Source organism: Sinohyriopsis cumingii, unplaced genomic scaffold (genome assembly GCF_028554795.1).
Source record: "Sinohyriopsis cumingii isolate HCF-2022 unplaced genomic scaffold, ASM2855479v2 utg000036l, whole genome shotgun sequence".
Taxonomy (NCBI): domain Eukaryota; kingdom Metazoa; phylum Mollusca; class Bivalvia; order Unionida; family Unionidae; genus Sinohyriopsis; species Sinohyriopsis cumingii.
In genome coordinates, this window is record NW_028315863.1 from 213826 (window position 1) to 285914 (window position 72089).

Genomic DNA, 72089 nt, shown 5'->3' on the forward strand with positions numbered 1-72089 from the left:
ATAATACCTTAACAAAACAAGTAAACACAGTGCATACCTTGTATACATTTATGGATTTGAATAGGGGCATGACAACGTAATATGCGTAATAAAATTAGGTGTAAAAAGGCTCTGTACTGAAGTGCTCCAAGAAAAAAAAACATTCGAAAACCATATAAAATTAAAATGAAGCTACAACAAAATTATTAAAACAGACAAAACAAACAACTAAAAAAAAAAAAGAAAACTGAAATTTGATGCTAAAATTTCTGTTCCAGTTACTATTGTAATACTCCATAGGGGTCTTTTTACATAGCGAATTCAGTGCTAGCGTGAATCCCGCCAAAAGGCATTTTCCCCCCTGATCTCCAAGGATTTCTGTTCGTCGGTCGGTTACTGGTATAAACGATACCAATTGTACAAACCCAGATGGGCGGAGCTTAAGGACTGGCGGTACTTTTTCAACTCCAATAGTAAACATATGTAAACACTATCATATTCAAAATTCAATAACTTAAAATTTCTGGGTGCTGATGATGAGACCTATAATTATCCATGCACATCTAACCTTGGTGCAAGCTTATATGTGGGGAACACAATATGAGCCACGGCATTTTGTTTGTCTACATGTGCACGAAACAGTATTGAGTACTCCTGAGTCAAGCCTGTACAAATACTAAAATTGCATCAGTAGAAATATTTCTATCTTTTTTGAAAAAAAATTACATCTAGGATAAGCTATTTTAAGATATTTTTACTAAAATTTTAATTTTCTTTATGGCATCACGGTACCAATTGTTTTTCCATATACCTCAATGTTAATGTTTTGTGAAATAAATATACTTTCTGTCCAACTTGGGCATGCATGTCACACACTGTCATATAGAACACTGCTAGATTGTCAATTTGACAATGATATAACCAGTTACTCCATTGCATTTAAGAGAGATAACTCTACTGGAACTAGACAGGGGTAAGAGTTATCTAGTCACAACAGGCACATTTTCAGCCATGTGTACCATATTTTAAAAAAAATCATAAAAGATACAAAATATGACCTAGATAGAAATTAACACAAACTCACATGTTGCCAAGAGGCTCAACTTTTTTTTAAAGCCAAACAGAAAGTACAACTCTTACATAATGCACCAATTACAGCTAGTGCTTTTCTTTAAACACCTTAAGCTCCGCCCACCTGGACTTGCGCAATTGGTACCGTTATACCATTATTAAACAGTTATGGACCACCAAACCCGTAAATACTCTATTATTTCTTCACCCATTTCTATAGTTCTTCCGTACAATTAGTACCGTGTGTCCTTTAGGTGTACGGAACAGTGTGTTCAGAAATAAACTACAAAATTAGCTGTGATTGGGGCAACATGTAAGAGTTGTACTTCCTGTTAGGATTTTATTTTATTTTTTAAAAATGAGCCTCCTGGTAACATGTGAAATTATGACAATTTATATCTAGATTATGTGTTGTATTTTTATGATTTAAAAAAAATAATTGTAGTACACATAACTGAAAATGCTTCAGCTGTGACTAGATAACTCTTACCCCTGTCTAGTTTCAGCAGAGTTATCTCTCTTAATTGCAATTGGGTGCCTGGTTTTGTCCCTGTCAAATTGTCAATCTAACATTTTTCTCTATGACAGTGTGTGACATGCATACTGAGGTCGGATAGAAAATATATTTATTTCACAAAACATTAGCATTGAAGTCTATGGAGAAACAATTGGTACCGAAATACCTGCTGTGACAATTGGAACATTGGTCAGTTACTTCCCCCTGATGTGATAAGGTGGCGCTTTAGTCAGGTAAACCCCTTCAATTCCGGTTTACTTCGTCTATGCTGAACCCATACTCGTGACTGTCTGAAAAATGCTTGTCGTGCCTCAGTGAAAAAGCCTATTACCTGTACTAGCCACATTTCTATTAAGATGGTTGGTCAAATGCATCAGTCGCACAATGAACGTGGTGTTCGTTATGGTGAGTACGTTATGACTTGGGCACATTTTGGTATTCATACATACGTACGTTTTGACTCTGTCAAGTTAATTTAGACTTGGGTATGTATTGAGTGTAATTCTCTGGCCAGAGTCGGCATTCATGTATTGGAAAACTTTACTAAGTGCTTTCTTTACTCTCATTAGTCATATAATGACCATGTGTAAATCTCTTCGGTTTCAGGTCAAATCTCCACAGTCCAGGATGCAACGAATCTGAATTCATTAATCAGAAAGACTATTGCTGATGGAAGAAACCAAACAACATCAACAACAAGAAAAACCAAACAACAAACAAAAAACCGAACAACAAACAGCAAATACTCAATTGTGACATTCGTAATTAAAGGTACTCCAAGAGTTTCGACGTGAAGGAGAACATGCAGTTATACGTAGCTGAAAAGACATTGATGTCTGAAGTTTCTGATTAAATCATGTATGGCTTGAAAGAGCGCACGAGAGACTAGATGGAAATGAAAAGCCATTCAAGTGTGAAGTTTGTGACACCGTTCAGCCACAGGTCCACGGTGATTTTCCTTATGAGGGTACATACTGGAGTGAAACCATTCAAATGTGAAGTATGTACTAACATGTTTTGAAGGAGGTCAGACTTGAATGCCCACGTGATGATGCATATTGGAGAAAACAACATTCATTTGTGAAGTTTGTGATAAACTGTTTAGAGATAATGCCATAGTGAAGAAGCACACAAGAATACAATGTGGAGGAAAACCATTCAAGTGTGAAGTATGTCCTAACCTGTTTTGTAGGAGTTCAGACTTGAATGCCCACATGATGATACATATTGGAGAAAACAACATTCATTTGTGAAGTTTGTGATAAACTGTTTCGAGATAATGCCATAGTGAAGAAGCACATGAGAACACACTGCAGAGGAAAACCATTCAAATGTGAAGTATGTACTAACCTGTTTTGTAGGAGTTCAGACTTGAATGCCCACATGATGATGTATATTGGAGAAAACAACATCCATTTGTGAAGTTTGTGATAAACTGTTTAGAGATAATGCCATAGTGAAGAAGTACACAAGAATACAGTGTGGAGGAAAACCATTCAAATGTGAGGCTAGTGATAATATGCTTAGTGAAAGTGATGAGTTTTGGGTGAACTTGAAGATACATACAGGAGAAAAAACATTCAGTTGTGAAGTTTGCAATGAATTGTTTAGTAGGCATTTAAAGTTGAAAGAACGCACGAGGTTACATACTGGAGAAAAGCCATTCAAATGTGAAGTTTGCTATGAAATCTGCATCAATTGTTCAAAGATGAAAGAGCACTGGAGTGTACATACTGGAGACAAAATATTCTTCCAGTGTGAAGTTTATGACAAACTGTTTAACCACCGTTTTAGCATCAATGCTCATAAGAGGTTATATACTAAAGAAAAGCATTCAAGTGTGAAATTTGCAATAAAATATTCAGCGAGGTTACAACCTGAACAGGCACATTCAGATACTTACTGGAGAAAAACCATTTAAATTTGAAGTTTGTAAAATAATGTTTAGCCAGAGTACTAGTGTTACCAGACATATGAAAATGTATAAAGGAGTAAAAACATTTATATGCAGTGTTTGTGATATAATGTTTAGAGTGGTGATTCAATGAAGGACATGTAATACATACTGGAGAGAAACCATTCAAGTGTGAAGTTTTTTAGAATTGATCATTTCAAGAAGATCAAAATGACACATGTCATGAAAGCAGACAAGCATACATATGATACAATTGTGATAAAATGTTTGGGCAGTGTCCTCACATGGTCCAGATAAAACTCTGACATACAGAATTGATGACAAAAGTTTCCCCTCACCTCATCCGATGAATAAATTGATCTTTTGAACACTTATTTAAGTAAGTGTAGCCAGTCTTAGAAATTGTAACTAAATGCACCCAGGAGTAAGTTTTCAGTTTTCGAAATTCACTTGGGAATATTGCTTCAGTAGAAGTTATGCCGGCATGAAAATAATTACTAGAACTACAAAAAGACACTGTACAATCTCTAGCTTTATATGCCTATTTTAATCATTACTTCATGTCTGTAGTCCACCTTGACTTCAAATCGTCAGAAAAGAAACTATGTTGTTGTAGGGTTTAACGCCATTTTTCAGCACACAATAGGCTATACATGGTGGCCGGTATTAATGGTGGAGGAAGAACCACTGACCCACAAGAAGCTACTGGCAAGCTTTCTCACATACCCACATTAGCTGAATCCAAGACTCAAACCCATGCATATATATATATATATATATATATATATATATATATATATATATATATATATATATATATATATATATATATATACGTTTCTTGTCCATTTGATACTTTTTGTAGACTCTTTGAAGTGAATGAAACAGTACTTTATGTTGGGGCATACTACTTTGTCACAAGAATTAAATCAAATTCAGCACTTTTGTTAAAATTAGACAGCAGTAGCTGCTACAAGGTTTAACAGCATATCAGCATGATCCTGGTTTAACTGTGTTTAGGAAATTTAGGTGTCCTTAGATAAGAAAGAAATCATAAAGGGTAATATCATTAAAATACAAAATCTATTCTTTGTTCTATATAAGCTGTCCTCTTGAAAGACAAAGTCCAAGACTTTTGCATTTGAAACATTATCCAGGATTATGAATAGATGCATATCCTGGTATTTTGACAATTGGAATTTAAATGTGACCCATTTCTAATGCATGGTACTCCAGCATAATTTCCTACTGAGATTGTGTTCTCCATTGCAAATTTACTGAACATGCCACCCATGATCAACATTTGCTAGACTACTGTTTACTACTTATTGGCCAATAATATCATACCAGTTTAAAATCATTATGAACTGGATGTAGCTAACAGTTCAGTGACGTGACACGTAATTGAATGAAGGTTAGTTTATGAAATGATTGTATTAATATTTCATCTGATATCAGCATTTATTTGATTGTCCATTAAATTATAAGCAATTAGTCAAAACTGGAATATACAATGGATCATGAAGTCAGTGGTCAATGAAGTTGTCAATCCCAAGATGGTTTCCAGTGCTGAATATAACATTGAGTTATGGTAATGAATGGCATATCTTTTTTTCTTATTTACAAAGGGGAACAATGAGATTAGACTGACGTTTTGTCACTTTGTATCAGCTGTTGATTTCTTTTCCAACTTGACTAAATCACCTTCTTGGGGGATTAATTTTTCTAGTGCTGTTAGATTTACTTTAAGTGAGTCATGCAATTATTTCAGTAGGTAATGATCTGTTTCCAAAATAAAACCATAGACTAAATTTGTTTGTTACTTTTCTGTGTTATTCTTTTATGAGTATATATTGGCACATGAGCCACCATATAATAATTACAATCAAAATACATGTTGCAGAGGCCTTTGAAACTCTGTAATTGTAGTAAGAGAATATCATAAAATATAAAAGAAAAACCAAATTGTATAGGACTTTGTACTGTGATGCACTCAATTGGAACATCTGTGACGTTCATCCTGGTTCTACTGTTATGTCCGTTTTTTGTAGTCATGTTTACTAAAGAAATTCTTCAATCTTGCTATACTATCTGAAGCATGATCATATGAATTGTTGTGTTCATTTTTGGATTTGAATATATTCAAATTATTTTTCACTGGAATCACAGTGCTCATTTATTTGGAATTATAGTAAATTCAGAGAAGGACATATTTGGATAATATTAGTGGGATACATCAAGAGACTGGTAATACATAGCTACACTATAGGACACTGGCACATTATCATATTCGAGACAACCGGCATATCAACACATTAAGTATTTGAACTGATTTGGAATACCACTAAAATTCAATTTAAATTTTATACATTTGGACTTGTGATAAAACTTTTAGGGCTATTGGGGATTTAATTAACAACACAGTAAGTTATTTTTGAATATTTACGTTGTATTTTAGGGAAATAACTTATTTGTTGAATTTTACAAAACTTGTTGGTTTTGGCTCATTTCTGTTTCTTAGTTTAAGGACATAGATTTGTAACATTATATTCATAGTAATTATGCTAGGGTTCATTGTATTTGCCGAAGATTTATATTACTTCCAATCGCAATACCTGTTTCAGTATAATAAAAGTGTAATATGACTTGAAAGATTCAAGTCACAGAATGAATGATACGGGAACAACGGACAAAAGGATGGACATATTGCCTGATCGCTGTTTTTCTTAAATAACGCAGTATGCGGTCAGGAAATGTCATCAGAAGAGAAACATTTCAGGTTCAATTATATTTATTTATTTCACGGTTTTATGTATATGACAATAGTGTACAATTGAAGAATATATAAATTTAATTTTGATTGGTCGTTAGAGAAAGAGAGACAGATAAAAGTAAATATACATTGTGTGCAAGAGAGAGAGAGGGAGAGAGAGAGAGAGAGAGAGAGATACAGAAAGAGAGAGATACAGAAAGAGAGGTCAGATACATATAGAGGAAGAGAGAGGGAGATAGAGACAGAGATACATATACAGAGAGAGAGAGAGAGTGATATATATATATATATATATATATATATATATATATATATATATATATATATATATATATGAGATACATAGAGAGAGAGAGGGAGGGAGATAGAGACAGATACATATACAGATTGAGAGAGGGAGATGTCTGATGGTTTTTTAAATGTGTTCATATGTAGATAATTATACATTAATACATAATATAATCTGATTCAAATATCCACGTAAGAACAAAAACAATTGATGAATGGACGATAGTGAGCAAAGAAACTGAAAATTATAAGCATTTACATTCGATTATCAGTGAATGAGAAATGCAAAAGAGAGAAATACAGAAAGGGGGGAAGGGAGTAAGATGGGGAAAATATTTGTTTTCAAATATGTTCATATTTCGCTAAACAAACAATTAAAACATGACTAAATCTAACCAAAAATTCACAACAAAAAAACCAAAACAAACGATTGATGGCTAAAGGAGGGAAGGTGAAATCGTGATTTAACAATCAGTCATAATGCCCTCTTCTCCACCAATCTGTACATTAATAAATTCTTTGTTAACCAGCTAAAATGCAACTGGACGGAATAAATCCGCCCACTTTCTTCCTTGTTATCCGTGATCTCCTCGTTCCATATACCATTCCCATGGAGTTAGGAGGTGTCAGTTGTTCCAACAAATCACCTAGAGATAGATAGATAGAAACAAAGATATTAATTTCTTTAACAACTTTATCAATTTTCATAAACAAATAGTGAACCCACCAAAATAGTGACATCAACATATTCCAAAAAGGTACAACATTGCTGCTAACCATTGACGAAAAGATTGTCTGTCAGAGAATATAGTTTCGGCGACATTTTTAACGCTTCTGCTAGCTAAAGTGTTATGATTTCAAATTCGATATAGGTGTTGCTGCAGAATGTGCGATGATAATAATTTCGATAGCATAATATAAACGACAGTTAAGGATACTTTAGAAAACTGACCCTTACGGGAAGTACTGTATAGTCTACTATAACCGATCTTAAATGGAAATAGGAAACTGATAATATCTTTACCTTTTTTGATATTCATTTCCAGAAATTCCATCTTTTTATGCTCATTAATAGCCACAGCCTTTACGCATCGATTCAGTCTTCTCTCACCTAAAATAAATGCTCCATTCAATGAAAGAGAGGTAACAGATTGTAAAAGTACATTGTACGTATCTATAGCAGGTGTTATTCATTATTGTTTTGCTTTGGATGTTTTCAATAGAGAGAAATAACCTAAGCATAAATAAATAAACTTGAACGTGTTTATGCGTCGTTATTATTACTTCTTCTGTCCATATAAAACACAATCCCGTGTTCAAGGAATAAAATCTCCAAGTCTCATAATATAATCCTGTGCTCGAGGAGTAAGTTCGATGTACGTTTGTAATACATTACAGACCATATTTAATTTATTAATCGTTGACTCCGCCCTATAAACACATAGCAATGAACAATGTCCCGCTAACCAATGCTGTAACTGGCTAGATGGAAGAGTTACTTAAAATCGGCGTCAGTTGAATGACAAACGAGATGCTAATAAATAGACGTAGCCATATATGTCCGGATCAACTATTGATTACTACCTCACCCCTTGTAAGGATCAATAGACGGAGGTGTGATTGATTAATTATAACCCTCTTCCCCCCCCCCCCAACCCTTGTACAAGTACAATTTGAAACGCTTTCTTTCTTTACCATTTATTAAACGAGAAAATAACAGTAATGGATTCTAACCAGATTCCATTCATCAATCAAGCAATTAAAGATAATAACGCAGTCTGGAATTTATTACTTCAGATTGAACGACTTGATTATATTACTCTAGTTTGAATGAAACAGTAATTTAGTGTATTTTTAGGTGCTCGATGTGTGTATTATTTTTCTTACGAATATCAACATATAAAGTGTATTTATACTATTTGTAGCTAAAGGTACTGGTTCTTACAATTGCAAAAGAACGAGTTCAACCTACCACAGCTGTGAATTGGGGTACAAGGATTATCCACTTCTTTATTTTCTTCATTGTTTTCATCTTCTGGAATAAAATATAGGTGACGCACGCTTTGTACTAGTTATATTGTACATTTCTATTTACGTCTCAAATTGTTTCATCAATATGTGTTCACAAGAAAAAGTGCAGAAGCTGATACAATTTCTGAAAGTCTAGTTTTCGTAAACGGAAACAGTTACAACAATCGTAGATAATTCCATTTTGGACAAGGGTTGAATTTTCTTACGGGGGTTTAACTTCACGTCATCATCAAGTCACATGCATTTATAAAACATGTTCTACTTCAGATTTTATTTCAACGCGTCATGCTTATGCATAATGTTTTAAGCATGGAACTTACCATTGAAACAAAATGGGTTGTATAGTTTATCGTAACTATCGGCCGGTGTCAATGGCTTGTTCCCATTCAGTTCCTCCTGTTCCTCATCTTTTTCGTTTCCTGAAAGATATTTTGGAAAATAAAAATGGTAAATGTACATTACCAAAATAACAACAGTTACAACACCAGCAAATGTAAATGTGTATTTTATAAGCATATTATCGTAAGAACAAATATCAAGTCTTATGAATTTAGGAATCATGGTCTCGTTCATAATTTATTTAAACACATAACGTTTGTGTAGGCTTGGGTAGCGACATTGTTCTCTTCGATTTCATGTTCTTCTACATAATTTTCATCTGCCGAAAGATATTGCGGCAGATAATAGTAGCTAATATTCATTGTGAATACAAAACATGTTAACCTGCAGATTTTATTTTCATACGTCATGCTTATGCATTATGTTTTAAGCATGGAACTTACCATTAGAACAAAATGGGTTGTATAGTTTATCGTAACTATCGGCCGGTGTCAATAGCTTGTTCCCATTCAGTTCCTCCTGTTCCTCATCTTTTTCGTTTCCTGAAAGATATTTTGGAAAACAAAAATGGTAAATGTACATACCAAAATAACAACAGTTACAACACCAGCAAATGTAAATGTGTATTTTACAAGCATATTATCGTAAGAACAAATATCAAGTCTTATGAATTTAGGAATCATGGTCTCGTTCATAATTTATTTAAACACATAACGTTTGTGTAGGCTTGGCTAATAGTATTGTTCTCTTCGATTTCCTTTTCTTCTTCATCATTTTCATCTGCCGAAAGATATTGCGGCAGATAATAGTAGGTAATACTCATTGTGAATACAAAACATGTTCCCCTGCAGATTTTATTTCAACACGTCATGCTTATGCATTATGTTTTAAGCATGGAACTTACCATTGAAACAAAATGGGTTGTATAGTTTATCGTAACTATCGGCCGGTGTCAATAGTTTGTTCCCATTCAGTTCCTCCTGTTCCTCATCTCTTTTGTTTCCTGAAAGATATTTTGGAAAATAAAAATGGAAAATGTGCATTACCAAAATAACAACAGTTACAACACCAGCAAATGTAAATGTGTATTTTATAAGCCTATTATCGTAAGAACAAATATCAAGTCTTATGAATTTAGGAATCATGGTCTCGGTCATAATTTATTTAAACACATAACGTTTGTGTAGGTTTGGGTAATGGTATTGTTCTCTTCGATTTCCTTTTCTTCTTCATCATTTTCATCGGCTGAAAGATTATGCGGCTGATAATAGTAGCTGATATTCATTGTGAACACAAAACTAACTACAATTTAAACAAGAGATAATTACGATATGTAAAATGGTAAATTTTGGAAAGCATTTATCATAACAGCCACATCACGTCTTTTAAATTTATCAATTATGTTTTAATTCCTAATTTGCTTAAACAGTTCATGGTTAAGGATACATTTTAGATGCTTAACTTAGCATAAGAGCAGAAGTCTATCGTAACTATCTGCTGGGGTAAGGAGACTGTCATCCTTTACCTCATTCTTTTCTCCTCCATAATCATCTGCTGAAAGTAACATACATTGTAAAAACAATATCATATTTTGGAGTCGTTAGTTCGTTTAATTATATTTTATTCGAATCTGAGAAGGATATCGGGGCAAAAGCAATTACTCTGCCCCACCCCCAACCACCATCCCGCACCAAACATTAACCATTTTATATATCGTAATTATCTCTCTCTTTAGTTGTAGTTTTTTTTTTTTTATATTTATTCGCAATGAATATTTGCTACTGTTATGTGCCACAATACCACCACTGATTATCCAACACAAACTTAGGAACTTCCTCCAACTGATACAATCTTACTTTGTTTATTGGTCCAATAAACAAAATAAATTTGTATCAGTTGCATGAAGTTCCTAGGTTTTTGTTGGATAATCAATCACAAAATGTATTTGTTTCAAGAACATTTTGGTTAATATTTCCTAATTTCTATATAATCTGCAAAGAACTGATATTGGTCCGCCGAACAATGGAAGTAAAATGTCATACTGACGCGATCAAGAGCATTTATCCCAACTCAGGAATGATCGAGTACATACCACGAAAGAACACTTGTCCCAACTCAGGAAAATAATCGACTACAAATAGCGAGAATAAGAACACCGTAAAGCTACTTAGAATCCCAACTTCATAACTTTTCGTGGTTTCAAAATGTCCAGCTATTACAGGACTATTCAACCTCGCTAATCCGCTATTCAAATTTTTTCATAGAAAGCACAACAAATTCGATTGCATTAATAGCAAGCATGGTCATTACTGATTATGAGAAGAATATCTCTGCACAAATAATACAACTGTTCATTAAGTAAATGCATATGCTTGTATCTGATTGGTGTTGGTAGCCTACAAAACAAGCTTCCTAAATGTACATTCATTCAGTTATGCAACGTTAGCTCCGTCTTCGGGGTTGGATACTATACTTATAGTTGTTCACTTATGGCCATTTGTCTTGTTTGTGTGACAGTATAGAGTTCTCATTTTCGTAGCAACGTCTTGATCTCAATGCATGGATTAAGTGCTGGTGTAATAATGGACAAATGCACGTGGAAAAGAATGCATTCACTGGTTGTAATGTGACAAAGACATGAAAAATATGAAGTTTAACTATGAAATCACAAAGATAAGGACAAGGAAAAAGGTATTCCACCTGGAAAAACAACGTCTAATTTAAAGCATACAAAATATTTGAATAATTCCCGCTCTTTGAAAAGGTCAAAGCAAGCACAGCTGATGCATTATAACAAGGGCGAAAAGGCTGCCTCAATTAGTCGCCTCTTATGATACACGGGATGATGCATCTGCAATATTCTGTATTTCCCGAAACTAAATGGTGCAAGGGACAGTAGTTATGTTTCAAAATAGCCTGTCAGCATAAAACTGCTAACCCAGTGTGAAACATAAAATGTGCGCATAAAATATCTAAACTTTACGTATTTCTATATTATCCCGATTGAGAGAATGCTTCGTTAAACCCTCTATACATACATACAAACATACTCATATTGCATAACTCCAAACTGACCTGAAATGATAGTTTCTACCACAGGCCGATAACCAAGTAGCTCCTCAACATCGATAACTCCTTGGAATTCCTAGAAATAATCAAAGATCTTGAAGATTATTTATGACAGATTATAGTGACTAAAGGTTCAAGCGACATAGAGATCAAAATAATAATACAATCAAATCAACACACACACACAGAGACATACACACACACAGACATATTTTCGATATTTATACAGATATCCACGAAATCTACATACATACCTCGAACTATACGCTTGACAACAAGACCTAAACACTTGACACATTATGCACTATATATGTGACAATATCTTCGCTAGCCAAAGTTCCGATATGATACCCTACATACATCTTGGTGTTTCGAGCAAATTTTTATGTGCGTCGGGTCTTTGAATTTCATTGGATGCAATGGCTTGCCGCTGCATCGAATCAAAATAAAGTTGTTTACATTTGAACACTGTTGCTGCGTGATTGAGGCAAGGGAGCACACAACTTAAATGGACTATTTTTAAATATATATAAAAAGCTTATAAAAAAGGAATTTTCCACTGTCGGTCCGTGTTTGTACAAATATATTTACGCACATAAACCTGCAATGGCTTCTCTGTGGCACGTAGAGATACTTTCGATGCTAAACTTAGCAAAGTATTCTTTTTAAGGCAATTGTCTCCATCATTTCCGGCCGATTACAATGCACCGTTATTACACGCTATTGGTTAGCTGGCATTAAATACTAAAGTAGGAAATCCGATAGATGTATCTAGGAGAAAGCACTAAAATATATGTTCGATCCACCAAGGTGTAGATTGGGTTATCGTATTGGAACTTTGGCTAGCGAAGATGACATGAAGCCCGATTGGCACTGGAATCCATGTTCATGTATAACAGATAGTGCTAAGATAGTGCAACTGTAATGCGCTCGTTTCTCAGCTATCCGTCCTGGGGTCGATCCCCAGTATGTGCAATAGTAAATAATCATCAATCCATTTTCCGCGATTTCCTGTCGACTCAACAGTCATTTCAGCGAAAGAGTCCATCCTACGGTACCATATATTTCAGAAAGACATGGCTTGAACATTTGAACACGATACACGCAATAAATATGACAATCGCAAAACAATTCACGATTAAATTTAGAACACGTGTTTCTGAAACGCATACGAATGTCACGTGTTCTTATAAACCTTTTGTATAAGAAGAGTACACATGAATGAGACATTGATCTCATTGACTTTGTTCTCAGCATCACTAGCAAACGTTCCTCTGACACCAAGAAGGTTGAGCGGTCGTAGAGAAGATGAGTGTTTCCTAAGTGGCATTTACCTGGTATGTTGGTATATGGAGGCTTTCCTTGTTGAATTCTGATAGAAGCTTGACCAGCTTTTCACAATCAACTTTGCTGAGCAGGTATTGTCCTGTATTATTCACGTTCCTGAAAAAGACATGAAAATAATCAACATCATATTGACATGTGTATGAGTATATGTGTATGTTGAAGTCTCGTCTTATAGGACATGAATTATCACTCTATATTCATGGCATACAATTAGTTTTAAGGCTTCCAAATCCAGAAATATATGCCTGTTATAAAGAGCAGGATATTTGTCCAGGACTTCTCTTTACTGATTGTTCTGTCTTGGTCTAGATGAAACTGGACATATATTTTGAAAATTAAAAGTGTTATGTTTCTGGATTTGACCGAACAATCCTACTTCATATATGTGGTCCTCCCTATACTAAAATATATGAATTTGTTCTGTTCTACCGTTTCACCTCTTTCCTATCAATCTTTTATATGACATTCGGGTATGTGCATTTCAGAGAGAGAGAGAGAGAGAGAGAGTATAATTGGAGGTAGAGGTGAAGAAATAATACGTTTCGTGACCTAATGCAGATAATTCACAGATAAATGAATAGTTGGATTAACAGACGTGTAGACAGAAGAATATATCAATTTATACAACGTTGTAAAGTCGGGATTGATGTACGTACATGCGTATATATGCTTTACCTTCTATCATCAGTGGAATTTTCTGCATGTTGTAACATACAGGTAGACCAACAGTCCACGAACGATTTGACCTTTTTGTCAGCAATCTCAGTGGCGACTCCTTCATATTCCAAAGAGAGCTGGAAGATATAGTATTGGTATAAGCAGCTGTCGCTCGTTGTAATGGGATACCAAATAACTTCAGACAAAAAGCGAAATTGGATTTATGTAGAGATTTAATTCGATCCTGTAATGGTAAAGGCTGCCAATGTAATAGCCTTAAATAATATTCCATCTTATGCTATGATGACAGTTAATGTTTGTGTTAGCGTTATTCCTTTATCTCTCCTTGTCGTATTTGCTACTTAAGTGCCTTACTGTTACCCCTTTTCCTTTCAAGTGTGGCGTAAGCTGCATCACGTTAAATAGGGACTAATTATTTTATATATTAAATCGTAAATTGTGTTTCTTTAAAAAAAACAAAAACAAATTTATACAGCTGCTAAATTCACCTTTAGTCACTGAATTTTAAATGCTTTGCCTGCTTATGTTTCAATTCATGCCGTGTGTATTTTGTCCAATTTGTATTCATGTTATGATGCGTTTTGATGTCTTGCTAATCACGCTTGTTGTAATGCCTGATTTGTTTTACGTAATGTCGGTAAATAGATTGTTGTTTTAAATCATTCCGACATTAAATACATCTTATCATATACTCTGATAATTACAAGTATGGAACAAAGAATTCTCATGTTCATTGGTATTTCCAAAGACAGAAATGATCCGAGGTGAATGGAAAAGTGTTATATCTGAAGAATATTACACAGCCATTTGTTAGTAATAAATATCGGCTTACTGAGGCAATGTTAACCGCTTGATTTGTCTCCTCCTTTAAAAGTTTAATGTATCCATCAGAGTTCCTCTTCGCCACCTTCCTGGCTTTCTTTACTTTCCTCTTGCTAAACCAAGACGCGTTCTCTTCCAAAACCAACTTTTCTAATCTGACCATTGATCGTTTGTAGACCTAGAAATGAGGGAAATAAAACATTAACAGGGGTCCTTACTTGACCGATCGGTTTCAAACCCTGGTGCGATTCCCGCTAGAAGTCATAAGTTTACCCCAAATATCCAAAGGCTTCCACACAACTTCAGTTGTAAAGTAGAAAGTCCGACGTGTCCCTTCTATACATACATTTTACTCTAATCATTGCAAGACCACAGATCTCACAACCTGACAAATATATGGTTTCTCTTCGTTATGTTTCCGTACCGCCAGCAGTTCTCGTCGTAGAAATTATGCAACTGTCCCTGAACACAGGGAACTAGTTTAAACGACGCTACCTTAGGCCAGTCAAACTGTAGTTTCCAGGCACTGTCGTAGGTATAACTGTTTGGCCTTTGCCACCATGGCCACATAAACGGCATCTGCCGAGTCCCTTCTTATTGATTATATTGTGTAATTTACCGGTTTCCCACCATAAATACTGCCACTGCAGTCACACCACCAATGTACGCGACTAGATTTTAGTAGGTACTTTATTAATCCATGGACACTTATTCGGTATGGACTTGAATTCACTACTACTGAACAATGGCATCATGGAAACTCACTAACACTTCACTCTGTGACGTTTGTTCCTAGTAATTGGCCAATTATTTCGGGCAAAGGAATATTTATATTGCATCAAATTCCAATAATCAGACAAGTCATCACAAAAATATAAAAATTCCTTAAAACGGTACACTATAACCAAATGCGAATACTTCAAATTTATTACGATAGCATCAACAGCTGGCTATTTTTTTAAAAATCTACACATACAGATAATAATTCCAAATATTGACAAAGAATGAATTGCAACATTAAATTAGCCGCAAGGCATTTGGAAACTAACCAAAACTGCATGATTTTACAATTTAACGTGATGAGTTCACTTGCAAACAATACGACATGAAAAATGATCATGCGACATAAAATTTATCAGGTGACGTTTTGCCATCAGATGAAAAACCATCTGTCACAGGAATCATATAATCAAAGATAATCTTATGAATTTATGGCGAGCAGATGTAAATGATACACAATGTTTCATAATTTGAATATTATTCCGCGTGTCACCTACAATATAACGGGGGCTGTCCATATAATTATAGGTTGTTTTGTATTTATCTGCCTAAATGTTTTATGTTTGTTTTGGACAGTGTGATTTAACGTTTTGGGCCTCGACACATGTCGTTTTGACTTTATGAACATCCAGCAAGGTTAAACATTTCCTAGGCTGGCATTTGAAGCTTTCTATGTGGGGTAAAACGGTCATATCTCGACAGATGTAGCCACCACTGTGCGTTTCTATGTTAGTTACCCTTTCTTTCCAATAACCGTTTGACTACCATTTGGTAAAACGGACGCCATATTGTTAACATAACATTAAAATAAAAGTGGCTGGGCAAGGAAAATCAACATGGTGGTGGACATTCTATAATATGAAGACAGAGGAATGATTTAATGAGCTTTTTTGGGACCAATTCAAAGATACGCTAGGTCTTGACATATCAAATATAATAAAGGACAAGCGCTATTTGTAAATGATATCAACTATGTGATAAACCTATTTATAACACTTCTAGGTTGTTAATTAGGTACATACAGTCATGTTGTATTTGTTTAATACTCTAATCAGGAAATAAAACAATTCAGACCTTTGTATGGATGTATTAAGTTTTATGAACCATCAAAACTATCATATTGATCGACGCGAACTCATCAAGACGAGACTTACTGTTTCATAACTTCTTATTGAATTGAATAAATATATGTATTAATATTGTACTAACGTTTTAGGTTAAGCTCCAGTCTGTACTCAATGAATATAGTAGTATTTAATTACTCCGGACTAAATTTAATGTACCTTCTGTCCTTTTTCAACTCTATTACAGAAACGTTTGTATGGGTTCAGCATCTCCTGGAAGGACGTTTCGTATTTTCTCAAGATGACTTTTTCATCAGCTTCTCTCTCACTGTAAATTAAGATATAAAACCGTATTGTCGCGGCAAATATCTTTACTCTATACCAATTAAGGGCTAAGATACAGACATCGCTTTTACCAAATACCCAATCTCCCCGAGCAGATATTGAAATGTCTTGGCACACTTCAGGTACTATAGCAAAATAAAACCACACTAATCGACAATTTTCGCGATTAAAACAGTAAGTGGACCATGGTTCGTTTCTTCACAGCCTTATGTTTACTTACAAAATATGTACAGTTCAAAGGATACATAACAAATTATTGTCATATTGTATGGAAACTGATTATCTAACATACTATATATCCACAATAATGATAATAATAATAATAATAATAATAATAATAATAATATATCATCATCATTATAATCGTAATCGCGACATTCGTTACATGCCAGAAAGTAGTAATTATGTAAGTAATCACGAAAATAGACAGGCTTCTTCAAGTTTTCGTAAAACCAACTTTATTCTCAATATAAGGAATCTAAAGCATGGAGATCACCTCCGATGCAACCCACCATACTTTTATTTCTTTTCTTTTACTTAAGGTTGTCTGGTATGATTCCCAACATGGACATGGTTATAGTGATGGGCTATTGAATTTCATTCTCAGTCTCAAATACTCTGGCGTCTATTTCCATGCGGGTACGGGTGGAGTGGTTGGGGTTGTGTTCATTTGGAACACCATTGACCTTTACCATTACATGCGAGAGTAAATCTATGATATTTAACTCACTCGCATTGGAAACAGACGATGACGGGTTTAATCTGGTTTGAACTGGTGCTGGGTCGTTCAAAATCTACCAATTGTACACTACTCTACTTAACAATTGTACTCACTCGAGAAGGAGATTGGCAGCCTCTTCATATGAACATAATGATTCACGAGCAAAACGGGTCCTTTCTTCCATCGATGCCACTTCCATTCGGAGTGCAGATTCTATCTGAAGTATACCTACAAACCAATAAAGAGCTTACGAATTAATATATCTCACTGTAGTAGACTGTGGTGCTACGTTTTGTGGGACGAGATTGTCAATGGATTGAGGAAGTAACGACGGAAAGATAGGCAAACTGAATTAGTGTTTCGAAATGAGAGTGAGAACGATGGAATGATACACTGTTTACTTGTTGGCATGTTTAATTCAAGCAATGCTTATTCCTTTCGTGATGTATTTGAAGCCGATGGATAGATGGATCGATAACTAGATGTTAATTTCTTACTTTAAATATAAAGTACTTGGTGTTTCAGTATATACACACAAGAAGGCTTTTAACAAAAAAAGGAGTACCAGTTAGCGTGGAAAAGGGGTGGAATCTGGTTCAATCGTTACCGCGAGTAAATATGGTCAAATGATTATACATGTATGTTATTAAAGGACATATGCAATGAAGACAACCCCACCCAACCTCCATTTTTATGAATATCATCAAAGAAATAACTCTTATTAAAGAAGAAAATAGCAAACGTGGAGACATGTAGGAAAATTACCATCAACGTTGTGTTGCCTCAGGATATAAAGTTTATCAGACACGTTCTTACACCATTTCTCTGCCTTTTCGGCAAACTCTCTTTCCAACTGGGTACGAAATTGCATCACAGACAACCAGAATGGAACGTCTCTAAGAAACAAGAAGAACGACACATTTGCTCTGTTGTAATTTTACTAGCTTAGGCTGACACAATAAATACCATGATTTATGCAGAGATATGCCTAACACAAAGAAGGAAATATAATTACTGCTAATGTAACAAAGGTACCAAACAGTCCACTAAAATAACTGACTGAATTGCTAACTAGATGCTAAGTGATTATTTGAGTGGATGTATGGACTGGCCTGCAGATTTTCGAACTGGGTGCAGGGACTGACTGACTGACTGATAACTGTAACTGACTACATGACAGTGAGTATGCCTGGATGACATGCAGTATGCGTGGACAAATAAACTGGCTGAATAAGTAACTAACTAAACTAAGTAACTAAGTAACTAACTAGCTAAATAAATAAATAAATAAATGATAAGGTGGTAGGACTGGACCAAAATCGATTAATAGTTTATTTCAATCATTAAGATAGATTACAACTCACAATGTATGTACCTATAAACCTATTTTCCTTGTTAAATACCCATCTAACCTATCGGCGTCGCTATCGATGTATTTATTTCCCATTCACGACCTTTATTTTGCAAAACATTTATACATTAGCCGCATACAAATTATGGGTATGGTCATGTCAACTCGGATATGAACTCACTGAAGGAATGCCGGTCTGTTTCACGATATCCTTAAGCATGGATACTCGTTTAGTAAATTGTATACAATAATCTGTAACTGAAACCGATATCGCAATCTAAGTTATTCTTTTATCGTTTAACGATATATTTCAAACAAAGCAAGGCATTTAAAACAAAGCAAACGTGGCAATGGTACTTACGATAATACATCGTAGCTATCCCCAAGTCCATTAAATAGCTTTAGATCTACCATTTTATCGAAATTTAACACTGTCTGAAACAACGCGTGTTAAATACGAGAACGGCGCTAGACTAAAACTGACAACGTCCCATGTCAACCAGCAGATGACGTCGAGAATGTAGTGACGTCAACAGTTGCTTAGAATTTCGAAGTTCTTTAGAACAGACACTAAGAAAACTTTCGACCGCGGTATTTCTGAACTTAACGTGGTATAGTACAATTATATTAGCGACCAACAATTCAATGTTCTTGGGCAGGGGACTGACACTTTCCGTCTCTTAATACTGGAAATTGTCTTGATATTTGATATACATGTCAATTGTTGAATATGTTTAAATCTTAAAGCAGTACATAAAGAGGAATAATTAGGCTAACGTTTTAGCAGATACCGTTAAAGAGACCCTTCTGACATTAGAGAACGTATTGCTCAAAGTCGGAACCGTTGATAATGAAGAATACAATTTATTAGCTATACTATTGATGTAGGCAGAACAACTGAGTTGGATGCCAACCCTGGAAAAAATATGTGTCAGAGAGGGCAGGCAAATACAAAACACACATGCTTACCAACCGAGAAAATATTTAGTCGACTTGAAAAAAAAATGATCTAACGTTCAAGCAGAAAACAAACGCGCTCCTGAAAATATCAGGATCAATCGAAGCAATACAAAGAAAACGTAAACTTAACACATTCACATACACTAGTAAATAACTAAAACAGGGCATGCGGCGTTTTTTTTTTTCTTCTTCGGGTGTGTGTGTTTTCGTTCCTTTTTTTTATCCGAATTTTTCCGGAAATTTAGATTTGGCCCGATTATGTTTCACACCATTTTGTTTTTCGCTGCGTTGGCATACTTGACACGTGTCAAAGATGTGATCACAAATTTTAAAGAATAATTTGTGACATATATAACCGTTTTGTAAAAAGATAATTATTGAAAACTCTTTGTCACGAATAACGAAAGGACGCATATAATGCTGATATCTCCGATTAGGACTCACAGTACTAATTCATTTTCCAGAGTAAACCTATGCAAACCCCATGATATTAAAAATAAAATAACTTAAATTGTTTGAGTGTTCATGATCAAACCTATATTTTTTAGTATAGATGAAACCCGGATGTCAGCTTCTGTGTAGAGGAAAGGATATGAGGCGCGGCATTTTCTGGACCTGCATCTGATCTGTTTGAAACATGTACTTTCAATTCCGCACCAAAGAGTCAGGAGCGAATTTTAGTAATGAGTGTTACAAACTCAAGACTGTTAAAGGACTAAACTTCCAACAATAAAAATTGTCTCTAATTTTTTCACTTACAACTAGGGTAAGTGCTCAAAAGATTCTTTTTCCTACAACATAACTTACATTATTAACCAATCATGGTCAGCCTAACCCATATATATTTATTTTAGGTTCACCCATTTCCAAGCTGCTTCCCATTTTTCCATATCATTAGTACCGCGTGTCCTTTATCTGGTATCTATTCTGCAACAATGATCGAAGAAAAGCAGTCTAAAAACAAGACTAGCCTATTTACAACTTACGGAAAAGTAGTATCTTTAATAATGTAATAACATATTGGCCTTAGAAATTTCCTTTAATATTGAGAACCCTTTACATAACGTCACGTTGGTTAACTTAGCAACTTAATATGAGAGAAGTAATAGGCTAATCAAATCAATCTGAAAAAGAAGAAGAAAGGACAAGCCAAGTCAGATGAGTGTGTGTGTGGGGGGGGGGAGGGAAATGGGCAGACATACAGGTACATATGTAGGTAGGTAGGCAGGCAGGCAGGCAGGCAGATGGACAGACAGACAGACAGATAGATAGATAGATAGATAGATAGATAGATAGATAGATAGATAGATAGATAGATTTTGAATTGGATATGTAATATAGCTTTAACATGTTTTCAGTTCCTATCACTAACTGTTACTGCTGAGCGCCAAGCGATATGTATTTGGTATGACTCGGCCGGGAACCGAACCCGCGATAAAGAGAGAGAGAGAGAGAGAGAGAGAGAGAGACAGAGAGAGACAGAGAGAGAGAGAGAGAGAAAGATGATAAATGTTTAAATATCACTTGTGATTGTGAATTAGATCTGACTTATGAAATAAGGCAAATTGAAGTCCAGACATTGATTGCACCAAATAGAAAACGTGTTTATTTCGCATAACACAAACTGTTAAACGAATACGGGTTATTCGGATAGGTAAAAAAATTGAATCAATATAGTTATAGTAGTAAACACATATTGATAAACAACAATGAAGGACACTTCACTTTGCGGTGGGTATTATTTAATGGAATATTATCAAATTATCAGAATCTAAAAAAATGTACGTACAAGTATTGCATACATAACATCTTAACAAAACAAGTAAACACAGTGCATACCTTGTATACATTTATGGATTTGAATAGGGGCATGACAACGTAATATGCGTAATAAAATTAGGTGTAAAAAGGCTCTGTACTGAAGTGCTCCAAGAAAAAAAAACATTCGAAAACCATATAAAATTAAAATGAAGCTACAACAAAATTATTAAAACAGACAAAACAAACAACTAAAAAAAAAAAAAAAAAGAAAACTGAAATTTGATGCTAAAATTTCTGTTCCAGTTACTATTGTAATACTCCATAGGGGTCTTTTTACATAGCGAATTCAATGCTAGCGTGAATCCCGCCAAAAGGCATTTTCCCCCCTGATCTCTAAGGATTTCTGTTGGTCGGTCGGTTACTGGTATAAACGATACCAATTGTACAAACCCAGATGGGCGGAGCTTAAGGACTGGCGGTACTTTTTCAACTCCAATAGTAAACATATGTAAACACTATCATATTCAAAATTCAATAACTTAAAATTTCTGGGTGCTGATGATGAGACCTATAATTATCCATGCACATCTAACCTTGGTGCAAGCTCTTGTGTGGGGAACACAATATGAGCCACGGCATTTTGTTTGTCTACATGTGCACGAAACAGTATTGAGTACTCCTGAGTCAAGCCTGTACAAATACTAAAATTGCATCAGTAGAAATATTTCTATCTTTTTTGAAAAAAAATTACATCTAGGATAAGCTATTTTAAGATACTTTTACTAAAATTTTAATTTTCTTTATGGCATCACGGTACCAATTGTTTTTCCATATACCTCAATGTTAATGTTTTGTGAAATAAATAAACTTTCTGTCCAACTTGGGCATGCATGTCACACACTGTCATATAGAACACTGCTAGATTGTCAATTTGACAATGATATAACCAGTTACTCCATTGCATTTAAGAGAGATAACTCTACTGGAACTAGACAGGGGTAAGAGTTTTCTAGTCACAACAGGCACATTTTCAGCCATGTGTACCATCTTTAAAAAAAATCATAAAAGATACAAAATATGACCTAGATAGAAATTAACACAAACTCACATGTTGCCAAGAGGCTCAACTTTTTTTTAAAGCCAAACAGAAAGTACAACTCTTACATAATGCACCAATTACAGCTAGTGTTGTTCTTTAATTCTGAATACAATGTTCCATACACCTTAAGCTCCGCCCACCTGGACTTGCGCAATTGGTACCGTTATACCATTATTAAACAGTTATGGACCACCAAACCCGTAAATACTCTATTATTTCTTCACCCATTTCTATAGTTCTTCCGTACAATTAGTACCGTGTGTCCTTTAGGTGTACGGAACAGTGTGTTCAGAAATAAACTACAAAATTAGCTTTGATTGGGGCAACATGTAAGAGTTGTACTTCCTGTTAGGATTTTATTTTATTTTTTAAAAATGAGCCTCCTGGTAACATGTGAAATTATGACAATTTATATCTAGATTATGTATTGTATTTTTATGATTTAAAAAAAAATAATTGTAGTACACATAACTGAAAATGCTTCAGCTGTGACTAGATAACTCTTACCCCTGTCTAGTTTCAGCAGAGTTATCTCTCTTAATTGCAATTGGGTGCCTGGTTTTGTCCCTGTCAAATTGTCAATCTAACATTTTTCTCTATGACAGTGTGTGACATGCATACTGAGGTCGGATAGAAAATATATTTATTTCACAAAACATTAGCATTGAAGTCTATGGAGAAACAATTGGTACCGAAATACCTGCTGTGACAATTGGAACATTGGTCAGTTACTTCCCCCTGATGTGATAAGGTGGCGCTTTAGTCAGGTAAACCCCTTCAATTCCGGTTTACTTCGTCTATGCTGAACCCATACTCGTGACTGTCTGAAAAATGCTTGTCGTGCCTCAGTGAAAAAGCCTATTACCTGTACTAGCCACATTTCTATTAAGATGGTTGGTCAAATGCATCAGTCGCACAATGAACGTGGTGTTCGTTATGGTGAGTACGTTATGACTTGGGCACATTTTGGTATTCATACATACGTACGTTTTGACTCTGTCAAGTTAATTTAGACTTGGGTATGTATTGAGTGTAATTCTCTGGCCAAAGTCGGCATTCATGTATTGGAAAACTTTACTAAGTGCTTTCTTTACTCTCATTAGTCATATAATGACCATGTGTAAATCTCTTCGGTTTCAGGTCAAATCTCCACAGTCCAGGATGCAACGAATCTGAATTCATTAATCAGAAAGACTATTGCTGATGGAAGAAACCAAACAACATCAACAACAACAACAAGAAAAACCAAACAACAAACAAAAAACCGAACAACAAACAGCAAATACTCAATTGTGACATTCGTAATTAAAGGTACTCCAAGAGTTTCGACGTGAAGGAGAACATGCAGTTATACGTAGCTGAAAAGACATTGATGTCTGAAGTTTCTGATTAAATCATGTATGGCTTGAAAGAGCACGAGAGACTAGATGGAAATGAAAAGCCATTCAAGTGTGAAGTTTGTGACACCGTTCAGCCACAGGTCCACGGTGATTTTCCTTATAAGGGTACATACTGGAGTGAAACCATTCAAATGTGAAGTATGTACTAACATGTTTTGAAGGAGGTCAGACTTGAATGCCCACGTGATGATGCATATTGGAGAAAACAACATTCATTTGTGAAGTTTGTGATAAACTGTTTAGAGATAATGCCATAGTGAAGAAGCACACAAGAATACAATGTGGAGGAAAACCATTCAAGTGTGAAGTATGTCCTAACCTGTTTTGTAGGAGTTCAGACTTGAATGCCCACATGATGATACATATTGGAGAAAACAACATTCATTTGTGAAGTTTGTGATAAACTGTTTTGAGATAATGCCATAGTGAAGAAGCACATGAGAACACACTGCAGAGGAAAACCATTCAAATGTGAAGTATGTACTAACCTGTTTTGTAGGAGTTCAGACTTGAATGCCCACATGATGATGTATATTGGAGAAAACAACATCCATTTGTGAAGTTTGTGATAAACTGTTTAGAGATAATGCCATAGTGAAGAAGTACACAAGAATACAGTGTGGAGGAAAACCATTCAAATGTGAGGCTAGTGATAATATGCTTAGTGAAAGTGATGAGTTTTGGGTGAACTTGAAGATACATACAGGAGAAAAAACATTCAGTTGTGAAGTTTGCAATGAATTGTTTAGTAGGCATTTAAAGTTGAAAGAACGCACGAGGTTACATACTGGAGAAAAGCCATTCAAATGTGAAGTTTGCTATGAAATCTGCATCAATTGTTCAAAGATGAAAGAGCACTGGAGTGTACATACTGGAGACAAAATATTCTTCCAGTGTGAAGTTTATGACAAACTGTTTAACCACCGTTTTAGCATCAATGCTCATAAGAGGTTATATACTAAAGAAAAGCATTCAAGTGTGAAATTTGCAATAAAATATTCAGCGAGGTTACAACCTGAACAGGCACATTCAGATACTTACTGGAGAAAAACCATTTAAATTTGAAGTTTGTAAAATAATGTTTAGCCAGAGTAGTAGTGTTACCAGACATATGAAAATGTATAAAGGAGTAAAAACATTTATATGCAGTGTTTGTGATATAATGTTTAGAGTGGTGATTCAATGAAGGACATGTAATACATACTGGAGAGAAACCATTCAAGTGTGAAGTTTTTTAGAATTGATCATTTCAAGAAGATCAAAATGACACATGTCATGAAAGCAGACAAGCATACATATGATACAATTGTGATAAAATGTTTGGGCAGTGTCCTCACATGGTCCAGATAAAACTCTGACATACAGAATTGGTGACAAAAGTTTCCCCTCACCTCATCCGATGAATAAATTGATCTTTTGAACACTTATTTAAGTAAGTGTAGCCAGTCTTAGAAATTGTAACTAAATGCACCCAGGAGTAAGTTTTCAGTTTTCGAAATTCACTTGGGAATATTGCTTCAGTAGAAATTATGCCGGCATGAAAATAATTACTAGAACTACAAAAAGACACTGTACAATCTCTAGCTTTATATGCCTATTTTAATCATTACTTCATGTCTGTAGTCCACCTTGACTTCAAATCGTCAGAAAAGAAACTATGTTGTTGTAGGGTTTAACGCCATTTTTCAGCACACAATAGGCTATACATGGTGGCCGGTATTAATGGTGGAGGAAGAACCACTGACCCACAAGAAGCTACTGGCAAGCTTTCTCACATACCCACATTAGCTGAATCCAAGACTCAAACCCATGCATATATATATATATATATATATATATATATATATACGTTTCTTGTCCATTTGATACTTTTTGTAGACTCTTTGAAGTGAATGAAACAGTACTTTATGTTGGGGCATACTACTTTGTCACAAGAATTAAATCAAATTCAGCACTTTTGTTAAAATTAGACAGCAGTAGCTGCTACAAGGTTTAACAGCATATCAGCATGATCCTGGTTTAACTGTGTTTAGGAAATTTAGGTGTCCTTAGATAAGAAAGAAATCATAAAGGGTAATATCATTAAAATACAAAATCTATTCTTTGTTCTATATAAGCTGTCCTCTTGAAAGACAAAGTCCAAGACTTTTGCATTTGAAACATTATCCAGGATTATGAATAGATGCATATCCTGGTATTTTGACAATTGGAATTTAAATGTGACCCATTTCTAATGCATGGTACTCCAGCATAATTTCCTACTGAGATTGTGTTCTCCATTGCAAATTTACTGAACATGCCACCCATGATCAACATTTGCTAGACTACTGTTTACTACTTATTGGCCAATAATATCATACCAGTTTAAAATCATTATGAACTGGATGTAGCTAACAGTTCAGTGACGTGACACGTAATTGAATGAAGGTTAGTTTATGAAATGATTGTATTAATATTTCATCTGATATCAGCATTTATTTGATTGTCCATTAAATTATAAGCAATTAGTCAAAACTGGAATATACAATGGATCATGAAGTCAGTGGTCAATGAAGTTGTCAATCCCAAGATGGTTTCCAGTGCTGAATATAACATTGAGTTATGGTAATGAATGGCATATCTTTTTTTCTTATTTACAAAGGGGAACAATGAGATTAGACTGACGTTTTGTCACTTTGTATCAGCTGTTGATTTCTTTTCCAACTTGACTAAATCACCTTCTTGGGGGATTAATTTATCTAGTGCTGTTAGATTTACTTTAAGTGAGTCATGCAATTATTTCAGTAGGTAATGATCTGTTTCCAAAATAAAACCATAGACTAAATTTGTTTGTTACTTTTCTGTGTTATTCTTTTATGAGTATATATTGGCACATGAGCCACCATATAATAATTACAATCAAAATACATGTTGCAGAGGCCTTTGAAACTCTGTAATTGTAGTAAGAGAATATCATAAAATATAAAAGAAAAACCAAATTGTATATGACTTTGTACTGTGATGCACTCAATTGGAACATCTGTGACGTTCATCCTGGTTCTACTGTTATGTCCGTTTTTTGTAGTCATGTTTACTAAAGAAATTCTTCAATCTTGCTATACTATCTGAAGCATGATCATATGAATTGTTGTGTTCATTTTTGGATTTGAATATATTCAAATTATTTTTCACTGGAATCACAGTGCTCATTTATTTGGAATTATAGTAAATTCAGAGAAGGACATATTTGGATAATATTAGTGGGATACATCAAGAGACTGGTAATACATAGCTACACTATAGGACACTGGCACATTATCATATTCGAGACAACCGGCATATCAACACATTAAGTATTTGAACTGATTTGGAATACCACTAAAATTCAATTTAAATTTTATACATTTGGACTTGTGATAAAACTTTTAGGGCTATTGGGGATTTAATTAACAACACAGTAAGTTATTTTTGAATATTTACGTTGTATTTTAGGGAAATAACTTATTTGTTGAATTTTACAAAACTTGTTGGTTTTGGCTCATTTCTGTTTCTTAGTTTAAGGACATAGATTTGTAACATTATATTCATAGTAATTATGCTAGGGTTCATTGTATTTGCCGAAGATTTATATTACTTCCAATCGCAATACCTGTTTCAGTATAATAAAAGTGTAATATGACTTGAAAGATTCAAGTCACAGAATGAATGATACAGGAACAACGGACAAAAGGATGGACATATTGCCTGATCGCTGTTTTTCTTAAATAACGCAGTATGCGGTCAGGAAATGTCATCAGAAGAGAAACATTTCAGGTTCAATTATATTTATTTATTTCACGGTTTTATGTATATGACAATAGTGTACAATTGAAGAATATATAAATTTAATTTTGATTGGTCGTTAGAGAAAGAGAGAGAGATAAAAGTAAATATACATTGTGTGCAAGAGAGAGAGAGAGATATACAGAAAGAGAGAGATACAGAAAGAGAGGTGAGATACATATAGAGAAAGAGAGAGGGAGATAGAGACAGAGATACATATACAGAGAGAGAGAGAGTGATATATATATATATATATATATATATATATATATATATATATATATATATATATATATGAGATACATAGAGAGAGAGAGGGAGGGAGATAGAGACAGATACATATACAGATTGAGAGAGAGAGATGTCTGATGGTTTTTTAAATGTGTTCATATGTAGATGATTATACATTAATACATAATATAATCTGATTCAAATATCCACGTAAGAACAAAAACAATTGATGAATGGACGATAGTGAGCAAAGAAACTGAAAATTATAAGCATTTACATTCGATTACACTGGACAACAAATTTTTACAAAAGTCATGTTACTGAAATAAAATTAGTCAATTCTTATCAATTTTTATGTGCTGAACACGAATATGACAGTCAAATTGCAAAATTGGCTCTAGTTTTTTTGTAATCTGCAAGAAATTAATGTTTGCATAACGAAATGCATTCCAATAGTAAAAGGTCAACTGTAATAGCCTACCTATAAAAAATCAAGTCATTGACTACATCTTAGATTTCTTCGCCTGTCTCTTGTACAGCTGTTCGGGAGCATCTCTGAGGAGTGTCCAGCAGTAGTCAGCCAGCATTGTAGTGGACCATTTTCCGTGGTATCTTTGTTCCATTGTTGCGATATCTTGATGAAAACGTTCGCCGTGTTCATCACTAACAATACCACAGTTGCTAGGAAAGAAATCCAAATGGGAATGAAGGAAGTGAATCTTTAGAGACATATTGCAGCCAAGTTTCTTATACTTCATCAACATGTCTTCTACTAGTTCCTTATAGTTTTCTGCCCTAACATTTCCGAGGAAGTTTGTAGAAACTAGGCGAAAAGCATTCCATGCTTGTTTTGCGTCACCTTCCAGCAAGTTGTTGAACCGGTCATCTTTGAAAAGCTCTCGAATCTGAGGACCCACAAAAACTCCCTCTTTAATCTTTGCTTCGCTGAGTCGAGGGAATTTTTCATGCAGGTATCGGAATGCTGGCAAAGTCCGGTCAATGGCTTTCACGAAGTTCTTCATCAAACCTAGTTTGATGTGAAGGGGTGGTAGCAAGATTTTCTGAGCCTCAACCAGAGCTGGGTGTTGGATATTCTTCTCTCCAATGGCTACATTCTGCCTGTGAGTCCATTCCTTCCTCATGTAGTGCATTTCCCTTGCTCGGCTATCCCACTCGCATAAGAAACACATGTATTTTGTATATCCTTGCTGCAGTCCCATTAAAAGGGCAACTACCTTCAAATCACCACAGAGGTGCCAGCTGTACTTGTTATACTCAATGGAATTCAGTAGCTGCCTTAAGTTATCGTATGTCTCTTTCATGTGGACAGCATACGCTACTGGAATAGATGGAAGAATGTTTCCATTGTGCAAAAGCACAGCCTTGAGACTCAGTTTCGAAGAGTCCACAAATAGTCTCCATTCTTGTGGGTCATGAGTGATTTTTAAAGCATTCATGAGGCCCTCAATATCGGAACAGAATATCAGATTACTTTCCTTTCTGAAGAAAGGCTCCAATTGCTGGTGGCGCTTTCGATATGCAGTAATTGTGACATCTTCTTCTAGAAGATTCCATTGTTGGAGTCTTGATCCTAGCAATTCTGCCTTGTTCTTTGATAAGTCCAAATCACGAATCAGGTCATTTAGTTCTTCCTGTGTTATTCTGTGTGGGGTTGATGATGCACCACAGTGAAAATCTGGATCACTGCATGCTGATGGACCAGGAGAAGAACAGGTCGACTCACCTTTGTCTTCGTCAGATGAATCAAGAGAATATTCTGCTGGAGGTTCTGGAATAGGAAGTCCCTCACCATGTGGAACTGGTCTCAATGCAGACGGAATGTTTGGGTAGACTATTCTCGACTTCTTTCGCTTCGTTATTCCGCCGGAAAGAGGAGGAACCAAGCAGAAGTAACAGTCATTTAGGTGGTTGCTTGGCTCTCTCCACACCATTGGGACTGCAAACGACATTGATGACCTTTTGCAATTCAACCACTGTGAAAGCTGTGTTGTACATGTAGCACAGCATATATGCGGAGCCCAAGGCTTGTCTTGGTCACCAACCTTGCATCCGAAGTAAAGATGATATGCCTTCTTCACTTGAGAATTGATACTTTTCTTCTGGTTGGCAAATGTCACTTCCCCACAGATATAGCAAAAATTGTCCGCGGTATTAACACACTTTCGAGGCATTACTGTTCTTTATTGTACGTAAATGGATAAAATAATAAGTTTTATGTAACAGTAGCTTGAACTGTCTCGCACAACGTCTAAAATATTTTAAATGCTGAACCTATCTGATTGGGCTTTATATAGTACACTGCTTACGTCAGCTTCAGCAGCCGCCTGGCATTAGTATAATAGGCCTACACATGTATAGTACACTGCTGACGTCAACTTACTTCAGCAGCCGCATGGCATTAGTATTGCATTGCATCAGAAAATGATGCAATCAACTGTGGATGATGTGAGCATGATGGTATTATGCAATGTTACATCATTATTCCGGATGTTGCTGCAGTCCTACTGGAGAAATTTACACAGTGAAACATAGAAAATGAGGTATATGAATATCTTCAAAACGAGAGCCAATACAAATTTTTCACGGTTATATTCGTGTTCGGCACACCAAAATACTACAGATTAGGGCCTTTTCAAGTCAGTAATGATTTCACTGTTGACCAGTGTTTTCAGTGAATGAGAAATGCAAAAGAGAGAAATACAGAGAGGGGGCAAGGGAGTAAGATGGGGATAATATTTGTTTTCAAATATGTTCATATTTCGCTAAACAAACAATTAAAACATGACTAAATCTAACCAAAAACTCACAATCAAAAACCAAAACAAACGATTGATGGCTAAAGGAGGGAAGGTGAAATCGTGATTTAACAATCAGTCATAATGCCCTCTTCTCCACCAATCTGTACATTAATAAATTCTTTGTTAACCAGCTAAAATGCAACTGGACGGAATAAATCCGCCCACTTTCTTCCTTGTTATCCGTGATCTCCTCGTTCCATATACCATTCCCATGGAGTTAGGAGGTGTCAGTTGTTCCAACAAATCACCTAGAGATAGATAGATAGAAACAAAGATATTAATTTCTTTAACAACTTTATCAATTTTCATAAACAAATAATAAACCCACCAAAATAGTGACATCAACATATTCCAAAAAGGTACAACATTGCTGCTAACCATTGACGAAAAGATTGTCTGTCAGAGAATATAGTTTCGGCGACATTTTTAACGCTTCTGCTAGCTAAAGTGTTATGATTTCAAATTCGATATAGGTGTTGCTGCAGAATGTGCGATGATAATAATTTCGATAGCATAATATAAACGACAGTTAAGGATACTTTAGATAACTGACCCTTACGGGAAGTACTGTATAGTCTACTATAACCGATCTTAAATGGAAATAGGAAACTGATAATATCTTTACCTTTTTTGATATTCATTTCCAGAAATTCCATCTTTGTATGCTCATTAATAGCCACAGCCTTTACGCATCGATTCAGTCTTCTCTCACCTAAAATAAATGCTCGATTCAATGAAAGAAAGGTAACAGATTGTAAAAGTACATTGTACGTATCTATAGCAGGTGTTATTCATTATTGTTTTGCTTTGGATGTTTTCAATAGAGAGAAATAACCTAAGCATAAATAAATAAACTTGAACGTGTTTATGCGTCGTTATTATTACTTCTTCTGTCCATATAAAACACAATCCCGTGTTCAAGGAATAAAATCTCCAAGTCTCATAATATAATCCTGTGCTCGAGGAGTAAGTTCGATGTACGTTTGTAATACATTACAGACCATATTTAATTTATTAATCGTTGACTCCGCCCTATAAACACATAGCAATGAACAATGTCCCGCTAACCAATGCTGTAACTGGCTAGATGGAAGAGTTACTTAAAATCGGCGTCAGTTGAATGACAAACGAGATGCTAATAAATAGACGTAGCCATATTTGTCCGGATCAACTATTGATTACTACCTCACCCCTTGTAAGGATCAATAGACGGAGGTGTGATTGATTAATTATAACCCTCTCCCCCCCCCCCCCGAACCCTTGTACAAGTACAATTTGAAACGCTTTCTTTCTTTACCATTTATTAAACGAGAAAATAACAGTAATGGATTCTAACCAGATTCCATTCATCAATCAAGCAATTAAAGATAATAACGCAGTCTGGAATTTATTACTTAAGATTGAACGACTTGATTATATTACTCTAGTTTGAATGAGACAGTAATTTAGTGTATTTTTAGGTGCTCGATGTGTGTATTATTTTTCTTACGAATATCAACATATAAAGTGTATTTATACTATTTGTAGCTAAAGGTACTGGTTCTTACAATTGCAAAAGAACGAGTTCAACCTACCACAGCTGTGAATTGGGGTACAAGGATTATCCACTTCTTTATTTTCTTCATTGTTTTCATCTTCTGGAATAAAATATAGGTGACGCACGCTTTGTACTAGTTATATTGTACATTTCTATTTACGTCTCAAATTGTTTCATCAATATGTGTTCACAAGAAAGAGTGCAGAAGCTGATACATTTTCTGAAAGTCTAGTTTTCGTCAACGGAAACAGTTACAACAATCGTAGATAATTCCATTTTGGACAAGGGTTGAATTTTCTTACGGGGGTTTAACTTCACGTCATCATCAAGTCACATGCATTTATAAAACATGTTCTACTTCAGATTTTATTTCAACGCGTCATGCTGATGCATAATGTTTTAAGCATGGAACTTACCATTGAAACAAAATGGGTTGTATAGTTTATCGTAACTATCGGCCGGTGTCAATGGCTTGTTCCCATTCAGTTCCTCCTGTTCCTCATCTTTCTCGTTTCCTGAAAGATATTTTGGAAAATAAAAATGGTAAATGTGCATTACCAAAATAACAACAGTTACAACACCAGCAAATGTAAATGTGTATTTTATAAGCCTATTGTCGTAAGAACAAATATCAAGTCTTATGAATTTAGGAATAATGGTCTCGTTCATAATTTATTTAAACACATAACGTTTGTGTAGGCTTGGGTAGCGACATTGTTCTCTTCGATTTCATGTTCTTCTACATAATTTTCATCTGCCGAAAGATATTGCGGCAGATAATAGTAGCTAATATTCATTGTGAATACAAAACATGTTCCCCTGCAGATTTTATTTGAACACGTCATGCTTATGCATTATGTTTTAAGCATGGAACTTACCATTAGAACAAAATGGGTTGTATAGTTTATCGTAACTATCGGCCGGTGTCAATAGCTTGTTCCCATTCAGTTCCTCCTGTTCCTCATCTTTTTCGTTTCCTGAAAGATATTTTGGAAAACAAAAATGGTAAATGTACATACCAAAATAACAACAGTTACAACACCAGCAAATGTAAATGTGTATTTTATAAGCCTATTATCGTAAGAACAAATATCAAATCTTATGAATTTAGGAATCATGGTCTCGTTCATAATTTATTTAAACACATAACGTTTGTGTAGGCTTGGCTAATAGTATTGTTCTCTTCGATTTCCTTTTCTTCTTCATCATTTTCATCTGCCGAAAGATATTGCGGCAGATAATAGTAGCTAATACTCATTGTGAATACAAAACATGTTCCCCTGCAGATTTTATTTCAACACGTCATGCTTATGCATTATGTTTTAAGCATGGAACTTACCATTGAAACAAAATGGGTTGTATAGTTTATCGTAACTATCGGCCGGTGTCAATAGTTTGTTCCCATTCAGTTCCTCCTGTTCCTCATCTCTTTTGTTTCCTGAAAGATATTTTGGAAAATAAAAATGGAAAATGTGCATTACCAAAATAACAACAGTTACAACACCAGCAAATGTAAATGTGTATTTTATAAGCCTATTATCGTAAGAACAAATATCAAGTCTTATGAATTTAGGAATCATGGTCTCGTTCATAATTTATTTAAACACATAACGTTTGTGTAGGTTTGGGTTATGGTATTGTTCTCTTCGATTTCCTTTTCTTCTTCATCATTTTCATCTGCTGAAAGATTATGCGGCTGATAATAGTAGCTGATATTCATTGTGAATACAAAACTAACTACAATTTAAACAAGAGATAATTACGATATGTAAAATGGTAAATTTTGGAAAGCATTTATCATAACAGCCACATCACGTCTTTTAAATTTATCAATTATGTTTTAATTCCTAATTTGCTTAAACAGTTCATGGTTAAGGATACATTTTAGATGCTTAACTTAGCATAAGAGCAGAAGTCTATCGTAACTATCTGCTGGGGTAAGGAGACTGTCATCCTTTACCTCATTCTTTTCTCCTCCATAATCATCTGCTGAAAGTAACATACATTGTAAAAACAATATCATATTTTGGAGTCGTTAGTTCGTTTAATTATATTTTATTCGAATCTGAGAAGGATATCGGGGCAAAAGCAATTACTCTGCCCCACCCCCAACCACCATCCCGCACCAAACATTAACCATTTTATATATCGTAATTATCTCTCTCTTTAGTTGTAGTTTGTTTTTTTTTATATTTATTCGCAATGAATATTTGCTACTGTTATGTGCCACAATACCACCACTGATTATCCAACACAAACTTAGGAACTTCCTCCAACTGATACAATCTTACTTTGTTTATTGGTCCAATAAACAAAATAAATTTGTATCAGTTGCATGAAGTTCCTAGGTTTTTGTTGGATAATCAATCACAAAATGTATTTGTTTCAAGAACATTTTGGTTAATATTTCCTAATTTCTATATAATCTGCAAAGAACTGATATTGGTCCGCCGAACAATGGAAGTAAAATGTCATACTGACGCGATCAAGAGCATTTATCCCAACTCAGGAATGATCGAGTACATACCACGAAAGAACACTTGTCCCAACTCAGGAAAATAATCGACTACAAATAGCGAGAATAAGAACACCGTAAAGCTACTTAGAATCCCAACTTCATAACTTTTCGTGGTTTCAAAATGTCCAGCTATTACAGGACTATTCAACCTCGCTAATCCGCTATTCAAATTTTTTCATAAAAAGCACAACAAATTCGATTGCATTAATAGCAAGCATGGTCATTACTGATTATGAGAAGAATATCTCTGCACAAATAATACAACTGTTCATTAAGTAAATGCATATGCTTGTATCTGATTGGTGTTGGTAGCCTACAAAACAAGCTTCCTAAATGTACATTCATTCAGTTATGCAACGTTAGCTCCGTCTTCGGGGTTGGATACTATACTTATAGTTGTTCACTTATGGCCATTTGTCTTGTTTGTGTGACAGTATAGAGTTCTCATTTTCGTAGCAACGTCTTGATCTCAATGCATGGATTAAGTGCTGGTGTAATAATGGACAAATGCACGTGGAAAAGAATGCATTCACTGGTTGTAATGTGACAAAGACATGAAAAATATGAAGTTTAACTATGAAATCACAAAGATAAGGACAAGGAAAAAGGTATTCCACCTGGAAAAACAACGTCTAATTTAAAGCATACAAAATATTTGAATAATTCCCGCTCTTTGAAAAGGTCAAAGCAAGCACAGCTGATGCATTATAACAAGGGCGAAAAGGCTGCCTCAATTAGTCGCCTCTTATGATACACGGGATGATGCATCTGCAATATTCTGTATTTCCCGAAACTAAATGGTGCAAGGGACAGTAGTTATGTTTCAAAATAGCCTGTCAGCATAAAACTGCTAACCCAGTGTGAAACATAAAATGTGCGCATAAAATATCTAAACTTTACGTATTTCTATATTATCCCGATTGAGAGAATGCTTCGTTAAACCCTCTATACATACATACAAACATACTCATATTGCATAACTCCAAACTGACCTGAAATGATAGTTTCTACCACAGGCCGATAACCAAGTAGCTCCTCAACATCGATAACTCCTTGGAATTCCTAGAAATAATCAAAGATCTTGAAGATTATTTATGACAGATTATAGTGACTAAAGGTTCAAGCGACATAGAGATCAAAATAATAATACAATCAAATCAACACACACACACAGAGACATACACACACACAGACATATTTTCGATATTTATACAGATATCCACGAAATCTACATACATACCTCGAACTATACGCTTGACAACAAGACCTAAACACTTGACACATTATGCACTATATATGTGACAATATCTTCGCTAGCCAAAGTTCCGATATGATACCCTACATACATCTTGGTGTTTCGAGCAAATTTTTATGTGCGTCGGGTCTTTGAATTTCATTGGATGCAATGGCTTGCCGCTGCATCGAATCAAAATAAAGTTGTTTACATTTGAACACTGTTGCTGCGTGATTGAGGCAAGGGAGCACACAACTTAAATGGACTATTTTTAAATATATATAAAAAGCTTATAAAAAAGGAATTTTCCACTGTCGGTCCGTGTTTGTACAAATATATTTACGCACATAAACCTGCAATGGCTTCTCTGTGGCACGTAGAGATACTTTCGATGCTAAACTTAGCAAAGTATTCTTTTTAAGGCAATTGTCTCCATCATTTTCGGCCGATTACAATGCACCGTTATTACACGCTATTGGTTAGCTGGCATTAAATACTAAAGTAGGAAATCCGATAGATGTATCTAGGAGAAAGCACTAAAATATATGTTCGATCCACCAAGGTGTAGATTGGGTTATCGTATTGGAACTTTGGCTAGCGAAGATGACATGAAGCCCGATTGGCACTGGAATCCATGTTCATGTATAACAGATAGTGCTAAGATAGTGCAACTGTAATGCGCTCGTTTCTCAGCTATCCGTCCTGGGGTCGATCCCCAGTATGTGCAATAGTAAATAATCATCAATCCATTTTCCGCGATTTCCTGTCGACTCAACAGTCATTTCAGCGAAAGAGTCCATCCTACGGTACCATATATTTCAGAAAGACATGGCTTGAACATTTGAACACGATACACGCAATAAATATGACAATCGCAAAACAATTCACGATTAAATTTAGAACACGTGTTTCTGAAACGCATACGAATGTCACGTGTTCTTATAAACCTTTTGTATAAGAAGAGTACACATGAATGAGACATTGATCTCATTGACTTTGTTCTCAGCATCACTAGCAAACGTTCCTCTGACACCAAGAAGGTTGAGCGGTCGTAGAGAAGATGAGTGTTTCCTAAGTGGCATTTACCTGGTATGTTGGTATATGGAGGCTTTCCTTGTTGAATTCTGATAGAAGCTTGACCAGCTTTTCACAATCAACTTTGCTGAGCAGGTATTGTCCTGTATTATTCACGTTCCTGAAAAAGACATGAAAATAATCAACATCATATTGACATGTGTATGAGTATATGTGTATGTTGAAGTCTCGTCTTATAGGACATGAATTATCACTCTATATTCATGGCATACAATTAGTTTTAAGGCTTCCAAATCCAGAAATATATGCCTGTTATAAAGAGCAGGATATTTGTCCAGGACTTCTCTTTACTGATTGTTCTGTCTTGGTCTAGATGAAACTGGACATATATTTTGAAAATTAAAAGTGTTATGTTTCTGGATTTGACCGAACAATCCTACTTCATATATGTGGTCCTCCCTATACTAAAATATATGAATTTGTTCTGTTCTACCGTTTCACCTCTTTCCTATCAATCTTTTATATGACATTCGGGTATGTGCATTTCAGAGAGAGAGAGAGAGAGAGAGAGTATAATTGGAGGTAGAGGTGAAGAAATAATACGTTTCGTGACCTAATGCAGATAATTCACAGATAAATGAATAGTTGGATTAACAGACGTGTAGACAGAAGAATATATCAATTTATACAACGTTGTAAAGTCGGGATTGATGTACGTACATGCGTATATATGCTTTACCTTCTATCATCAGTGGAATTTTCTGCATGTTGTAACATACAGGTAGACCAACAGTCCACGAACGATTTGACCTTTTTGTCAGCAATCTCAGTGGCGACTCCTTCATATTCCAAAGAGAGCTGGAAGATATAGTATTGGTATAAGCAGCTGTCGCTCGTTGTAATGGGATACCAAATAACTTCAGACAAAAAGCGAAATTGGATTTATGTAGAGATTTAATTCGATCCTGTAATGGTAAAGGCTGCCAATGTAATAGCCTTAAATAATATTCCATCTTATGCTATGATGACAGTTAATGTTTGTGTTAGCGTTATTCCTTTATCTCTCCTTGTCGTATTTGCTACTTAAGTGCCTTACTGTTACCCCTTTTCCTTTCAAGTGTGGCGTAAGCTGCATCACGTTAAATAGGGACTAATTATTTTATATATTAAATCGTAAATTGTGTTTCTTTAAAAAAAACAAAAACAAATTTATACAGCTGCTAAATTCACCTTTAGTCACTGAATTTTAAATGCTTTGCCTGCTTATGTTTCAATTCATGCCGTGTGTATTTTGTCCAATTTGTATTCATGTTATGATGCGTTTTGATGTCTTGCTAATCACGCTTGTTGTAATGCCTGATTTGTTTTACGTAATGTCGGTAAATAGATTGTTGTTTTAAATCATTCCGACATTAAATACATCTTATCATATACTCTGATAATTACAAGTATGGAACAAAGAATTCTCATGTTCATTGGTATTTCCAAAGACAGAAATGATCCGAGGTGAATGGAAAAGTGTTATATCTGAAGAATATTACACAGCCATTTGTTAGTAATAAATATCGGCTTACTGAGGCAATGTTAACCGCTTGATTTGTCTCCTCCTTTAAAAGTTTAATGTATCCATCAGAGTTCCTCTTCGCCACCTTCCTGGCTTTCTTTACTTTCCTCTTGCTAAACCAAGACGCGTTCTCTTCCAAAACCAACTTTTCTAATCTGACCATTGATCGTTTGTAGACCTAGAAATGAGGGAAATAAAACATTAACAGGGGTCCTTACTTGACCGATCGGTTTCAAACCCTGGTGCGATTCCCGCTAGAAGTCATAAGTTTACCCCAAATATCCAAAGGCTTCCACACAACTTCAGTTGTAAAGTAGAAAGTCCGACGTGTCCCTTCTATACATACATTTTACTCTAATCATTGCAAGACCACAGATCTCACAACCTGACAAATATATGGTTTCTCTTCGTTATGTTTCCGTACCGCCAGCAGTTCTCGTCGTAGAAATTATGCAACTGTCCCTGAACACAGGGAACTAGTTTAAACGACGCTACCTTAGGCCAGTCAAACTGTAGTTTCCAGGCACTGTCGTAGGTATAACTGTTTGGCCTTTGCCACCATGGCCACATAAACGGCATCTGCCGAGTCCCTTCTTATTGATTATATTGTGTAATTTACCGGTTTCCCACCATAAATACTGCCACTGCAGTCACACCACCAATGTACGCGACTAGATTTTAGTAGGTACTTTATTAATCCATGGACACTTATTCGGTATGGACTTGAATTCACTACTACTGAACAATGGCATCATGGAAACTCACTAACACTTCACTCTGTGACGTTTGTTCCTAGTAATTGGCCAATTATTTCGGGCAAAGGAATATTTATATTGCATCAAATTCCAATAATCAGACAAGTCATCACAAAAATATAAAAATTCCTTAAAACGGTACACTATAACCAAATGCGAATACTTCAAATTTATTACGATAGCATCAACAGCTGGCTATTTTTTTAAAAATCTACACATACAGATAATAATTCCAAATATTGACAAAGAATGAATTGCAACATTAAATTAGCCGCAAGGCATTTGGAAACTAACCAAAACTGCATGATTTTACAATTTAACGTGATGAGTTCACTTGCAAACAATACGACATGAAAAATGATCATGCGACATAAAATTTATCAGGTGACGTTTTGCCATCAGATGAAAAACCATCTGTCACAGGAATCATATAATCAAAGATAATCTTATGAATTTATGGCGAGCAGATGTAAATGATACACAATGTTTCATAATTTGAATATTATTCCGCGTGTCACCTACAATATAACGGGGGCTGTCCATATAATTATAGGTTGTTTTGTATTTATCTGCCTAAATGTTTTATGTTTGTTTTGGACAGTGTGATTTAACGTTTTGGGCCTCGACACATGTCGTTTTGACTTTATGAACATCCAGCAAGGTTAAACATTTCCTAGGCTGGCATTTGAAGCTTTCTATGTGGGGTAAAACGGTCATATCTCGACAGATGTAGCCACCACTGTGCGTTTCTATGTTAGTTACCCTTTCTTTCCAATAACCGTTTGACTACCATTTGGTAAAACGGACGCCATATTGTTAACATAACATTAAAATAAAAGTGGCTGGGCAAGGAAAATCAACATGGTGGTGGACATTCTATAATATGAAGACAGAGGAATGATTTAATGAGCTTTTTTGGGACCAATTCAAAGATACGCTAGGTCTTGACATATCAAATATAATAAAGGACAAGCGCTATTTGTAAATGATATCAACTATGTGATAAACCTATTTATAACACTTCTAGGTTGTTAATTAGGTACATACAGTCATGTTGTATTTGTTTAATACTCTAATCAGGAAATAAAACAATTCAGACCTTTGTATGGATGTATTAAGTTTTATGAACCATCAAAACTATCATATTGATCGACGCGAACTCATCAAGACGAGACTTACTGTTTCATAACTTCTTATTGAATTGAATAAATATATGTATTAATATTGTACTAACGTTTTCGGTTAAGCTCCAGTCTGTACTCAATGAATATAGTAGTATTTAATTACTCCGGACTAAATTTAATGTACCTTCTGTCCTTTTTCAACTCTATTACAGAAACGTTTGTATGGGTTCAGCATCTCCTGGAAGGACGTTTCGTATTTTCTCAAGATGACTTTTTCATCAGCTTCTCTCTCACTGTAAATTAAGATATAAAACCGTATTGTCGCGGCAAATATCTTTACTCTATACCAATTAAGGGCTAAGATACAGACATCGCTTTTACCAAATACCCAATCTCCCCGAGCAGATATTGAAATGTCTTGGCACACTTCAGGTACTATAGCAAAATAAAACCACACTAATCGACAATTTTCGCGATTAAAACAGTAAGTGGACCATGGTTCGTTTCTTCACAGCCTTATGTTTACTTACAAAATATGTACAGTTCAAAGGATACATAACAAATTATTGTCATATTGTATGGAAACTGATTATCTAACATACTATATATCCACAATAACGATAATAATAATAATAATAATAATAATAATAATAATATATCATCATCATTATAATCGTAATCGCGACATTCGTTACATGCCAGAAAGTAGTAATTATGTAAGTAATCACGAAAATAGACAGGCTTCTTCAAGTTTTCGTAAAACCAACTTTATTCTCAATATAAGGAATCTAAAGCATGGAGATCACCTCCGATGCAACCCACCATACTTTTATTTCTTTTCTTTTACTTAAGGTTGTCTGGTATGATTCCCAACATGGACATGGTTATAGTGATGGGCTATTGAATTTCATTCTCAGTCTCAAATACTCTGGCGTCTATTTCCATGCGGGTACGGGTGGAGTGGTTGGGGTTGTGTTCATTTGGAACACCATTGACCTTTACCATTACATGCGAGAGTAAATCTATGATATTTAACTCACTCGCATTGGAAACAGACGATGACGGGTTTAATCTGGTTTGAACTGGTGCTGGGTCGTTCAAAATCTACCAATTGTACACTACTCTACTTAACAATTGTACTCACTCGAGAAGGAGATTGGCAGCCTCTTCATATGAACATAATGATTCACGAGCAAAACGGGTCCTTTCTTCCATCGATGCCACTTCCATTCGGAGTGCAGATTCTATCTGAAGTATACCTACAAACCAATAAAGAGCTTACGAATTAATATATCTCACTGTAGTAGACTGTGGTGCTACGTTTTGTGGGACGAGATTGTCAATGGATTGAGGAAGTAACGACGGAAAGATAGGCAAACTGAATTAGTGTTTCGAAATGAGAGTGAGAACGATGGAATGATACACTGTTTACTTGTTGGCATGTTTAATTCAAGCAATGCTTATTCCTTTCGTGATGTATTTGAAGCCGATGGATAGATGGATCGATAACTAGATGTTAATTTCTTACTTTAAATATAAAGTACTTGGTGTTTCAGTATATACACACAAGAAGGCTTTTAACAAAAAAAGGAGTACCAGTTAGCGTGGAAAAGGGGTGGAATCTGGTTCAATCGTTACCGCGAGTAAATATGGTCAAATGATTATACATGTATGTTATTAAAGGACATATGCAATGAAGACAACCCCACCCAACCTCCATTTTTATGAATATCATCAAAGAAATAACTCTTATTAAAGAAGAAAATAGCAAACGTGGAGACATGTAGGAAAATTACCATCAACGTTGTGTTGCCTCAGGATATAAAGTTTATCAGACACGTTCTTACACCATTTCTCTGCCTTTTCGGCAAACTCTCTTTCCAACTGGGTACGAAATTGCATCACAGACAACCAGAATGGAACGTCTCTAAGAAACAAGAAGAACGACACATTTGCTCTGTTGTAATTTTACTAGCTTAGGCTGACACAATAAATACCATGATTTATGCAGAGATATGCCTAACACAAAGAAGGAAATATAATTACTGCTAATGTAACAAAGGTACCAAACAGTCCACTAAAATAACTGACTGAATTGCTAACTAGATGCTAAGTGATTATTTGAGTGGATGTATGGACTGGCCTGCAGATTTTCGAACTGGGTGCAGGGACTGACTGACTGACTGATAACTGTAACTGACTACATGACAGTGAGTATGCCTGGATGACATGCAGTATGCGTGGACAAATAAACTGGCTGAATAAGTAACTAACTAAACTAAGTAACTAAGTAACTAACTAGCTAAATAAATAAATAAATAAATGATAAGGTGGTAGGACTGGACCAAAATCGATTAATAGTTTATTTCAATCATTAAGATAGATTACAACTCACAATGTATGTACCTATAAACCTATTTTCCTTGTTAAATACCCATCTAACCTATCGGCGTCGCTATCGATGTATTTATTTCCCATTCACGACCTTTATTTTGCAAAACATTTATACATTAGCCGCATACAAATTATGGGTATGGTCATGTCAACTCGGATATGAACTCACTGAAGGAATGCCGGTCTGTTTCACGATATCCTTAAGCATGGATACTCGTTTAGTAAATTGTATACAATAATCTGTAACTGAAACCGATATCGCAATCTAAGTTATTCTTTTATCGTTTAACGATATATTTCAAACAAAGCAAGGCATTTAAAACAAAGCAAACGTGGCAATGGTACTTACGATAATACATCGTAGCTATCCCCAAGTCCATTAAATAGCTTTAGATCTACCATTTTATCGAAATTTAACACTGTCTGAAACAACGCGTGTTAAATACGAGAACGGCGCTAGACTAAAACTGACAACGTCCCATGTCAACCAGCAGATGACGTCGAGAATGTAGTGACGTCAACAGTTGCTTAGAATTTCGAAGTTCTTTAGAACAGACACTAAGAAAACTTTCGACCGCGGTATTTCTGAACTTAACGTGGTATAGTACAATTATATTAGCGACCAACAATTCAATGTTCTTGGGCAGGGGACTGACACTTTCCGTCTCTTAATACTGGAAATTGTCTTGATATTTGATATACATGTCAATTGTTGAATATGTTTAAATCTTAAAGCAGTACATAAAGAGGAATAATTAGGCTAACGTTTTAGCAGATACCGTTAAAGAGACCCTTCTGACATTAGAGAACGTATTGCTCAAAGTCGGAACCGTTGATAATGAAGAATACAATTTATTAGCTATACTATTGATGTAGGCAGAACAACTGAGTTGGATGCCAACCCTGGAAAAAATATGTGTCAGAGAGGGCAGGCAAATACAAAACACACATGCTTACCAACCGAGAAAATATTTAGTCGACTTGAAAAAAAAATGATCTAACGTTCAAGCAGAAAACAAACGCGCTCCTGAAAATATCAGGATCAATCGAAGCAATACAAAGAAAACGTAAACTTAACACATTCACATACACTAGTAAATAACTAAAACAGGGCATGCGGCGTTTTTTTTTTTCTTCTTCGGGTGTGTGTGTTTTCGTTCCTTTTTTTTATCCGAATTTTTCCGGAAATTTAGATTTGGCCCGATTATGTTTCACACCATTTTGTTTTTCGCTGCGTTGGCATACTTGACACGTGTCAAAGATGTGATCACAAATTTTAAAGAATAATTTGTGACATATATAACCGTTTTGTAAAAAGATAATTATTGAAAACTCTTTGTCACGAATAACGAAAGGACGCATATAATGCTGATATCTCCGATTAGGACTCACAGTACTAATTAATTTTCCAGAGTAAACCTATGCAAACCCCATGATATTAAAAATAAAATAACTTAAATTGTTTGAGTGTTCATGATCAAACCTATATTTTTTAGTATAGATGAAACCCGGATGTCAGCTTCTGTGTAGAGGAAAGGATATGAGGCGCGGCATTTTCTGGACCTGCATCTGATCTGTTTGAAACATGTACTTTCAATTCCGCACCAAAGAGTCAGGAGCGAATTTTAGTAATGAGTGTTACAAACTCAAGACTGTTAAAGGACTAAACTTCCAACAATAAAAATTGTCTCTAATTTTTTCACTTACAACTAGGGTAAGTGCTCAAAAGATTCTTTTTCCTACAACATAACTTACATTATTAACCAATCATGGTCAGCCTAACCCATATATATTTATTTTAGGTTCACCCATTTCCAAGCTGCTTCCCATTTTTCCATATCATTAGTACCGCGTGTCCTTTATCTGGTATCTATTCTGCAACAATGATCGAAGAAAAGCAGTCTAAAAACAAGACTAGCCTATTTACAACTTACGGAAAAGTAGTATCTTTAATAATGTAATAACATATTGGCCTTAGAAATTTCCTTTAATATTGAGAACCCTTTACATAACGTCACGTTGGTTAACTTAGCAACTTAATATGAGAGAAGTAATAGGCTAATCAAATCAATCTGAAAAAGAAGAAGAAAGGACAAGCCAAGTCAGATGAGTGTGTGTGTGTGTGTGGGGGGGGGGAGGGAAATGGGCAGACATACAGGTACATATGTAGGTAGGTAGGCAGGCAGGCAGGCAGGCAGATGGACAGACAGACAGACAGATAGATAGATAGATAGATAGATAGATAGATAGATAGATAGATAGATAGATAGATTTTGAATTGGATATGTAATATAGCTTTAACATGTTTTCAGTTCCTATCACTAACTGTTACTGCTGAGCGCCAAGCGATATGTATTTGGTATGACTCGGCCGGGAACCGAACCCGCGATAAAGAGAGAGAGAGAGAGAGACAGAGAGAGACAGAGAGAGAGAGAGAGAGAGAAAAGATGATAAATGTTTAAATATCACTTGTGATTGTGAATTAGATCTGACTTATGAAATAAGGCAAATTGAAGTCCAGACATTGATTGCACCAAATAGAAAACGTGTTTATTTCGCATAACACAAACTGTTAAACGAATACGGGTTATTCGGATAGGTAAAAAAATTGAATCAATATATTTATAGTAGTAAACACATATTGATAAACAACAATGAAGGACACTTCACTTTGCGGTGGGTATTATTTAATGGAATATTATCAAATTATCAGAATCTAAAAAAATGTACGTACAAGTATTGCATACATAACATCTTAACAAAACAAGTAAACACAGTGCATACCTTGTATACATTTATGGATTTGAATAGGGGCATGACAACGTAATATGCGTAATAAAATTAGGTGTAAAAAGGCTCTGTACTGAAGTGCTCCAAGAAAAAAAAACATTCGAAAACCATATAAAATTAAAATGAAGCTACAACAAAATTATTAAAACAGACAAAACAAACAACTAAAAAAAAAAAAAAAGAAAACTGAAATTTGATGCTAAAATTTCTGTTCCAGTTACTATTGTAATACTCCATAGGGGTCTTTTTACATAGCGAATTCAATGCTAGCGTGAATCCCGCCAAAAGGCATTTTCCCCCCTGATCTCTAAGGATTTCTGTTGGTCGGTCGGTTACTGGTATAAACGATACCAATTGTACAAACCCAGATGGGCGGAGCTTAAGGACTGGCGGTACTTTTTCAACTCCAATAGTAAACATATGTAAACACTATCATATTCAAAATTCAATAACTTAAAATTTCTGGGTGCTGATGATGAGACCTATAATTATCCATGCACATCTAACCTTGGTGCAAGCTCTTGTGTGGGGAACACAATATGAGCCACGGCATTTTGTTTGTCTACATGTGCACGAAACAGTATTGAGTACTCCTGAGTCAAGCCTTTACAAATACTAAAATTGCATCAGTAGAAATATTTCTATCTTTTTTGAAAAAAAATTACATCTAGGATAAGCTATTTTAAGATACTTTTACTAAAATTTTAATTTTCTTTATGGCATCACGGTACCAATTGTTTTTCCATATACCTCAATGTTAATGTTTTGTGAAATAAATAAACTTTCTGTCCAACTTGGGCATGCATGTCACACACTGTCATATAGAACACTGCTAGATTGTCAATTTGACAATGATATAACCAGTTACTCCATTGCATTTAAGAGAGATAACTCTACTGGAACTAGACAGGGGTAAGAGTTTTCTAGTCACAACAGGCACATTTTCAGCCATGTGTACCATCTTTAAAAAAAATCATAAAAGATACAAAATATGACCTAGATAGAAATTAACACAAACTCACATGTTGCCAAGAGGCTCAACTTTTTTTTAAAGCCAAACAGAAAGTACAACTCTTACATAATGCACCAATTACAGCTAGTGTTGTTCTTTAATTCTGAATACAATGTTCCATACACCTTAAGCTCCGCCCACCTGGACTTGCGCAATTGGTACCGTTATACCATTATTAAACAGTTATGGACCACCAAACCCGTAAATACTCTATTATTTCTTCACCCATTTCTATAGTTCTTCCGTACAATTAGTACCGTGTGTCCTTTAGGTGTACGGAACAGTGTGTTCAGAAATAAACTACAAAATTAGCTTTGATTGGGGCAACATGTAAGAGTTGTACTTCCTGTTAGGATTTTATTTTATTTTTTAAAAATGAGCCTCCTGGTAACATGTGAAATTATGACAATTTATATCTAGATTATGTATTGTATTTTTATGATTTAAAAAAAAATAATTGTAGTACACATAACTGAAAATGCTTCAGCTGTGACTAGATAACTCTTACCCCTGTCTAGTTTCAGCAGAGTTATCTCTCTTAATTGCAATTGGGTGCCTGGTTTTGTCCCTGTCAAATTGTCAATCTAACATTTTTCTCTATGACAGTGTGTGACATGCATACTGAGGTCGGATAGAAAATATATTTATTTCACAAAACATTAGCATTGAAGTCTATGGAGAAACAATTGGTACCGAAATACCTGCTGTGACAATTGGAACATTGGTCAGTTACTTCCCCCTGATGTGATAAGGTGGCGCTTTAGTCAGGTAAACCCCTTCAATTCCGGTTTACTTCGTCTATGCTGAACCCATACTCGTGACTGTCTGAAAAATGCTTGTCGTGCCTCAGTGAAAAAGCCTATTACCTGTACTAGCCACATTTCTATTAAGATGGTTGGTCAAATGCATCAGTCGCACAATGAACGTGGTGTTCGTTATGGTGAGTACGTTATGACTTGGGCACATTTTGGTATTCATACATACGTACGTTTTGACTCTGTCAAGTTAATTTAGACTTGGGTATGTATTGAGTGTAATTCTCTGGCCAGAGTCGGCATTCATGTATTGGAAAACTTTACTAAGTGCTTTCTTTACTCTCATTAGTCATATAATGACCATGTGTAAATCTCTTCGGTTTCAGGTCAAATCTCCACAGTCCAGGATGCAACGAATCTGAATTCATTAATCAGAAAGACTATTGCTGATGGAAGAAACCAAACAACATCAACAACAACAACAAGAAAAACCAAACAACAAACAAAAAACCGAACAACAAACAGCAAATACTCAATTGTGACATTCGTAATTAAAGGTACTCCAAGAGTTTCGACGTGAAGGAGAACATGCAGTTATACGTAGCTGAAAAGACATTGATGTCTGAAGTTTCTGATTAAATCATGTATGGCTTGAAAGAGCACGAGAGACTAGATGGAAATGAAAAGCCATTCAAGTGTGAAGTTTGTGACACCGTTCAGCCACAGGTCCACGGTGATTTTCCTTATGAGGGTACATACTGGAGTGAAACCATTCAAATGTGAAGTATGTACTAACATGTTTTGAAGGAGGTCAGACTTGAATGCCCACGTGATGATGCATATTGGAGAAAACAACATTCATTTGTGAAGTTTGTGATAAACTGTTTAGAGATAATGCCATAGTGAAGAAGCACACAAGAATACAATGTGGAGGAAAACCATTCAAGTGTGAAGTATGTCCTAACCTGTTTTGTAGGAGTTCAGACTTGAATGCCCACATGATGATACATATTGGAGAAAACAACATTCATTTGTGAAGTTTGTGATAAACTGTTTCGAGATAATGCCATAGTGAAGAAGCACATGAGAACACACTGCAGAGGAAAACCATTCAAATGTGAAGTATGTACTAACCTGTTTTGTAGGAGTTCAGACTTGAATGCCCACATGATGATGTATATTGGAGAAAACAACATCCATTTGTGAAGTTTGTGATAAACTGTTTAGAGATAATGCCATAGTGAAGAAGTACACAAGAATACAGTGTGGAGGAAAACCATTCAAATGTGAGGCTAGTGATAATATGCTTAGTGAAAGTGATGAGTTTTGGGTGAACTTGAAGATACATACAGGAGAAAAAACATTCAGTTGTGAAGTTTGCAATGAATTGTTTAGTAGGCATTTAAAGTTGAAAGAACGCACGAGGTTACATACTGGAGAAAAGCCATTCAAATGTGAAGTTTGCTATGAAATCTGCATCAATTGTTCAAAGATGAAAGAGCACTGGAGTGTACATACTGGAGACAAAATATTCTTCCAGTGTGAAGTTTATGACAAACTGTTTAACCACCGTTTTAGCATCAATGCTCATAAGAGGTTATATACTAAAGAAAAGCATTCAAGTGTGAAATTTGCAATAAAATATTCAGCGAGGTTACAACCTGAACAGGCACATTCAGATACTTACTGGAGAAAAACCATTTAAATTTGAAGTTTGTAAAATAATGTTTAGCCAGAGTAGTAGTGTTACCAGACATATGAAAATGTATAAAGGAGTAAAAACATTTATATGCAGTGTTTGTGATATAATGTTTAGAGTGGTGATTCAATGAAGGACATGTAATACATACTGGAGAGAAACCATTCAAGTGTGAAGTTTTTTAGAATTGATCATTTCAAGAAGATCAAAATGACACATGTCATGAAAGCAGACAAGCATACATATGATACAATTGTGATAAAATGTTTGGGCAGTGTCCTCACATGGTCCAGATAAAACTCTGACATACAGAATTGGTGACAAAAGTTTCCCCTCACCTCATCCGATGAATAAATTGATCTTTTGAACACTTATTTAAGTAAGTGTAGCCAGTCTTAGAAATTGTAACTAAATGCACCCAGGAGTAAGTTTTCAGTTTTCGAAATTCACTTGGGAATATTGCTTCAGTAGAAATTATGCCGGCATGAAAATAATTACTAGAACTACAAAAAGACACTGTACAATCTCTAGCTTTATATGCCTATTTTAATCATTACTTCATGTCTGTAGTCCACCTTGACTTCAAATCGTCAGAAAAGAAACTATGTTGTTGTAGGGTTTAACGCCATTTTTCAGCACACAATAGGCTATACATGGTGGCCGGTATTAATGGTGGAGGAAGAACCACTGACCCACAAGAAGCTACTGGCAAGCTTTCTCACATACCCACATTAGCTGAATCCAAGACTCAAACCCATGCATATATATATATATATATATATATATATATATATATATATATATATATATATATATATACGTTTCTTGTCCATTTGATACTTTTTGTAGACTCTTTGAAGTGAATGAAACAGTACTTTATGTTGGGGCATACTACTTTGTCACAAGAATTAAATCAAATTCAGCACTTTTGTTAAAATTAGACAGCAGTAGCTGCTACAAGGTTTAACAGCATATCAGCATGATCCTGGTTTAACTGTGTTTAGGAAATTTAGGTGTCCTTAGATAAGAAAGAAATCATAAAGGGTAATATCATTAAAATACAAAATCTATTCTTTGTTCTATATAAGCTGTCCTCTTGAAAGACAAAGTCCAAGACTTTTGCATTTGAAACATTATCCAGGATTATGAATAGATGCATATCCTGGTATTTTGACAATTGGAATTTAAATGTGACCCATTTCTAATGCATGGTACTCCAGCATAATTTCCTACTGAGATTGTGTTCTCCATTGCAAATTTACTGAACATGCCACCCATGATCAACATTTGCTAGACTACTGTTTACTACTTATTGGCCAATAATATCATACCAGTTTAAAATCATTATGAACTGGATGTAGCTAACAGTTCAGTGACGTGACACGTAATTGAATGAAGGTTAGTTTATGAAATGATTGTATTAATATTTCATCTGATATCAGCATTTATTTGATTGTCCATTAAATTATAAGCAATTAGTCAAAACTGGAATATACAATGGATCATGAAGTCAGTGGTCAATGAAGTTGTCAATCCCAAGATGGTTTCCAGTGCTGAATATAACATTGAGTTATGGTAATGAATGGCATATCTTTTTTTCTTATTTACAAAGGGGAACAATGAGATTAGACTGACGTTTTGTCACTTTGTATCAGCTGTTGATTTCTTTTCCAACTTGACTAAATCACCTTCTTGGGGGATTAATTTATCTAGTGCTGTTAGATTTACTTTAAGTGAGTCATGCAATTATTTCAGTAGGTAATGATCTGTTTCCAAAATAAAACCATAGACTAAATTTGTTTGTTACTTTTCTGTGTTATTCTTTTATGAGTATATATTGGCACATGAGCCACCATATAATAATTACAATCAAAATACATGTTGCAGAGGCCTTTGAAACTCTGTAATTGTAGTAAGAGAATATCATAAAATATAAAAGAAAAACCAAATTGTATAGGACTTTGTACTGTGATGCACTCAATTGGAACATCTGTGACGTTCATCCTGGTTCTACTGTTATGTCCGTTTTTTGTAGTCATGTTTACTAAAGAAATTCTTCAATCTTGCTATACTATCTGAAGCATGATCATATGAATTGTTGTGTTCATTTTTGGATTTGAATATATTCAAATTATTTTTCACTGGAATCACAGTGCTCATTTATTTGGAATTATAGTAAATTCAGAGAAGGACATATTTGGATAATATTAGTGGGATACATCAAGAGACTGGTAATACATAGCTACACTATAGGACACTGGCACATTATCATATTCGAGACAACCGGCATATCAACACATTAAGTATTTGAACTGATTTGGAATACCACTAAAATTCAATTTAAATTTTATACATTTGGACTTGTGATAAAACTTTTAGGGCTATTGGGGATTTAATTAACAACACAGTAAGTTATTTTTGAATATTTACGTTGTATTTTAGGGAAATAACTTATTTGTTGAATTTTACAAAACTTGTTGGTTTTGGCTCATTTCTGTTTCTTAGTTTAAGGACATAGATTTGTAACATTATATTCATAGTAATTATGCTAGGGTTCATTGTATTTGCCGAAGATTTATATTACTTCCAATCGCAATACCTGTTTCAGTATAATAAAAGTGTAATATGACTTGAAAGATTCAAGTCACAGAATGAATGATACAGGAACAACGGACAAAAGGATGGACATATTGCCTGATCGCTGTTTTTCTTAAATAACGCAGTATGCGGTCAGGAAATGTCATCAGAAGAGAAACATTTCAGGTTCAATTATATTTATTTATTTCACGGTTTTATGTATATGACAATAGTGTACAATTGAAGAATATATAAATTTAATTTTGATTGGTCGTTAGAGAAAGAGAGAGAGATAAAAGTAAATATACATTGTGTGCAAGAGAGAGAGAGAGATATACAGAAAGAGAGAGATACAGAAAGAGAGGTGAGATACATATAGAGAAAGAGAGAGGGAGATAGAGACAGAGATACATATACAGAGAGAGAGAGAGTGATATATATATATATATATATATATATATATATATATATATATATATATATATATATGAGATACATAGAGAGAGAGAGGGAGGGAGATAGAGACAGATACATATACAGATTGAGAGAGAGAGATGTCTGATGGTTTTTTAAATGTGTTCATATGTAGATGATTATACATTAATACATAATATAATCTGATTCAAATATCCACGTAAGAACAAAAACAATTGATGAATGGACGATAGTGAGCAAAGAAACTGAAAATTATAAGCATTTACATTCGATTATCAGTGAATGAGAAATGCAAAAGAGAGAAATACAGAGAGGGGGCAAGGGAGTAAGATGGGGATAATATTTGTTTTCAAATATGTTCATATTTCGCTAAACAAACAATTAAAAGATGACTAAATCTAACCAAAAACTCACAATCAAAAACCAAAACAAACGATTGATGGCTAAAGGAGGGAAGGTGAAATCGTGATTTAACAATCAGTCATAATGCCCTCTTCTCCACCAATCTGTACATTAATAAATTCTTTGTTAACCAGCTAAAATGCAACTGGACGGAATAAATCCGCCCACTTTCTTCCTTGTTATCCGTGATCTCCTCGTTCCATATACCATTCCCATGGAGTTAGGAGGTGTCAGTTGTTCCAACAAATCACCTAGAGATAGATAGATAGAAACAAAGATATTAATTTCTTTAACAACTTTATCAATTTTCATAAACAAATAATAAACCCACCAAAATAGTGACATCAACATATTCCAAAAAGGTACAACATTGCTGCTAACCATTGACGAAAAGATTGTCTGTCAGAGAATATAGTTTCGGCGACATTTTTAACGCTTCTGCTAGCTAAAGTGTTATGATTTCAAATTCGATATAGGTGTTGCTGCAGAATGTGCGATGATAATAATTTCGATAGCATAATATAAACGACAGTTAAGGATACTTTAGATAACTGACCCTTACGGGAAGTACTGTATAGTCTACTATAACCGATCTTAAATGGAAATAGGAAACTGATAATATCTTTACCTTTTTTGATATTCATTTCCAGAAATTCCATCTTTGTATGCTCATTAATAGCCACAGCCTTTACGCATCGATTCAGTCTTCTCTCACCTAAAATAAATGCTCGATTCAATGAAAGAAAGGTAACAGATTGTAAAAGTACATTGTACGTATCTATAGCAGGTGTTATTCATTATTGTTTTGCTTTGGATGTTTTCAATAGAGAGAAATAACCTAAGCATAAATAAATAAACTTGAACGTGTTTATGCGTCGTTATTATTACTTCTTCTGTCCATATAAAACACAATCCCGTGTTCAAGGAATAAAATCTCCAAGTCTCATAATATAATCCTGTGCTCGAGGAGTAAGTTCGATGTACGTTTGTAATACATTACAGACCATATTTAATTTATTAATCGTTGACTCCGCCCTATAAACACATAGCAATGAACAATGTCCCGCTAACCAATGCTGTAACTGGCTAGATGGAAGAGTTACTTAAAATCGGCGTCAGTTGAATGACAAACGAGATGCTAATAAATAGACGTAGCCATATTTGTCCGGATCAACTATTGATTACTACCTCACCCCTTGTAAGGATCAATAGACGGAGGTGTGATTGATTAATTATAACCCTCTCCCCCCCCCCCCCCCCCCCGAACCCTTGTACAAGTACAATTTGAAACGCTTTCTTTCTTTACCATTTATTAAACGAGAAAATAACAGTAATGGATTCTAACCAGATTCCATTCATCAATCAAGCAATTAAAGATAATAACGCAGTCTGGAATTTATTACTTAAGATTGAACGACTTGATTATATTACTCTAGTTTGAATGAGACAGTAATTTAGTGTATTTTTAGGTGCTCGATGTGTGTATTATTTTTCTTACGAATATCAACATATAAAGTGTATTTATACTATTTGTAGCTAAAGGTACTGGTTCTTACAATTGCAAAAGAACGAGTTCAACCTACCACAGCTGTGAATTGGGGTACAAGGATTATCCACTTCTTTATTTTCTTCATTGTTTTCATCTTCTGGAATAAAATATAGGTGACGCACGCTTTGTACTAGTTATATTGTACATTTCTATTTACGTCTCAAATTGTTTCATCAATATGTGTTCACAAGAAAGAGTGCAGAAGCTGATACATTTTCTGAAAGTCTAGTTTTCGTCAACGGAAACAGTTACAACAATCGTAGATAATTCCATTTTGGACAAGGGTTGAATTTTCTTACGGGGGTTTAACTTCACGTCATCATCAAGTCACATGCATTTATAAAACATGTTCTACTTCAGATTTTATTTCAACGCGTCATGCTGATGCATAATGTTTTAAGCATGGAACTTACCATTGAAACAAAATAGGTTGTATAGTTTATCGTAACTATCGGCCGGTGTCAATGGCTTGTTCCCATTCAGTTCCTCCTGTTCCTCATCTTTCTCGTTTCCTGAAAGATATTTTGGAAAATAAAAATGGTAAATGTACATTATCAAAATAACAACAGTTACAACACCAGCAAATGTAAATGTGTATTTTATAAGCATATTATCGTAAGAACAAATATCAAGTCTTATGAATTTAGGAATCATGGTCTCGTTCATAATTTATTTAAACACATAACGTTTGTGTAGGCTTGGGTAGCGACATTGTTCTCTTCGATTTCATGTTCTTCTACATAATTTTCATCTGCCGAAAGATATTGCGGCAGATAATAGTAGCTAATATTCATTGTGAATACAAAACATGTTCCCCTGCAGATTTTATTTGAACACGTCATGCTTATGCATTATGTTTTAAGCATGGAACTTACCATTAGAACAAAATGGGTTGTATAGTTTATCGTAACTATCGGCCGGTGTCAATAGCTTGTTCCCATTCAGTTCCTCCTGTTCCTCATCTTTTTCGTTTCCTGAAAGATATTTTGGAAAACAAAAATGGTAAATGTACATACCAAAATAACAACAGTTACAACACCAGCAAATGTAAATGTGTATTTTATAAGCCTATTATCGTAAGAACAAATATCAAGTCTTATGAATTTAGGAATCATGGTCTCGTTCATAATTTATTTAAACACATAACGTTTGTGTAGGCTTGGCTAATAGTATTGTTCTCTTCGATTTCCTTTTCTTCTTCATCATTTTCATCTGCCGAAAGATATTGCGGCAGATAATAGTAGCTAATACTCATTGTGAATACAAAACATGTTCCCCTGCAGATTTTATTTCAACACGTCATGCTTATGCATTATGTTTTAAGCATGGAACTTACCATTGAAACAAAATGGGTTGTATAGTTTATCGTAACTATCGGCCGGTGTCAATAGTTTGTTCCCATTCAGTTCCTCCTGTTCCTCATCTCTTTTGTTTCCTGAAAGATATTTTGGAAAATAAAAATGGAAAATGTGCATTACCAAAATAACAACAGTTACAACACCAGCAAATGTAAATGTGTATTTTATAAGCCTATTGTCGTAAGAACAAATATCAAGTCTTATGAATTTAGGAATAATGGTCTCGTTCATAATTTATTTAAACACATAACGTTTGTGTAGGCTTGGGTAGCGACATTGTTCTCTTCGATTTCATGTTCTTCTACATAATTTTCATCTGCCGAAAGATATTGCGGCAGATAATAGTAGCTAATATTCATTGTGAATACAAAACATGTTCCCCTGCAGATTTTATTTGAACACGTCATGCTTATGCATTATGTTTTAAGCATGGAACTTACCATTAGAACAAAATGGGTTGTATAGTTTATCGTAACTATCGGCCGGTGTCAATAGCTTGTTCCCATTCAGTTCCTCCTGTTCCTCATCTTTTTCGTTTCCTGAAAGATATTTTGGAAAACAAAAATGGTAAATGTACATACCAAAATAACAACAGTTACAACACCAGCAAATGTAAATGTGTATTTTATAAGCCTATTATCGTAAGAACAAATATCAAATCTTATGAATTTAGGAATCATGGTCTCGTTCATAATTTATTTAAACACATAACGTTTGTGTAGGCTTGGCTAATAGTATTGTTCTCTTCGATTTCCTTTTCTTCTTCATCATTTTCATCTGCCGAAAGATATTGCGGCAGATAATAGTAGCTAATACTCATTGTGAATACAAAACATGTTCCCCTGCAGATTTTATTTCAACACGTCATGCTTATGCATTATGTTTTAAGCATGGAACTTACCATTGAAACAAAATGGGTTGTATAGTTTATCGTAACTATCGGCCGGTGTCAATAGTTTGTTCCCATTCAGTTCCTCCTGTTCCTCATCTCTTTTGTTTCCTGAAAGATATTTTGGAAAATAAAAATGGAAAATGTGCATTACCAAAATAACAACAGTTACAACACCAGCAAATGTAAATGTGTATTTTATAAGCCTATTATCGTAAGAACAAATATCAAGTCTTATGAATTTAGGAATCATGGTCTCGTTCATAATTTATTTAAACACATAACGTTTGTGTAGGTTTGGGTTATGGTATTGTTCTCTTCGATTTCCTTTTCTTCTTCATCATTTTCATCTGCTGAAAGATTATGCGGCTGATAATAGTAGCTGATATTCATTGTGAATACAAAACTAACTACAATTTAAACAAGAGATAATTACGATATGTAAAATGGTAAATTTTGGAAAGCATTTATCATAACAGCCACATCACGTCTTTTAAATTTATCAATTATGTTTTAATTCCTAATTTGCTTAAACAGTTCATGGTTAAGGATACATTTTAGATGCTTAACTTAGCATAAGAGCAGAAGTCTATCGTAACTATCTGCTGGGGTAAGGAGACTGTCATCCTTTACCTCATTCTTTTCTCCTCCATAATCATCTGCTGAAAGTAACATACATTGTAAAAACAATATCATATTTTGGAGTCGTTAGTTCGTTTAATTATATTTTATTCGAATCTGAGAAGGATATCGAGGCAAAAGCAATTACTCTGCCCCACCCCCAACCACCATCCCGCACCAAACATTAACCATTTTATATATCGTAATTATCTCTCGCTTTAGTTGTTGTTGTTTTTTTTTATATTTATTCGCAATGAATATTTGCTACTGTTATGTGCCACAATACCACCACTGATTATCCAACACAAACTTAGGAACTTCCTCCAACTGATACAATCTTACTTTGTTTATTGGTCCAATAAACAAAATAAATTTGTATCAGTTGCATGAAGTTCCTAGGTTTTTGTTGGATAATCAATCACAAAATGTATTTGTTTCAAAAACATTTTGGTTAATATTTCCTAATTTCTATATAATCTGCAAAGAACTGATATTGGTCCGCCGAACAATGGAAGTAAAATGTCATACTGACGCGATCAAGAGCATTTATCCCAACTCAGGAATGATCGAGTACATACAGCGAAAGAACACTTGTCCCAACTCAGGAAAATAATCGACTACAAATAGCGAGAATAAGAACACCGTAAAGCTACTTAGAATCCCAACTTCATAACTTTTCGTGGTTTCAAAATGTCCAGCTATTACAGGACTATTCAACCTCGCTAATCCGCTATTCAAATTTTTTCATAAAAAGCGCAACAAATTCGATTGCATTAATAGCAAGCATGGTCATTACTGATTATGAGAAGAATATCTGTGCACAAATAATACAACTGTTCATTAAGTAACTGCATATACTTGTATCTGATTGGTGTTGGTAGCCTACAAAACAAGCTTCCTAAATGTACATTCATTCAGTTATGCAACGTTAGCTCCGTCTTCGGGGTTGGATACTATACTTATAGTTGTTCACTTATGGCCATTTGTCTTGTTTGTGTGACAGTATAGAGTTCTCATTTTCGTAGCAACGTCTTGATCTCAATGCATGGATTAAGTGCTGGTGTAATAATGGACAAATGCACGTGGAAAAGAATGCATTCACTGGTTGTAATGTGACAAAGACATGAAAAATATGAAGTTTAACTATGAAATCACAAAGATAAGGACAAGGAAAAAGGTATTCCACCTGGAAAAACAACGTCTAATTTAAAGCATACAAAATATTTGAATAATTCCCGCTCTTTGAAAAGGTCAAAGCAAGCACAGCTGATGCATTATAACAAGGGCGAAAAGGCTGCCTCAATTAGTCGCCTCTTATGATACACGGGATGATGCATCTGCAATATTCTGTATTTCCCGAAACTAAATGGTGCAAGGGACATTAGTTATGTTTCAAAATAGCCTGTCAGCATAAAACTGCTAACCCAGTGTGAAACATAAAATGTGCGCATAAAATATCTAAACTTTACGTATTTCTATATTATCCCGATTGAGAGAATGTTTCGTTAAACCCTCTATACATACATACAAACATACTCATATTGCATAACTCCAAACTGACCTGAAATGATAGTTTCTACCACAGGCCGATAGCCAAGTAGCTCCTCAACATCGATAACTCCTTGGAATTCCTAGAAATAATCAAAGGTCTTGAAGATTATTTATGACAGATTATAGTGACTAAAGGTTCAAGTGACATAGAGATCAAAATAATAATACAATCAAATCAACACACACACACAGAGACATACACACACACACAGACATATTCGATATTTATACAGATATCCACGAAATCTACATACATACCTCGAACTATACGCTTGACAACAAGACCTAAACACTTGACACATTATGCACTATATATGTGACAATATCTTCGCTAGCCAAAGTTCCGATATGATACTCTATATACATCTTGGTGTTTCGAGCAAATTTTTATGTGCGTCGGGTCTTTGAATTTCATTGGATGCAATGGCTTGCCGCTGCATCGAATCCAAATAAAGTTGTTTACATTTGAACACTGTTGCTGCGTGATTGATACAAGGGAGCACACAACTTAAATGGACTATTTTTAAATATATATATAAAAAGCTTATAAAAAAGGAATTTTCCACTGTCGGTCCGTGTTTGTACAAATATATTTACGCACATAAACCTGCAATGGCTTCTCTGTGGCACGTAGAGATACTTTCGATGCTAAACTTAGCAAAGTATTCTTTTTAAGGCAATTGTCTCCATCATTTTCGGCCGATTACAATGCACCGTTATTACACGCTATTGGTTAGCTGGCATTAAATACTAAAGTAGGAAATCCGATAGATGTATCTAGGAGAAAGCACTAAAATATATGTTCGATCCACCAAGGTGTAGATTGGGTTATCGTATTGGAACTTTGGCTAGCGAAGATGACATGAAGCCCGATTGGCACTGGAATCCATGTTCATGTATAACAGATAGTGCTAAGATAGTGCAACTGTAATGCGCTCGTTTCTCAGCTATCCGTCCTGGGGTCGATCCCCAGTATGTGCAATAGTAAATAATCATCAATCCATTTTCCGCGATTTCCTGTCGACTCAACAGTCATTTCAGCGAAAGAGTCCATCCTACGGTACCATATATTTCAGAAAGACATGGCTTGAACATTTGAACACGATACACGCAATAAATATGACAATCGCAAAACAATTCACGATTAAATTTAGAACACGTGTTTCTAAAACGCATACGAATGTCACGTGTTCTTATGAACCTTTTGTATAAGAAGAGTACACATGAATGAGACATTGATCTCATTGACTTTGTTCTCAGCATCACTAGCAAACGTTCCTCTGACACCAAGAAGGTTGAGCGGTCGTAGAGAAGATGAGTGTTTCCTAAGTGGCATTTACCTGGTATGTTGGTATATGGAGGCTTTCCTTGTTGAATTCTGATAGAAGCTTGACCAGCTTTTCACAATCAACTTTGCTGAGCAGGTATTGTCCTGTATTATTCACGTTCCTGAAAAAGACATGAAAATAATCAACATCATATTGACATGTGTATGAGTATATGTGTATGTTGAAGTCTCGTCTTATAGGACATGAATTATCACTCTATATTCATGGCATACAATTAGTTTTAAGGCTTCCAAATCCAGAAATATATGCCTGTTATAAAGAGCAGGATATTTGTCCAGGACTTCTCTTTACTGATTGTTCTGTCTTGGTCTAGCTGAAACTGGACATATATTTTGAAAATTAAAAGTGTTATGTTTCTGGATTTGACCGAACAATCCTACTTCATATATGTGGTCCTCCCTATACTAAAATATATGAATTTGTTCTGTTCTACCGTTTCACCTCTTTCCTATCAATCTTTTATATGACATTCGGGTATGTGCATTTCAGAGAGAGAGAGAGAGAGAGAGTATAATTGGAGGTAGAGGTGAAGAAATAATACGTTTCGTGACCTAATGCAGATAATTCACAGATAAATGAATAGTTGGATTAACAGACGTGTAGACAGAAGAATATATCAATTTATACAACGTTGTAAAGTCGGGATTGATGTACGTACACGCGTATATATGCTTTACCTTCTATCATCAGTGGAATTTTCTGCATGTTGTAACATACAGGTAGACCAACAGTCCACGAACGATTTGACCTTTTTGTCAGCAATCTCAGTGGCGACTCCTTCATATTCCAAAGAGAGCTGGAAGATATAGTATTGGTATAAGCAGCTGTCGCTCGTTGTAATGGGATACCAAATAACTTCAGACAAAAAGCGAAATTGGATTTATGTAGAGATTTAATTCGATCCTGTAATGGTAAAGGCTGCCAATGTAATAGCCTTAAATAATATTCCATCTTATGCTATGATGACAGTTAATGTTTGTGTTAGCGTTATTCCTTTATCTCTCCTTGTCGTATTTGCTACTTAAGTGCCTTACTGTTACCCCTTTTCCTTTCAAGTGTGGCGTAAGCTGCATCACGTTAAATAGGGACTAATTATTTTATATATTTAATCGCAAATTGTGTTTCTTTTTTATAAAAAAAAAAAAAAATTATACAGCTGCTAAATTCACCTTTAGTCACTGAATTTTAAATGCTTTGCCTGCTTATGTTTCAATTCATGCCGTGTGTATTTTGTCCAATTTGTATTCATGTTATGATGCGTTTTGATGTCTTGCTAATCACGCTTGTTGTAATGCCTGATTTGTTTTACGTAATGTCGGTAAATAGATTGTTGTTTTAAATCATTCCGACATTAAATACATCTTATCATATACTCTGATAATTACAAGTATGGAACAAAGAATTCTCATGTTCATTGGTATTTCCAAAGACAGAAATGATCCGAGGTGAATGGAAAAGTGTTATATCTGAAGAATATTACACAGCCATTTGTTAGTAATAAATATCGGCTTACTGAGGCAATGTTAACCGCTTGATTTGTCTCCTCCTTTAAAAGTTTAATGTATCCATCAGAGTTCCTCTTCGCCACCTTCCTGGCTTTCTTTACTTTCCTCTTGCTAAACCAAGACGCGTTCTCTTCCAAAACCAACTTTTCTAATCTGACCATTGATCGTTTGTAGACCTAGAAATGAGGGAAATAAAACATTAACAGGGGTCCTTACTTGACCGATCGGTTTCAAACCCTGGTGCGATTCCCGCTAGAAGTCATAAGTTTACCCCAAATATCCAAAGGCTTCCACACAACTTCAGTTGTAAAGTAGAAAGTCCGACGTGTCCCTTCTATACATACATTTTACTCTAATCATTGCAAGACCACAGATCTCACAACCTGACAAATATATGGTTTCTCTTCGTTATGTTTCCGTACCGCCAGCAGTTCACGTCGCAGAAATTATGCAACTGTCCCTGAACACAGGGAACTAGTTTAAACGACGCTACCTTAGGCCAGTCAAACTGTAGTTTCCAGGCACTGTCGTAGGTATAACTGTTTGGCCTTTGCCAACATGGCCACATAAACGGCATCTGCCGAGTCCCTTCTTATTGATTATATTGTGTAATTTACCGGTTTCCCACCATAAATACTGCCACTGCAGTCACACCACCAATGTACGCGACTAGATTTTAGTAGGTACTTTATTAATCCATGGACACTTATTCGGTATGGACTTGAATTCACTACTACTGAACAATGGCATCATGGAAACTCACTAACACTTTACTCTGTGACGTTTGTTCCTAGTAATTGGCCAATTATTTCGGGCAAAGGAATATTTATATTGCATCAAATTCCAATAATCAGACAAGTCATCACAAAAATATAAAAATTCCTTAAAACGGTACACTATAACCAAATGCGAATACTTCAAATTTATTACGATAGCATCAACAGCTGGCTATTTTTTTAAAAATCTACACATACAGATAATAATTCCAAATATTGACAAAGAATGAATTGCAACATTAAATTAGCCGCAAGGCATTTGGAAACTAACCAAAACTGCATGATGTTAACAATTTAACGTGATGAGTTCACTTACAAACAATACGACATGAAAAATGATCATGCGACATAAAATTTATCAGGTGACGTTTTGCCATCAAATGAAAAACCATCTGTCACAGGAATCATATAATCAAAGATAATCTTATGAATTTATGGCGAGCAGATGTAAATGATACACAATGTTTCATAATTTGAATATTATTCCGCGTGTCACCTACAATATAACGGGGGCTGTCCATATAATTATAGGCTGTTTTGTGTTTATCTGCCTAAATGTTTTATGTTTGTTTTGGACAGTGTGATTTAACGTTTTGGGCCTCGACACATGTCGTTTTGACTTTATGAACATCCAGCAAGGTTAAACATTTCCTAGGTTGGCATTTGAAAATTTCTATGTGGGGTAAAAAGGTCATATTTCGACAGATGTAGCCACCACTGTGCGTTTCTATGTTAGTTACCCTTTCTTTCCAATAACCGTTTGACTACCAATTGGTAAAACGGACGCCATATTGTTAACATAACATTAAAATAAAAGTGGCTGGGCAAGGAAAATCAACATGGTGGTGGACATTTTATAATATGAAGACAGAGGAATGATTTAATGAGCTTTTTTGGGACCAATTCAAAGATACGCTAGGTCTTGACATATCAAATATAATAAAGGACAAGCGCTATTTGTAAATGATATCAACTATGTGATAAACCTATTTATAACACTTCTAGGTTGTTAATTAGGTACATACAGTCATGTTGTATTTGTTTAATACTCTAATCAGGAAATAAAACAATTCAGACCTTTGTATGGATGTATTAAGTTTTATGAACCATCAAAACTATCATATTGATCGACGCGAACTCATCAAGACGAGACTTACTGTTTCATAACTTCTTATTGAATTGAATAAATATATGTATTAATATTGTACTAACGTTTTCGGTTGAGCTCCAGTCTGTACTCAATGAATATAGTAGTATTTAATTACTCCGGACTAAATTTAATGTACCTTCTGTCCTTTTTCAACTCTATTACAGAAACTTTTGTATGGGTTCAGCATCTCCTGGAAGGACGTTTCGTATTTTCTCAAGATGACTTTTTCATCAGCTTCTCTCTCACTGTAAATTAAGATATAAAACCGTATTGTCGCGGCAAACATCTTTACTCTATACCAATTAAGGGCTAAGATACAGACATCGCTTTTACCAAATACCCAATCTCCCCGAGCAGATATTGAAATGTCTTGGCACACTTCAGGTACTATAGCAAAATAAAACCACACTAATCGACAATTTTCGCGATTAAAACAGTAAGTGGACCCTGGTTCGTTTCTTCACAGCCTTATGTTTACTTACAAAATATGTACAGTTCAAAGGATACATAACAAATTATTGTGATATTGTATGGAAACTGATTATCTAACATACTATATATCCACAATAATAATAATAATAATAATAATGATAATAATAATAATAATAATAATAATAATAATAATAATAATAATAATAATAATATATCATCATCATTATAATCGTAATCGCGACATTCGTTACATGCCAGAAAGTAGTAATTATGTAAGTAATCACGAAAATAGACAGGCTTCTTCAAGTTTTCGTAAAACCAACTTTATTCTCAATATAAGGAATCTAAAGCATGGAGATCACCTCCGATGCAACCCACCATACTTTTATTTCTTTTCTTTTACTTAAGGTTGTCTGGTATGATTCCCAACATGGACATGGTTATAGTGATGGGCTATTGAATTTCATTCTCAGTCTCAAATACTCTGGCGTCTATTTCCATGCGGGTACGGGTGGAGTGGTTGGGGTTGTGTTCATTTGGAACACCATTGACCTTTACCATTACATGCGAGAGTAAATCTATGATATTTAACTCACTCGCATTGGAAACAAACGATGACGGGTTTAATCTGGTTTGAACTGGTGCTGGGTCGTTCAAAATCTACCAATTGTACACTACTCTACTTAACAATTGTACTCACTCGAGAAGGAGATTGGCAGCCTCTTCATATGAACATAATGATTCACGAGCAAAACGGGTCCTTTCTTCCATCGATGCCACTTCCATTCGGAGTGCAGATTCTATCTGAAGTATACCTACAAACCAATAAAGAGCTTACGAATTAATATATCTCACTGTAGTAGACTGTGGTAGCAGCAGGGGGGGCGAATCCGACGTTTTGTCCAATCGTTATTTGGCTTAATTAATACTTTCTGCACTCAACGGATCCGGTGTAGTCAGCGCTGGTAAAAAAAAAAACGACGACGACGTTGGGGGATCGTCCAATCGTCATTTGGTTTAATTAACACCTTCTGCGCGTCGATCCCCAGCGTCGTCAGCGTCCGGTAAGCACATCGACGACCGCGTCGATGTCATTTCCCCCTCTGCTGCTAAGAAGTTATTTACAATGAAAATTATTTACAACTAACCGAATATTTGGTCAAGTCCGATACGATATCGTGTCCGAGGATCATGTAAATTTATCGTTACAAATCCATGTGGGGTCGACTGAGCATGACTAAAAAAGTTTCGAAAACCATTAAAGTCCATGTCACCGCCGCACCATGTCTGCCAAATATTTCGTAGCGTGTGTGTATCAACGCCGTTGAATACAGCAAGAATATTACAGTTGTCTCTGATTACTTTTGGAATCTGAGTGTATCGTTGAGTGACATATATCACGTCGGTGTTTTTGTGCCTGCCTCTGGAAAATATCCTAGCTGGGTTTTTTTGATTGTCTAACATAACATCATCGTACACGACTAGATTGTTAACGTCGCCATCAATATCATCAATACCTGGTGCATCATTGATATCTGTAATAAACTCAATAACATTTTTTTCAGCGATTGCTGATGCATTCTCGTTAAAATCTTTCAACACCTCGTAGCATCGTTGATCATCTACGCTAGGGGCGATTAAATACAACTTATCCCACTTCATCCATCTCATTATTAAATTGAGTAACAATTGCGTCTTGCCGGATCCAGATGGTCCGATGATAATCATCCGGATCGAGTTTGGTAACGCTGCAACATGCTTAACTGGTTCTCTCGTTTTAGTCGCCGAAAAATCAATTATATTCATATCTCTATACATAAATTATGGATCTATATTGTGTGAAGTGTAGAGTGCGTACTGGCACAAATGATATGACAACCGTTACAACAAGAAATAACAGATCGGCGCTTACTGGTAAGTGTGTACAATGCGGTACAAAGAAATTTAGATTTATTTCTATTAGACCCGGGGATGCTTTAAAAAAAAGCGAGGAGGTGATATTGCAGCCAAGTTATCAAAACTCCCCGGAACACCGTGGGCAAAGTATCCAGGAGAAAAGCACCTCCCAGGATATAACTACTGTGGCCCCGGAACACGATTAGATATCAGACTCGATGATCAAAATCAGCCCAAACCCGGTGAGTATCCAATAAACGCTATCGACGAAGCATGTCGGATACATGATATGGCTTATCGTAGCGGTGATTTGCAACAGCGTCATATCGCGGATGTAAAATTAATTCACGCGTTAAATGCTATTCCTGATAAATCATTCAAAGAAAAATTGGCTTCATGGTTGGTAAAATCGGCTATGAAAGGTAAATTAATGATTGGAAGCGGAGCTTCTCGCGCTGGTAATTGAAAGCGCTAGCGTTTATAATAACAACATGGAATCCATCTATTATTCTCCGAGAGGATACTGGAAGGGGAAGGCCACAATTGGTAAACTCGCAAGCGCTGCAAAGGTAACAAAGGCCGTTGCGGCTAATTGGTTATCCAAACAGGCTATATGGCAAATCTATCTACCGCCACCTAAACAAATCAACTTTTCGCGCTTTGATGTCAGCGTACCCAATGAAGTTCATCAGGCTGATATACTATTTCTGCCGCATGACAACGGTTACAAATACGCGCTAACCGTAGTTGATGTTGCGAGTCGATACAAACAAGCGGAGCCGTTAAAAACAAAGTCAGCAACTGAAGTAACCGGTGCGTTTGAGCGGATTTATCGAAGAGGTCCTCTGCGCTGGCCAAATCTATTACAAGTTGATCCTGGCAATGAATTTCGCGGTGCTGTTTTATCAGCGTTGAAACATCATAACGTCGCGGTACGACGAGGTCATACTGCGCTACATCGTGATCAGGCAATTGTTGAACGATTCAATCGGACTCTTGCTGAACGGTTATTTGGATATCAATACGCGAAGGAATTCATCCAAGAAAAACGATCTCGTGAATGGGTTAAAAGATTACTAGGCGTAATTGCAGCGTTAAATAACGAGATTACCCGAGCAATCAACATGAAGCCCAGCGACGCGATTAAAAAAAAGTATATACCCGTAAGATCAAAAATAGATAGCGTTTCCAAGCCGATTCTCGGCGATGTCACTGTTAGATATCTGTATGAACCAGGAGAGCTTGAAGGCGGTAAAAAAGAGCTACTGATCCTATTTGGAGTGTTACCACACATAACATATCAACGATAACACGATCAACTGGTAGACCACCGATCTATAGACTGGATTCAACTGCTCCTCAGCGCGGATTTACACGCGAGCAACTACAAGTGATACCTGACGATACTCAATTACCCCCGCATGGTCTTAACTAGCGCCGTTGCGTCTATTGCACTCAAGACAGGTCAACCTCACATTACCACGGATATGACCGAGACTGTTATCGATCCTGTCCACGGTAAATTGGCGAGCGTCTTTATCCGAATAACGCCAACTCATTATACAATTGCAACTCGCGCAGTGATTATTCTGTTGTTGTCGTAACGCAATTATTAATTCGGCATCAATATCAAAACGCCGCTGTTTTTTTTATCCTGTTGGCGGTAACCCGAGAGTTTTCTATCAATGACGCTTGCATCGATGATGTCATCGTTGTCACTGGCTTCGTCAATAACAATTCTTCGAAGCTGATTTATCCTCCGTACTCGGGATACTGCAAGATAGACTAGATTTGACCATTCGATGCGATTATCAACTATCCAAACAATTGTATCCGTGATAGTCAATCCTTGCGAGGAATGTATTGTCGTTGCGTATCCTAGCGTCCACGGGGATTTATCAGCACGTAGCGCGTCCTCGACGACGCTGATATCGACGAGCACGATATCATTCAGCACGAGAATTTGTTTTTTTGTCCCCGACGCTGTCGGGCCTGGAATTTCAACTTCAATATTCTGCCGCCGTGTGTCCGCGGGTCTATAACATAACGGCACTGGACGCGTTGGAAACTTTTCCTTATGCAACGCAAACAACTTCCGCTGAAGTGTGTCTCTGACTATCTTTCTACTCGCTACAATCAAATCGTTTGGTCTCCATGTTTCCCAGAATTCATTTAACGGCGTTTCCGGAATCACCTCGCGGATTATTTCACACTGAATTCTATCCGGCTGTAATCTGATTAATTTTTTAACCCCGCGCAGTTGTTCATCAAGTGCCCGGTAATCAGTATCGGTTTCTTCATAATAGTCCACAAAACCCTTTAACCAATCATGTGGACCCTCGCCGACAAGTGGTGGTGGTTGGCCATGGTCGCCACACATGATCACCGCTGTATTCGCGCGCAGCAACCAATCAAGAAACATTTGTAAAACATCTAACGAAACAGTACATATCTCATCCCAAATGATAACCCCAGGAATAAATTTTTCACCCATTCGATCAGGAGTCCACTCACCGCCGCTGTATCGAAAAAAGCTGTGATAAGTAACAGCGTCAACATTTCGTTGTTTTATTTCTCGCGCTAGTCTATGGGTCGGTGTAAGCACGATTATACTTGCCCGCGTTCGAAATAATTCAATTGCCCGAGTCGTCTTTCCCGACCCGCCACAGCCGCTTAAATAAACTGTTTTGTGTCTACAAATTGGATCAGAACACGGTGGTGCATTAGACCATTCTGATAATTTATCACCGCGTAAGTAATTGTTTTCAACGGTGACATCTGCTGACGGGGAATAATCGCGTCGTATTTCATTTTTAATTCTCCATGTACCCCAACTCTCGTCCGGACTAGTAAACTCGGCTACGTTTTCCTTATACGCTACGTCAACATAAAACGAATCAACGGCTACTCTAACCGCGGTGTCGGGGAATCTATTTATCATCGAGAATAAATTGATAGCGGCGTAACCCAGCATAGACGCCCTCAAATGCGGGTATGCTGGGCTGTCTCCGTCGCTGTAGGTAACAACTGTACCCAACTTTGTTCCATTGGACAAGAAAGCTGTTTCGCAGTTCGCGTATCTATTTTTCGCCACTGCGTCCTTGATTACGAAATCATATTCTGCGTCATCTATAATCAGCCGTGAGCAATATCGTTTGTAGTCGTGGTTTTTTCCACCTTGTGTGAACTTACCAATTATTCTTCTACCGAGATCTTTTGCCTCGCGGTTTCGTTGGTTGAATATCCTCCTGGACCATTCGATGATATATTCCTCGTCGGCATCGATGTGTTTTTTGGACTCGTCAATTATGCTATCTAGACGCTCCGGTTCTGGTAACCAGACTTCAGTCTGCGCTCGGTATGATATAATCGCGTCACTGACAATCAACGATACAAGCATGCTACAATCAATCATGTACCGTAGCAGCGCTATTGGCAACCACTTCTTTTCAGCCATGTGTCTACCGATCCAAATATAGCAACAGCGATGAAGTCCTGCCGCGAACTCAAATGATACTATGCGAGCGAATCCGGTTAAATCAAAATCAGGCAGTGGTCCATTAATAGCAACACGAGTCATTTCATGTCTGGGGTGTCCAAATCGTTTGAAATACTCAGCGGCGGATCCATACCCGAGAAAACTCGCTGGATAACAGGCAACCATATCAACGGAAATCATAGCGTCGCGGTTGTATTCAGTGTTCCATAGTCCACCGTGATAGTATTCCAAACAACTGGATTGTACATCCGGTAGAAATTCCTTGCGCGTTGGACTCCACGCATTTTTCCTCGCTGCAACATGAGCCGCAACCGATGGAATCGTAAAACAATTTGTTAGCAGTTGTTCATCATGCTCTTCAAATTCTATGGCGGTTTTTTTCATCCTGTTGTGAAACGCTTCAGTGCGATATAATTCGCCGTTTGGTCTTACAAACTGATCAAAGGTATCAGCGCTGCGAAGTAACCACACTGATACAGGGTCGTTTTTACACAAATAAGCGATAGCATCAAATAGTTTCCTCTCCGCGAGAAACCCGTTCTCTTCCAGGAATTCCCCCGGGATATACTTTACCGTTCTATCCCGTGGAAACACTGTGATCGCGGGCGTCCACGCGTGTTCGTTATGATCAATAATTTTGATTGGGGATCCATTTGATTTGTACTTCGATTCGTATAATACTTCACCGGTTATCGTTGTAACGGTTATTGGAAATCTCAACGACGTTTCTAATCTCGCTATGTCGCTGATGGTTGCTCCACGCTCGCGCACTGTCTCCTCCCACCGGTTGATTTTGCTACGTCGTAAATCAGTCAACTTGTTTCCTCGACACGCATTTGTAAAATGCTCTGTTACTCGTTCTGCTACACAATTTATCCCCGTTGACTGTTTCATCGGCGCTAGTTTTCCGATATCAGGTTTCTTATTTAACGGGTATATTCCATAAACAACTGCTGTTTCAGGATACGCTCGTTCATAGTATGGTCTGTCAATTCCGGTTAACAACCCCGGCTTGGAGTCGCGGCTAACAATGACTGTTTTCTTTTCGCTGAGAACTGGTTCAAATTTATCACGTATGATCCAATCACCTGATTCCACCCGGACAATGAATTTTACTCTGAAGAAATACCTTTTACCGTCAAGTTGTGATATTATCGTTGCTGCGCGGTTGTCGTTCATGGTAGCATCAACAACGCCATCAATTCGAAATGTTGACCAACTATGAGATGCACCATCACGCTTGAATTCATCGATACAATCGCGTATTTTACTCAACAGGGTTCTATCGTTTATTAACGCTTTTGGTGTGTCCTTGAGGACTCTATCGAAATTGAACTTAATATTTTTCCGGGGCTTAATTGCTGCTAATCTCTCGAACTCATCCATATAATTAAAACAAGTATTTAAATGAAAGAATATAGTATAATGAATCACTGTAAATGGTTGATGATTGGGTCGACAACCCCGTGCAATAAATCATGTAGAGGTGAATTCTGCGGGTACCATTTACAAAGCGTTCGTAATGGTTCTCTTGGTCCCCTCCCGTGCTTGGTTTGCCACGTCGGTGTAAGAGGAAAATCGCAGTTGTGTATTAATTGTGGCGGAAAGCGATACAGGGAACTAAAACGCTATTATGACAAGCGAATTAAAAACGCCGTCATTGACCCCACCGCTGACTTCGTCATCAAAACCCCCCAAGACTACGTTGAAAGATTTATAATTAAACCAAATAATAAATTAGACAAATAGTATTATTATACAAATGGACCAAGAATTTCAGCCGCATCCTGTGCTCGTCAATTACGAGGCATCTCGCGACGGCATTGTTAGAAACCGCAAACTGAAGAAGCCGGTTGGTACCGTAAGTAATCAGGGGTATCTGGTGTTTGGTGCCGGAAAGAAGAAGTACCAAGTTCATAGGGCGGTATTTGAGGTATTCAACGGATTAATCGAAAATGGACTTGTGATTGATCATATTAATAATAATAAGACTGATAATTCTCTTATAAACTTGCAAGCTGTCTCGCAGAGTCAAAATACCAAAAAAGGCCAAACCGGTAAATACCCAGAGAAAGCAAAACCCGTAAAGTCATTTGATACAACAACTCACGAGGAAAAAATATTTCAGTCGATGAATGAAGCCAGTAGATACTTTGACATTTGTATCGCCTCAATACGAAAAGTAGCAGAACGAGTATATCAAACAGCAATCTCAAAAAAGACCGGGCATAGAATTCGATTTTCATATGTAGATACGAAGTCACCGGCGCCTATGGCGCTGACGAAGTCGCCATGACAATAAATTGTCCATTCCAGAAGAAAACGAATTATTAAACACCTTCGGAATTGATACGCGGGGGTTTCATTTTTTTTTATTTAAAAACAAGATGTTTTATAGGAATAATGAATATCGAAGACATCAATAATATATTAGCCGAGATTTCAAAATTAAAAAATCAAGGAATTGAATTATCTGATGGTCTCGACAGTGAAAAAATATTATCCGATTATGAAATTATTAA

At 35.7% G+C, this 72089-nt stretch overlaps 2 long non-coding RNA genes across 2 annotated transcripts; both read left to right on the forward strand.

Annotated features, from left to right (window-relative positions):
* Nucleotides 1-23683: 23683 nt before the first annotated feature.
* LOC149774996 (uncharacterized) lies at nucleotides 23684-27134 on the forward strand. The gene is made up of 2 exons (XR_016416641.1): nucleotides 23684-23849; nucleotides 24051-27134. It is a non-coding gene; the product is annotated as an uncharacterized LOC149774996 (long non-coding RNA).
* Nucleotides 27135-47897: 20763 nt separating this feature from the next.
* On the forward strand, nucleotides 47898-51373 carry LOC149774997 (uncharacterized). The gene is made up of 2 exons (XR_016416637.1): nucleotides 47898-48064; nucleotides 48266-51373. It is a non-coding gene; the product is annotated as an uncharacterized LOC149774997 (long non-coding RNA).
* Nucleotides 51374-72089: the final 20716 nt, after the last annotated feature.